General features: G+C 43.2%; 4 long non-coding RNA genes and 1 pseudogene across 4 annotated transcripts in view; 4 read left to right on the forward strand and 1 right to left on the reverse strand.

Moving 5' to 3' along the window:
- LOC138970812 (uncharacterized) overlaps positions 1–3,888 on the forward strand; it is a 21,384-nt gene extending 17,496 nt beyond the window's left edge. The window contains exon 3 of the long non-coding RNA XR_011457078.1: positions 3,786–3,888. This is a non-coding gene — a long non-coding RNA (uncharacterized lncRNA). The remainder of the gene's footprint in view (positions 1–3,785) is intronic.
- Positions 3,889–29,401: 25,513 nt separating this feature from the next.
- On the forward strand, positions 29,402–32,135 carry LOC138970808 (uncharacterized). The gene is made up of 3 exons (XR_011457075.1): positions 29,402–29,528; positions 30,401–30,481; positions 31,920–32,135. It is a non-coding gene; the product is annotated as an uncharacterized lncRNA (long non-coding RNA).
- Positions 32,136–42,825: 10,690 nt separating this feature from the next.
- LOC138970807 (uncharacterized) lies at positions 42,826–50,705 on the reverse strand. The gene is made up of 3 exons (XR_011457074.1): positions 49,630–50,705; positions 48,642–49,468; positions 42,826–44,949 (listed from the first exon to the last, which is right to left on the reverse strand). It is a non-coding gene; the product is annotated as an uncharacterized lncRNA (long non-coding RNA).
- A 1,588-nt stretch (positions 50,706–52,293) lies between these two features.
- LOC138970809 (uncharacterized) lies at positions 52,294–54,727 on the forward strand. The gene is made up of 2 exons (XR_011457076.1): positions 52,294–53,395; positions 54,622–54,727. It is a non-coding gene; the product is annotated as an uncharacterized lncRNA (long non-coding RNA).
- Positions 54,728–57,619: 2,892 nt separating this feature from the next.
- On the forward strand, positions 57,620–59,961 carry LOC138970810 (uncharacterized; annotated as a pseudogene).
- Positions 59,962–62,566: the final 2,605 nt, after the last annotated feature.

The raw sequence follows: 62,566 nt of genomic DNA on the forward strand, positions 1-62,566 counted from the left end.
TCGCCGAGCCCCCCTCTTCGACAGGGGGTGGCCTCCGGCGTCGGTTTCGTTGCTGGTTCCTCAGGGTTCTGCTTCGGAGCTGGCATCGGAATACCTTGCCGCTCCTGCGCAGGCTTCCTCCTTCGTGCCCTTAGCGGACCAGAGGAAGTTGCCTTGGCCAAGGTCGTCTCGTCGCCGCCTGTTGGCCTTTCCCCGTCCGCGTGCACCGTTTCCGGTCACGCCGGAACTTCTTCGCTTCTTACGAAGCCGTTGAGGAAGGATTCGGTTCTGCCGTTCTATGGGCAGAATCTCCTATTCTCTGAGGAAGGGGGCTGACAACTTTTGGAACTCAGTTCCATTTCCGAGGCTCTCCTGCGGGCGCTTCCTTGCGCTCTGGCAGATTCCTTGGCGCCCTTTCCCCTTAGTAAAGGGCAGGACGCGGAGGAAGTGTCTCACTCCTCTCCACACTTACAAGGGTGAACGAGGCACAGATGAGGCTGTCCTCTCTGCACTATTCCCATGCGGTCTCGTGCGGAAGGGACTTGTTTCTTGCCCACTCCCGGTTTTCTGAGGAGTCGACAAGGAACATTCTCAGTTCGTCATCCTTGGTGGACGGTCTCTCTCCGGCAGCCTGGCCTCTCATGCCAGAAGCAGGGGATTGAGACCAACAGAGAACAGCGGTTCCCTTCTTTTGAGCTTCAATTTGAAAGCAGCAAAAGCAGGCCGCTCCTAAGCAGGCTATACCTAAGCGGACTCAGCCTAAGCGGCCTACGTCCTCAGCTCAGGTGAGATTGTTTCTTTCACAGCCGTCATAGGCACGCTGGGTTTTTGAAACAACAGCCGGCCTTAGGGCTTCGGGGTGTTAGCCTCGGCGGGAGCAACAGCCATTTCATCCGTTGGAGGTGGTGGTTGTTGCTTTCCTTGTGCTTGTGGCTTCGGGCTTCGACATTCTTTCTCTTTCCCAGCGTATGGGTGCTGAGAGGTCGATTTCCGTTTAAAAGGGGGTTTCTGCCTTTGGGCTTCCCCGTTTTCTCTTGCCACGAGCTTCTGGACTCGGTCCAGGTTTGTCTTTCGCCGAGTCTGACTTTGTCTTTCTCTAGCGATCAGACGCGTTCTGGTGTTTCGTCCAAACTTAAGGTTCACTTGAGTTGGCCTCGGAAGTAACATTCAGATTTTCCTGAGGGTGCATTGTCTGGGCATTGCATGTTTGAGAAGTCATTCTTGGCTTGTCACTTTTTCTCAGGTTTTTTGGCTACTCCTCCCCTTTTTGGGCAGAGGTCTAGCTAATGTTCCAGTTTTCTCGGTGCCGGCCTCTAGGCCAGCATCTTTTTCGGCGGCCGAAACTTTTGGTTTCTTACTGTGCCTGTGTACTTTAAGTACTTTGGTGCAATGGCCGGCCTACGGGCAGCAAGGCTCTCGGCCTTAGCCTGTGTTATAGTCTCCTGCCTGTCGTGTTGCGACTTTGGCAATTGGTTCCTGTGACTGCGGATTTCGTCTCTTCCTCTTCTCCATCATGCTTGCATGATGTGAGTTGGGACGATTTCTGCTGGGGTGGGCTTCCGGCCTGGTCACCCCTTTTTCACTTGCAACTTTGACTATTACTGAGAACTCTGGTCTCGGGAGGCTGACGGCTGGTTCGCTCTGCGAGTCCGCATTTGCGGTGCTTATGCACTACCTTAGGTCGCTTCGTCCCCTTTTTTACCCCTCTCTCTGCTTTCGCAGGGATGGGCAGGGGACGACCGGTGACCGCCTCCCTTGAGTTTTGCTCATTGAGTTGGACCCTGGTACTTGATACTCAGGCGTCTCTCTCTTTCCGGTTTGGAGTTTGGTCACTCTTCCGGAGCTGACTGTTCTCTCAACGGCCTTTTGGGCCTCACTCCATCCCAAAGTTTTCTTACTTTGGCATGGTTGCCTTATGGTCTCCGTGAGGGTCGGTCCTTTTCAGGGCTTAGCCGGCAACCTTACGCACGGATCTTTTCCAGGCCATTAGCATTTCCTTCCATTTAAGGGGGGGGGGGGGGGGGGCAGCTTGTCCTTCCCTCTACTTGGTCGGGTTTATCCAAGACTGGGGTCCTTTTCCGGACTGTTTTACGGTTCAGAAGATTGGAAGAAGTGCTGGGCACAGCTTACTGGCTCTCTGAGGTCGTCTTTCGCATTTCTTGCCTGAGAGACATCTCGGCTGTCAATCAGGGTGGTTCTCGGTCCGTTTCTGTCCTTTGGCAGTGGGCCAGTTCCTGGCAAGGGTTTAGAGTGAGTCAGTGGTTGCTTTCTCACGGGATCCTTTCCTGACTTTTGGCAGTGGGCCAGTTTCTTGGCAAGGGATTTTCTTGCCCTCCGCCTTGTCATAGCTTATGCTATCTTTCCCTCGGCTCGGCCCGAGCCCATCTCCAGGGCCTGGGCCTCCTCCTTGGCCTTTTTTGCCTATGGGGTTTGGATGATGTCCTGCGCACAGCTTCTGGCGCTAGGATTTTGTCTTATCAGGTTCTGCAGACATTGCTGCCCTCTGTCAGGATGGGTCTCGGCCTATTCCTTCCTTGGCGGCAGCTGGCTTTTGTCTCTCCAGAACTTTAGAGTGAGTTTGAACTTTTTGATCTTACCCACCACCTTGTTGGAGTTATCTGCTAAATATGTGACTCGGAGTAAGAATATGTAATTTAATCGAAAATTTTTAATTAAATTTTCATTTGATTAATATACTTACCCGAGTCACATAGGTAATTCCCTCCCACCTTCCCCGCTTTTAGTTTCTTTGTATTCTAGAAGTCGAATGAGGGTGTCTCGTATTGGGTACGAGAGCTGTGGCGTGATGCACGCTACGGGAGGCAACCCAGGGTAGCAAGCTTGCTACTTTTTTGCTTGGGTTGCTTCCCTTATACTATAGACGGGATAGCGTTTTTTCAGTCTACCTAGCATCTCGACTGCGTCAATGCTAAATATGTGACTCGGGTAAGTATATTAATCAAATGAAAATTTAATTAAAAATTTTCGATTTGTGGAGTCGTTCAAATTCATGTAAGATGAAGAATATAGAAGTTAACCAATAATCTAATTGTCACGATAGCAAAAATTAGCTTGAAGAATGCATGTTCCTCGTTTATTTACTTTCTGCCATGATACTGATTTGTTTTGTCCTTCAGCGAAGGGATTTCAGGCTTTTATCAGCGTGTAATTGATCTAATCATTATTGATGACCTAAACTTCTTTGTTTCCTAATTGCTGTTCGATTAGACTGCAAGGGCAAAAGAAATTTGAAGTGGTAAAGCCAGCAATAGTTCATTATACCAAAGGGTTTTCAGCGAATACATCAGTTTTTGGATGAAAAGAACAAGGGGTGTAAAATGAGAAGTTAAACATGGTAGGTGCTGAAATTTTCTCAAAGGGACGCAACTTGTTTCTACCAAAAGTTTGAATTCGAGTTGTATTTAAGTGTATGCTCTTCAGCAAAAGACAGTAAATTGATCTTCTATACTAGAAGGCAGAAGTTTGTGAAGAGGGAATGTAATCCAATATCGTATTAAAAATGTGTAGCCATTTTAGCGGGTAATGAGACTTGGGGTAATACATTTTCAAAATAACTGCCAGGAGTAAGATTTTATATTTGAAGAGATACTAATATTTTTCGTCAGGAGCCAGTTTCTTTGGGTTGCTGTCTTAACGTGACTGCTACGTCGTGTTTTTTGATGTTGACTTTTATTAAAGGACAGCAACCTAAAATATTCCATATATAAGGAGATATCAATATTGTTCGTGATAAAAGATAGTTTTTCATGTGATTTGCTCATCCATGACTTTGTTTATGATTTCAGTTGCAAGTGTGGGTGCCGTGGAACTAATTGTCTGAAAAAACTGATCATCTTGGTTGAATGAATAGTGAAGTGTTTTGCTTGTCAATTAAATTAAGTTTGACCAAAAAAGTGATTCTTAAGTTTGTGTATATTGAATGGTTATATGAATGAAAGCACACAGAATAAATTCAAGGGAAGTTTATTGAATCAAAACGGAAAATTCAGCAATAACCAAAGCAATGTCCTGCCAGTATTCAGTGCAAATCGGAAAAGAGGGTCCCCAGAACCTATCTCCACACTTAGAGATTATGAAAACGTGCCCTAGGGGTAAGATTCGTGGGTCCTCCTTTCCAGTTTTGCACAGGTGCACACTAAAAAAACACCACCATATTGCTGAGTGATCTCCTGTGCTATTTCAAAGTTGCAACAAAACATACTGCAGAGTAATCCTGTACAATTTCAAAGTTGTAAATACAACTAAAAACACTGTACAAACTTATAAAAAAATTAGGGTCAGAAATCATGTAGGAGAAAAATCTGATAGCAATTCTAAAATTAATACTGACTTCATAAAATAAAAGGCAGTGCAGCACAGACATAGTTCTGTCATACAGCAGTTCTTAAAGAGTTGCTACCAATGCAAACAAGTTGAACTGCTAGAAACACTGACAGGCTTCTATACATTTACATGCTCCACACATATTACACAACAATCTTGGTTCATAAAAGAAAAGGACAAAGATTGCATGTGTATTAAATTAAATAGTATGCTCACAAAGAAAAATCAATTGTCTCAAAAACGTTTTCTTCGTTACCAGCGGATAAGGAAAAAATTGTTACTCTTAAGTTGCAACTTGTAATAATGATCTAATGCGAATATATAATGACATTGTCGCTACTGTCGATGATGCGACAGCCACTGATGAAAAGAATGCTACTGCCGCTAATGACGATGATCCCTCTCCCGCCAATGACGATGATGCTCCTGTCATTAATGACGAAGATGCTACTCCTAAAGATGATGATGCTACCGTCGCTAATGACGATGATCGTACTGCCGCCAATGATGATGCTGCTACTCCCTCTAAGGCCTGGTGCTCACCCATGTAACTTCAGCAGAACAGCACACAGTACTCGTCATAATCCCTATGGCAGCATGCAGCGCCGCTGACTCTGCGCAGGTATAATTTGCCCCTAACGACGACGATGCTACTCCCGCTAATGACGATGATGCTACTCCCTCTATAATGACGACGTGACGATGCTACTCCCTCAAATGACGACGATGCTACTGCCGCTAATGACGAAGATGATACTACCACTAATGACGATGCTTCTGTCGCCATTGACGATGATGCTAATGACAATGATGCTACTCCCGCTTATAAAGATAATGCTACCGTCACGAATTACAATGATGCTACTGTCGCTGATGACAATGACGATGCTCCTGTTAATGATGCTACTCTCGCTAATGACAATTATGCTACTCCTGCAATGACAATGATGCTACTGTCGCTAATGACGATGATCGTACTGCCGCTAATGACAATGATGATAGTGTTGTTAATGACGATGATGCTATTGTCACTACTGATGATGGTGGTGCTGCTACTCCCGGTAATGACGATGATGCTACTCCCTCTAATGACGACGATGCTACTCCCGCTAATGACGATGATGCTACTCCCGCTAACGACGATGATGCTACTCCCGCTAATGACAATGATGTAACTCCCGCTGATGATGAGTGTTCAACTGTCTGTTTTAAAGGATGTACATTTCTCACATCAAACTCAAAAGTCAACCACATTTGCTTGTAAACAGAAATATTTCTCAATGAAACTGTGTGTTCCACTGTTGATCAGAACCTAGTTTCTTGAGGAAATGTCTGCGAGTCTGCCTACTCTTCTGATGTAATGAACTGGAAAATGGATGCATGACAGTAAAACCTTGACACACATTTTAAGAAAACAAAATGCACAGACCTCTGCACTGTGGGAGGCATTCAACAGAATGAATACGCTGGCAAACAGTTGCTGAAGAATGTTTGCTGAAGAATGTGTGTGATGACGCTGCGACAGGGGGTCAGTGGAAGAAGCAGGCATTCTCCAGCACACTGGATGATGGATTCAGGCTGCAAGCAGTAGATACACTTCTTGTCAACTGTCTGCGTGTGTTAGAAACATGTCTGTCTAATCTCTCGTGCAGTCTGTTCTTTCTTCCTTTCTTGTCCTATAGTGTGTGTGTCTGAACAATAACTACATAAGGCCAAATAAAAAAATAGGTGTGGTTACGGTAACATAGCCAAAAAAAAATAGGGTAGGTAGGTAGGCAATCACTTTTTTTTTTTTTTAACTTTTTTTTCTAATGTGTACAAATTAAACCTACTTGACAGGGAAATAAGTGTGCGACTCGGGCGCTTTCGCTTTCATTGCGTTTTTTGCACTCGTTTTTTTGTTTTTTTTTACAAATGTAATAAAAAGTTATAGGATCGGCCCCTAAAAATAGGGTAGGTCGGGTTACCGTAACCACACCTATTTTTTTTTTAGGCCTAAACATGAACAACAAAAACTCTAGCTCTGGTCAACTGTCTGCGTGTGTTCGGAACATGTCAGTCTTTTTTTTCTTCATTTCTTGTCCTCTATTTTTTGTCTGAAGAATAACTGTACATACACATGAGTTAGAAACATGTCAGTTTAATATCTCATAGTTAGAAACATGTCAGTTTAATATCTCATGTAGTCTTTTCTTTTTTCCTTTCTTGTCCTATATTTTGTGTTCGAAGAACAAATGAACATCCACATGAACAAAGGAAACTCTTGTCGGTTCGAATCATGTCAGTCGTTTCTTTCTTTCTTTCTTTCTTGTCCTATAATATTTGTCAGAATAATAAATACATAACTACATAACAAAGTTAAATGAAAAAAGCCCAGAGGCATGTGCAGAGACAGTCTCTTATCTTTGTCTTAGCAGCTAGTGTATCGAGTACAACGATGATCTGCAACATTGCTCCAGTCTTTCTTTCTTTATTTGGTGTTTAACGTCGTTTTCAACCGTTCAACGTTATATCGCGACGGGGAAAGGGGAGAGATGGGATAGAGCCACTTGTTAATTGTTTCTTGTTCACAAAAGCACTAATCAAAAAATTGCTCCAGGGGCTTGCAACGTAGTACAATATATGACCTTACTGGGAGAATGCAAGTTTCCAGTACAAAGGACTTAACATTTCTTACATACTGCTTGACTAAAATCTTTACAAACATTGACTATATTCTATACAAGAAACACTTAACAAGGGTAAATTCTTCCCCCTAACCCGCAGGGGGATTGCTCCAGTCACAATGATGTCATCATTAAGACATAATGTCTAAAACACTATAAAAGAATGTACACCTATAGTGTCACTAGGTACATGCAGCCCACAGCAACTACTGTGGTTGTTGTAATAAATCTGACAAGAGAATATGGCATTGAACTAGATAAAAGAATGATGGTCTCACCTCCTCAGTGGCGTCTCAGTCAGTGGCGGGTGTCCGCGAAGAGGATTGCAGAGTGGTCTTCGTAGCATGAAGAAACTTGGATGTCTTCCGTCTGTTGCAGGGTGACAGCACCGGACTGCAAATTGCCATACTTATCAACAATCTGCATGTATTCAAACACGAGAAAGATGTGCGTGTGAACGTGTGTGCGTGAACGTGTGTGTGTGTGAACATGTGTGTGCGTGACCATTGTGTGTGTGTGTGTGTGTGTGAACCCACAGCAACCACCCAACTCAGGGGTCTTTAAATACAGGTTCGACTGCATAAGGAGCACAAAACAAAGAAACAAAACAACAAAGACAGAACAAAGTGGTCTTACCGTAGTGTGGGTGACGGTGGGTGACGGGAGGGTGTGTGCGATGAGGACAGCGCGCAGCACGGACTGTGTGACACGGAGATCACCATGACGACGACAGGCTGGAAAGGACAGAGGTCATACTTGATTACTAACAGCTAGTATTTAAAAACAAATCTGCAAACTCTGTTTTGAATAATTGCTATCCACATGCAGACAAAACACAATGTCTATATACAGCTTCTTCTTCTTTCTCTCATTCTCCTTGCTGGTTTCTCAAAAGGTAATTTTGCTAAATTGTGAAATCAAAGGTATTCAATGAAAAGCTATAGAATTGAAATCTGTTTTCATTCACCCATAACCCTGTATCACAAAAGCAAAGTAAAGACAGAAGCCGACACTAGTCTTGTACCGATCATTGCTGTGTATGTGTGTGTCTGTGTGTGGTGTGTGGTGTGTGTGTGTGCGTGTGTGTTGAAAGCCCAAGACTGAAATTGCAGGAACAATATTTTACTTTTCTCCGGCCCTCGTTTAAAAGCCTTGATCTTATATCATTCGTTATCATCATTACGTTCCTCCAAATATTCCCCGGCATTTATGTACGACATGCCGCAAAATTTGTTCACTCACGATCAACAGAACAAAGAAACATTCTAGCAGGTTTTTGAAACAAAAAACCTCATTTACTTACTAGATAATTTCTTTCTCCAGAAGGGGGTTGTGTAGCAGACATGACACGGTTCTACCAGTCGTCTGCCAATGACAGCATCTCTCCCTCCAGATACAGCATCTCTCCAACACAGGCAGCATCTCTCCCCCTCAACAGACAGCATCTCTCCACAACAGACAGCACCTCTCCATCACAGACATCATCTCTCCATCACAGACATCATCTCTCCATCACAGACCCGATCTCCCCCTCCACAGACAGCATCTCTTCACCACAGACATCCATCTCTCAATCACAGACAGCATCTCTCCACCACAGACACGATCTCCCCTCCACAGACAGCGTCTCTCCATCACAGACACGATCTCCCCCTCCACAGACATCATCTCTCAATCACAGACAGCATCTCTCCACCACAGACACGATCCCCCCCCCCCCACCACAGACAGCATCTCTCAATCCAAGACAGCATCTCTCCACCACAGACCCGATCTCCCTCTCCACAGACAGCATCTCTCCACCACGGACAGCATCTCTCCATCACAGACACGATCTCCCCCCTCCACATACAGCATCTCTCCAGCACAGACAGCATCTCTCCATCACAGACAGCATCTCTCCATCACAGACACGATCTCCCCTCAACAGACAGCACCTCCCCACCACAGACAGCATCTCTCCATCACAGACACGATCTCCCCCTCCAGACATCTCTCCATCACAGACACCTCTCCATCACAGACACGATCTCCCCTCAACAGACAGCATCTCCCCACCACAGACAGCATCTCTCCACCACAGACACGATCTCCCCCTCCACAGACAGCATCTCTTCACCACAGACACGATCTCCCCCTCCACCGACAGCATCTCCCCACCACAGACACGATCTCCCCCTCCACAGACAGCATCTCTCCACCACAGACAGCATCTCTCCACCACAGACAGCATCTCTCCACCACAGACAGCGTCTCTCCATCACAGACAGCATCTCTCCACCACAGACAGGTTAGCTGCAGACGATCTCCCCTCAACGACAGCATCTCCCCACCACAGACAGCATCTCTCCACCACAGACACGATCTCCCCACAACAGACAGCATCTCTCCACCACAGACACGATCTCCCCCTCCACAGACAGCATCTCCCCCTCCACAGACAGCATCTCTCCATCACAGACAGCATCTCTCCACCACAGACAACATCTCTCCATCACAGACAGCATCTCTCCATCACAGATATCTCTCCACCACAGACAACATCTCGCCATCACAGACAGCATCTCCCTTTTACAGACAGCATTTCTCCATCACAGACAGCATCTCTCCATCACAGACAGCATCTCTCCACCACAGACAACATCTCGCCATCACAGACAGCATCTCCCTTTTACACACAGACACCTCTCCATCACAGACAGCATCTCCCCATCACAGACAGCATCTCTCCACCACGGACAGCATCTCTCCACCACAGACATCTCTCAATCACAGACATCATCTTTCCATCACAGATACGATCTCCCCCTCCACAGTCAGCATCTCTCCACCAAAGACATCATCTCTCAATCACAGATATCATCTCTTCATCACAGACACGATCTCCCCCTCCACAGACAGCATCTCTCCACCACAGACAACATCTCTCCACCACAGACAGCATCTCCCCATCACAGACAGCATCTCTCCATCACAGACAGCATCTCTCCATCACAGATATCTCTCCACCACAGACAACATCTCGCCATCACAGACAGCATCTCCCTTTTACAGACAGCATTTCTCCATCACAGACAGCATCTCTCCATCACAGACAGCATCTCTCCATCACAGACAGCATCTCTCCATCACAGACACGATCTCCCCTCCACAGAAAGCATCTCCCAACCACAGACAGCATCTCTCCATCACAGACACGATCTCCCCTCCACAGACAGCATCTCCCCCTCCACAGACAGCATCTCTCCATCACAGACAGCATATCTCCACCACAGACAGCATCTCCCCATCACAGACAGCATCTCTCCATCACAGACAGCATCTCTCCATCACAGACACGATCTCCCCCACAACAGACAGCATGTCTCCATCACAGACACGATCTCACCTCCACAGACAGCATCTCCCCACCACAGACAGCATATCTCCATCACAGACAGCATCTCTCCATCACAGACACGATCTCCCCTCCACAGACAGCATCTCTCCATCAAAGACAGCACCTCTCCCTCACAGACAGCATCTCCCAATCACAGACATCATATCCCAATCACAGACAGCATATCGCCACCACAGACAGCACTTCTCCATCACAGACAGAACTTCTCAATCACAGACAGCACCTCTCCATCACAGACACGATCTCAGCTCAACAGACAGCATCTCTCCACCACAGACATCTCCCCATCACAGACACAATCTCCCCCTCCACAGACAGCATCTCTCCATCACAGACAGCATCTCTCCACCACAGACAGCATCTCTCCGTCACAGACAGCATCTCTCCGTCACAGACACGATCTCCCCTCAACAGACAGCATCTCCCCACCACAGACAGCATCTCTCCATCACAGACACGATCTCCCCCAATACAGACAGCATCTCTCCATCACAGATAGCATCTCTCCATCACAGACACGATCTCCCCTCAACAGACAGCATCTCCCCACCACAGACAGCATCTCTCCACCACAGACACGACCTCTCCCTCCACAGACAGCATCTCTTCACCACGGACACGATATCCCCCTCCACCGACAGCATCTCTCCACTACAGACACGATCTCCCCCTCCACAGACAGCATCTCTCCACCACAGACATCATCTCTCCACCACAGACAGCATCTCTCCACCACAGACAGCATCTCTCCACCACAGACCCGATATCCCTCTCCACAGACAGCATCTCTCCACCACAGACACGATCTCCCCCTCCACAGACAGCATCTCCCCCACCACAGACAGCATCTCTCCACCACAGACAGCATCTCTCCATCAGAGACAGCATCTCTCCACCACAGACACGATCTCCCCTCCACAGACAGCATCTCCCCACCACAGACAGCATATCGCCACCACAGACAGCACTTCTCCATCACAGACAGCATCTCTCCACCACAGACACGATCTCCCCCTCCACAGACAGCATATCTCTACCACAGACAGCATCTCTCCACCACAGACAGCATCTCTTCACCACAAACAGCATCTCTCCATCACAGACAGCATCTCTCCATCACAGACAGCATCTCTCCACCACAGACACGATCTCCCCCTCCACAGACAGCATCTCTCCATCACAGACAGCATCTCTCCACCACAGACACGATCTCCCCCTCCACAGACAGCATCTCTCCATCACAGACAGCACCTCTCCATCACAGACAGCATCGATCTCTCCATCACAGACACGATCTCCCCCTCCACAGAGAGCATCTCTCCATCACAGACAGCATCTCTCCATCACAGACAGCATCTCTCCATCACAGACAGCATCTCTCCGTCACAAACAGCATCTCTCCGTCACAAACAGCATCTCTCCGTCACAGACAGCATCTCTCCGTCACAGACGCGATCTCCTCCTCCACAGACAGCATCTCTTCATCACAGACAGCATCTCTCCTCCACATACACGATCTCCCCCTCCACAGACAGCTTCTCTCCACCACAGACAGCATCTCTCCATCACAGACAGCATCTCTCCTCCACATACACGATCTCCCCCTCCACAGACAGCATCTCTTCACAGACAGCATCTCTCCATCACAGACAGCATCTCTCCATCACAGACACGATCTCCCCCTCCACAGACAGCATATCTCCCCCACAGACAGCATCTCTCCACAACAGACAGCATCTCTTCATCACAGATAGCATCTCTCCACTACAGACACGATCTCCCCCTCCACAGACAGCATCTCTCCACCACAGACAGCATCTCTCCACCACAGACATCATCTCTCCACCACAGACAGCATCTCTCCACCACAGACAGCATCTCTCCACCACAGACAGCATCTCTCCACCACAGACAGCATCTCTCCATCACAGACAGCATCTCTCCATCACAGACACGATCTCCCCCTCCACAGACAGCATCTCTCCACCACAGACAGCATCTCTTCACCACCGACACGATCTCCCCCTCCACAGACAGCTTCTCCTCATCACGGACAGCATCTCTCCACCACTGACAGCACCTCTCCACCACAGACTCCACCACAGACATCTCTCCATCACAGACTACATCTCTCCATCACAGATACGATCTCCCCCTCCGCAGACAGCATCTCTCCACCACAGACATCATCTCTCAATCACAGATATCATTTCTCCATCACAGACAGCATCTCTCCACCACAGACAACATCTCTCCACCACAGACATCATCTCTCCACCACAGACATCATCTCTCCAACACAGACAGCATCTCTCCATCACAGACAGCATCTCTCCACTACAGACACGATCTCCCCCTCCACAGACAGCATCTCTCCACCACAGACATCATCTCTCCACCACAGACAGCATCTCTCCACCACAGACAGCATCTCTCCATCACAGACTACATCTCCCAATCACAGACAGCATCTCTCCATCACAGACAGCATCTCTCCATCAAAGACAGCACCTCTCCCTCACAGACAGCATCTCCCAATCACAGACACGATCTCCCCTCCACAGACAGCATCTCCCCACCACAGACATCTCTCCCTCACAGACACGATCTCCCCCTCCAGACATCTCTCCATCACAGACACCTCTCCATCACAGACAGCATCTCCCCATCACAGACAGCATCTCTCCACCACGGACAGCATCTCTCCCTCCACAGACACGATCTCCCCCACCACAGACAGCATCTCTCCACCACAGACACGATCTCCCCCACCACAGACAGCATCTCTCCACCACAGACACGATCTCCCCCACCACAGACAGCATCTCTCCACCACAGACACGATCTCCCCCACCACAGACAGCATCTCTCCATCGCAGACACGATCTCCCCCTCCTTAGACAGCATCTCTCCACCACAGACAGCATCTCTCTACCACAGACAGCATCTCTCCATCACAGACACGATCTCCCCCACCACAGACAGCATCTCTCCACCACAGACACGATCTCCCCCACCACAGACAACATCTCTCCACCACAGACATCATCTCTCCACCACAGACATCATCTCTCCATCACAGACAGCATCTCTCCATCACAGACACGATCTCCCCCTCCACAGACAGCATCTCTCCATCACAGACAGCATCTCTCCATCACAGACAGCATCTCTCCATCACAGACATCTCTCCACCACAGACAGCATCTCTCCACCACAGACAGCATCTCTCCACCACAGACACGATCTCCCCCTCCACAGACAGCATCTCTCCACCACAGACAGCATCTCTCCACCACAGACCGCATCTCTCCACCACAGACACGATCTCCCCCACCACAGACAGCATCTCTCCACCACAGACAGCATCTCTCCATCACAGACAGCATCTCTCCACCACAGACCCGATCTCCCTCTCCACAGACATCATCTCTCCACCACGGACAGCATCTCTCCATCACAGACATCATCTCCCAATCACAGACAGCATATCTCCACCACAGAAAGCATCTCTCCACCACAGACACGATCTCCCCCACCACAGACAGCATCTCCCCACCACAGAGAGCATCTCTCCACCACAGACAGCATCTCTGCATCACAGACAGCATCTCTCCATCACAGACTACATCTCCCCACCACAGACAGCATCTCTCCACCACAGACACGATCTCCCCACCACAGACACGATCTCCCCACCACAGACAGCATCTCTCCATCACAGACAGCATCTCTCCATCACAGACAGCATCTCTCCACCACAGACACGATCTCCCCCTCCACAGACAGCATCTCCCAACCACAGACAGCATCTCTCCACCACAGACCGCATCTCTCCACCACAGACAGCATCTCTCCACCACAGACACGATCTGCCCCACCACAGACAGCATCTCTCCACCACAGACAGCATCTCTCCACCACAGACAGGTTAGCTGCAGACCGGGTTCCAGTATCGGTCAACTCGCTGCTTCGTTGGATAACACGCATCACTTACCTTGTTGCTGTACTGTCCCGGATTGGTCACAACCACCACCACCACCACCACCACATTCTAAAACAAGTCGCGTAAGGCGAAATTACTACATTTAGTCAAGCTAGCTGTCGAACTCACGGGATGAAACTGAACGCACTGTATTTTTTCACCAAGACATCCCCGCGTGAAGGAAATCGCTCACCTCCCACGTGCAAAACGTAGTGATATTGCCACGCCAGATTAGCGCGGTAGCGTATTGTGCTAAGCAGGAAAGCGCGCTTTTCTGTATTCTTGTTAACTTTCTGAGCTTGTTTTGATTACAACCTATCATATCTATATGTTTTTGGAATCAGGAAATGATAAAGAATAAGATGAAATAACTTTTGGATCGATTTCTTAAATTTTAATCGTAAGACTAATTAATCTATTTTCGTTAATTGTGATCACATTTTAAGAGTAAACATGACATATGTCTATATATATTTAGATTCAGAATGTGATGAAGAATACGATGCAATCAATTTTAAATCTGTTTGCAAACTCATTAATTAATTTTTAAGCCTTCAAGCTGAAATGCAATACCAAAGTCCGGGCTACGTCGAAGATTACTTGACCAAAATTTCAACCAATTTGATAGAAAAATGAGAGCGTGACAGTGCTGCCTCAACTTTCACAAAAAGCCGGATATGACGTCATCAAAGACATTTATAAAAAAAAATAAAAAAAGTATCGAGATATCGTACTCAGGATCTCTCATGTCAAGTTTCATGAAGATCGGTCCAGTAGTTTTCTCTGAATCGCTCTACACACACACACACACACACACACACACCACACCCCCCTCTACGTTAAAACATTTAGTCAAAACTTGACTAAATGTAAAAACTAGACGAGACGACTGCCTATATACAGGTAAACAAAGGTAAAGAGAGATCAAAGTAAAAGAGAAGGAAGATAATTTTAAAGATCTGAGATGACAGGAGACAAGGCAAATGAGACATGGAGAGCTGAGACAATGAGGGGAGGGGAGGGGAAGTGTTCACCTTTACTTTGTACTCATCTTGCCAGATGAGAGCCTGTGGTTCTTTTTGAATTATCCCAATTCCTTACCTGGTGCTGCCCTTGGCCCAGTCTGTGTCTGTTGTCATGACGACAGCGCTGCCCACGTGCAGAAAATTGTGTCCATCACATCGGAATATCCGACAGTCATGCTCTGTTGATATCACATTCACATTCCTGACTGGTCACACGCAAACCATGTGTCCATCACATTCCGAGTAATCAGTCCAACATGTGTCCATCACATTCCGAGTAATCAGTCCAACATGTGTCCATCACATCCGAGTAATCAGTACCACATGTGTATCACATTCCGAGTAATCAGTACCACATGTGTCCATCACATCCGAGTAATCAGTACCACATGTGTCCATCACAATCCGAGTAATCAGTACCACATGTGTCCATCACAATCCGAGTAATCAGTACCACATGTGTCCATCACATCCGAGTAATCAGTACCACATGTGTCCATCACATTCCGAGTAATCAGTACCACATGTGTCCATCACATTCCGAGTAATCAGTACCACATGTGTCCATCACATTCCGAGTAATGAGCATCACATGTGTCCATCACATCCGAGTAATCAGTATAACACACTTTTTCTCAAACTGGTGACCGGTCACAAAAAAAAGAGTGTCCATCACCTATGAGTGTCAGATGGCCAGTCACACTGTACACTGTTGATTGCTCACAAACAAAACATGTGTCCATCATAGTTGAGTGTCCAGCAGTCATTCACATGTCGCAATAGTGACAGGTCACAAACACAACATGTGTCCATCATCTTTTAGTGTCCAATGGCATTCTCCTCTTACAATAGTGTTTGGTCATTACCAAAAATGTGTCCATCACCCTTGAGTATCAAATAATCACTGTTTCCATTTCACATTCAAACTGGCGGTAAGGCAACAAAAAAAAATAGGTGTGGTTACGGTAACATAGCCAAAAAAAATAGGGTAGGAAGGCAGGCAATCACTTTTTTTTTAAAACTTTTTTTTCTAATGTGTACAAATTAAACCTACTTGACAGGGAAATAAGTGTGCGACTCAGGCGCTTTCGCTTTCATTGCGTTTTCTGCACTCGTTTTCTTGTTTTTTGTGGTTATTTTTTGACAAATGTAATAAAAAGTTATTGGGTCGGCCCCTAAAAATAGGGTAGGTCGGGTTACCGTAACCGCACCTATTTTTTTTTTAGGCCTAATAAAACATGTCCATTGAATGACCTTCGAGTATCCAATTTATTGTCACTGTCATCTGCACTTCATCGCACTGGACAGCGGTCAAACATGCACGTCCACGTGCTCATTGTTCAAAAACAATCCATGTGTCCATCCCCAATTAGTGACCAAAGGCCATTCACATTCTTCACTGCTGATTGCTAATAAAGGAACCATGTGTCCACCATATTTGAGTATCGAAATGCATCCATGGATAAACACACTGCTCAAAGCCGGGGGTGGGGGATGACTGTTCACTTGTAGCTGCAGAAATCACACAATTCTCCGGTAGACCAAGAAAAATCAAAATGAAAACACTTGCCCCTTTGAGACTGTTTCGGGATGACAATACAGTACACTTGCCCCCAGTCCGATGTGGAAAGAATGAGTAGCCATGTGTAACTGTTCTCGCATAGCTTCACACTCACTCATGTGCAGAACATCTGATGTGATTTCACGACAATTATTCGTTGCAGACGTAGACCGGACATAAAGAAATCCCACTGACAGTGCCACAACAGTGACATTCGGTGCTGTGACACTAAGAAGTGATGTCCAGTGTGTCCCCAACGGTGTCATTACAGCGTGTCGTGGCTCCTGACCGTAGTTTTCTGTTCTGTCGACTGCAGTGTTGATCTTTGGTCAGTCTGGATGAGTTGAGTTTCAAACGTCGGGCCGGCGACGAGGCAAGGCGTGTAGAATAATTGAGCGTCATTCGTTTATCTGCAGCATACAAAGAAATTCTTTGAGGTTAAGTGTATTTTACTAAATAAATATGTGTTCCTTACTACAATACGCCATGCATTACAACGCAGTTTTCCACTCAGCGTCGGATTAAACTTTCAACACTACATTGGGGTGTGCACGTTAAAGATCCCACGATTGACAAAAGGGTCTTTCCTGGCAAAAGTGTATAGGCATTGGTAAAAATGTCCACCAAAATACCCGTGTGACTTGGAATAATAGGCCGTGAAAAGTAGGATATACGCCGAAATGGCTGCGATCTGCTGGCCGATGTGAATGCGTGATGTATTGTGTAAAAATATTCCATCTCACACGGCATAAATAAATCCCTGCGCCTTGAATATGTGCGCTATATAAATTGCATAAAATAAAAAATAAAAAAAAAATAAAAATAATCCCTGCGCTTAGAACTGTACCCACGGAATACGCGCGATATAAGCCTCATATTGATTGATTGATTGATTGATTGATTGATTGGTTGATACACTTTCAACAGCACTCAGTTTTTCAATATTGTTTCGTTCATTGTCATTGAACATATCTTTTCTTCAACTTCAAATTGACGCTATCCAGGTTTCCCAATTGCTTCGTTTCCGGCCGATTTATGTGGAGCACGTGATGCGCACAAAAAATATTGGCGGTCTAGAAGTGTCGACTGCGCAATGATCGCGGCGGCGCCCGCGGCTTTCTTGACCGCCAAGGACGACCGCGCACGTTGTGATACGTCATTCGTTAGGCAAAAAAAAAAAAATAGGTCTGTTTACGGTAACCCGACCGACCCTATTTTTTTCGCGCGACCCTAGACTTTTTTTTGGCATTTGGGGAAAAAAAAAAAAAAAAAAAAAAAAAAAAAAGTTTGGGTTTTTTTGCAAAATAACGTAAAAATAGTGTTTTTTGGAAAAAAAAAAAAAAAAATCCCGACCTACCGACCCTATTTTTTTGGCCTATGTTACCGTAAACAGACCTTTTTTTTTTTTGGCCTTAGACCTCAATTCAAGTAACCACACCTTTGTTCCCCGGACCCAATTCTAGTGACACAAAAAAAGCACCAAAACAACTTATTGAAGTCTTCGATAACACGTCGAACGCCCTGCTGCATTTAGGCATACTACAACATAACTGTGACCGGTAAAAGTTTTTTGTAAACAAGAAAAAGAAACCAAGATTTTTTTTAAAGCTACGCAGAAACGAAGATTTCAGAACTTCGCTCTCACAAATCCCTCGACTAACCTGGTTAGTCATTTATTTCTTGAGAAACTTCAAGCGTGCACAATGCAAACTTACTTTCGATAAATAGAGAATACTACATGGCTTGCTGTGTCGTACCAGATTTACACGAGTTGTTTTTTTAAATATTGAACTGCGAGCGAAAGCGAGCTGTTCACTATTTGAAAAAGCAACGTGTGTAAATCTGGTACGACACAGCAAGCCATGTAGTATTCTGTTTATCCTACATACTGTACTTACGTGTATTTTACTGATAATGTCTTGCAGTCGAGGCAGCTAAATTGAAGACGCTTGTTTTGGATCTCTTCTAAAGCCTCGTGCAATCTATTACGTCAAAGCAAAGAAACGTCACTCTGAAAGTGTGGCGTGACGTGTTAGTTCTAAAGATTCATCGAGGGTAATTAGCGAGCGCAATTTTTGTTTCTATAATGACGTTTGTCTCGGTGACTTTGGCATCATAAGCAGTGGAAAACTTGTCCCTGCCAGACTTGCTTGACATGACCTCATTTACATGATATACACACGTGTGATTTGAACGATTATTATCTCACGGGTGTCTCTCTCACGTATGTAGGATAAATCAGTTTTCACGCCAAAAAAATGGCCAAAAGTATCTAGAATGTCGTAACATTTTATATCGCACCCTACCTGACAAACACAGCAGCATGAAGCTCAACACGTGGACCAGAAGTGAAAGCTCTCGGTTCTCACGTCTGCTCAAAATCCTTCAAAACGAACGTCTCAGCGTCTTATCTCTGGTAAAACTTATAATTTTACAAGCCAACACTTTTGCGTAGATACTATCAACTCAAGCTCAAAGAATATAGTGAGGTGTGAGGCGAAATATAAGGAAATTGTTTAAAAATACACGAAAACTTACCGGACGACCAGCGACAGCTTGTTCAGCTTTCATTTTTCACGTACGATTCACACGTGAAATTCATGACTGTCGCCTGTATGTTGACACAGATGACAGTTTTAACCAATCACAGTCCTTGAGAAAAGAGGTCGGGTCACTCAATGCTCCGTGGGGTGATTCGGGTATGACACAGAATTATAGAACAGTTCAATATGTATTGTGTGGGTATTTCTTTCTTTATTTGGTGTTTAACGTCGTTTTCAACCACGAAGGTTATATCGCGACGAGGGAAAGGGGGGAGATGGGATAGGGGAAAGGGGGGAGATGGGATAGAGCCACTTGTTAAGTGTTTCTTGTTCACAAAAGCACTAATCAAAAAATTGCTCCAGGGGCTTGCAACGTAGTACAATATATGACCTTACTGGGAGAATGCAAGTTTCCAGTACAAAGGACTAAACATTTCTTACATACTGCTTGACTAAAATCTTTACAAACATTGACTATATTCTATACAAGAACCACTTAACAAGGGTTAAAGGAGAAACAGAATCCGTTAGTCGCCTCATACGACATGGGGGGTGCAGAGAAATAAGGATGTGGAAAAGAAGACTTTTGGTAAGTGAAATAAAGGTGATGGATCCAGTCAGGTAGAAATAAGACAACAAGAAAAGAATTGGAAAACTGCAGGGAATAGTAGGGAGAGTTTTCTTGGAAGGAAATATAGGTGAAAGGACTGGTAAGGCAGAAATAAGACAAAAGAAGAGAAGAAACAGAACCGTTAGTCGCCTCTTACGACATGCTGGTTAGCATCGGGTAAATTCTTTCTAGTCCCAACCAATATGGGACTCCCCCTAACCCGCAGGGGGGGGGGGGGGGGGGGTGTGGGTATGACCAAGTCAGGAAACGGTAGTTCTCGATAAAAAGAATAAAAGTGCCGAAAATGAATAGACACATTTTCAAGCTTTCGCCTTTTGTGGACATGCAGTTCGAACGTATTTGTTTGGTTTTTGGTGTTAAATAATGACCTACGCGAAAAGAGCAGACATCGGTCTCAAACTCCGCCTGAATTTCGAAGAATTAGGTGCCCTTTTTCGTTCAATATTTTGACTGCAAAAATGTAGAAACGGTCGTTAAGACAAGTTTAAGAGAGAGAGAGAGAGAGAGAGAGAGAGAGAGAGAGAGAGAGAGAGAGAGAGAGAGAGAGAGAGAGAGAGAGAGAGAGAGAGAGAGAGAGAGAGAGAGAGAGAGCAGTCTTATGAGAAAACAATCTTAGTAATTTTCTCTGTTATCGTTCCATCCTGATTATTCAAATCATTGTCTGAGGTGGTGAACGAGTTCAAAGTGTGTGTGTGTGTGTGGATGGGAAGGGGGCGGGGGCGTGCGTGTGTGTATGTGTGTTAGTGCGTACGTGTGTTTGTGTGTGTGTGTATGCGTGTGTGTGTGTGTATGCATGTGTGTGTGTGTGTGTATGCGTGTGTGCGTGTGGGTGTGCGTGCGTGTGCCCGTGTGTGTCTCTCTGTGTCTCTGTGTGGGGTGTGGCAAAAACAACATGTTTTGGGGGTATCATTGCGTCTCCTATATATGAAGTTGGCACCGAGGGTTGTGGCAAAAACAACATGTTATGGGGGTATCATTGCGTCTCCAATATGTAAAGTTGGCACCAGGGGGTGTGACAAAACAAAAGAACACGGGCGGAGTGCTATGAAACGTATCAGTTTCAGCCCGAAATATCGACTAAATGTTTTAACATAGACCAGGAATCGAGACGAGGGTTGTTGTGGTTGTGGTTGTGGGTGTGGGGTGGTGTGGTGTGGTGTGGTGTGGGGTGGGGTGGGGTGGGGTGGTGTGGTGTCGTGTGGTGTTGTGTGGTTTGTGTTGTGTGTGTGTGTGTGTGTGTGTGTCTGTCTGTAGGTCTGTCTGACTGTGCACCTGTCTGTTTGTCTGGCTGTTTCTGCGTCTCAGTTTTGTATTTGTTGTATTTTCAATGCGATTCTATATCAGACAATTCTATGATTCACGTAATGAATTGTTTTTAGTTAACAGAGAAAAGGGTGTTGTTTTTATATTTAGTCAAGTTTTGACTAAATATTTTAACATCGAGGGGGAATCGAAACGAGGGTCGTGGTGTATGTGTGTCTGTCTGTGCGTGTGTGTGTGTGTGTGTGTGTAGAGCGATTCAGACTAAACTACTGGACCGATCTTTATGAAATTTGACATGAGAGTTCCTGGGTATGAAATCCCCGAACGTTTTTTTCATTTTTTTGATAAATGTCTTTGATGACGTCATATCCGGCTTTTCGTGAAAGTTGAGGCGGCACTGTCACGCCCTCATTTTTCAACCAAATTGGTTCAAATTTTGGTCAAGTAATCTTCGACGAAGCCCGGACTTCGGTATTGCATTTCAGCTTGGTGGCTTAAAAATTAATTAATGACTTTGGTCATTAAAAATCTGAAAATTGTAAAAAAAAATAAAAATTTATAAAACGTTCCAAATTTACGTTTATCTTATTCTCCATCATTTGCTGATTCCAAAAACATATAAATATGTTATATTTGGATTAAAAACAAGCTCTGAAAATTAAATATATAAAAATTATTATCAAAATAAAATTGTCGAAATCAATTCAAAAACACTTTCATCTTATTCCTTGTCGGTTCCTGATTCCAAAAACATATAGATATGATATGTTTGGATTAAAAACACGCTCAGAAAGTTAAAACAAAGAGAGGTACAGAAAAGCGTGCTATCCTTCTTAGCGCAACTACTACCCCGCTCTTCTTGTCAATGTCACTGCCTTTGCCATGAGCGGTGGACTGACGATGCTACGAGTATACGGTCTTGCTGAAAAATGGCATTGCGTTCAGTTTCATTCTGTGAGTTCGACAGCTACTTGACTAAATATTGTATTTTCGCCTTACGCGACTTGTTAAATGTTTCGTTGTATACATTTAAATTACCTGTAATAACTGAATACGTTTTCAAAATAGAATAGTGTTGACTTAAAGGCCAACAACTCGGGTGCAGAGTCTGCTGTGAAAGGAGCGGTAGCCTCCCCTGTCACACAAACACCAATACACCGTTACGCCACCAGGAGTAATTTATTACTTTATTTGTATTTATTTTTTCTCTCGAAACGGTTAAAGGGCAGCTGTCGGGTTGTGGCTCTCAAAATCTGTTCCTTAGAATGAGTTATCATGTAACTGAAACTATACTTAAAAGTTACTTGGTGATTTTGACAGCTTGATAACACAAGTCCGAAGACTTTAGACATGCTACAATGTCTTTAATCGAAGAAAATTTGCATTCTTGGCCGAGTCAATGCAGCCCGCTCGAAAATTACTTCCCTTGGACGCGTGACGTCAGCCGCGGAATCGGCCGGGTTGAACGGTGCTCTCTTTATGCCGTGTAATGGGCGCAATCGGGTTGTCTAGTCAAGCCCTCAAGCATACTTCACGGGTAGGTGAAGAGAAACTTAGGATGGGGTGACTTCTCTCAGGCCAAAATTTCGCAGAAAAAACGGAGTTCATAACATTTCTTCCGTCCCCCTCCGGCTTTTGTTCCACTTGAACCCTGTTTTTGTTCAACTTATTGGCAGATATCTGTCACGCGTCGAGGAACACAAACACACACACACAAACACACTCACACACAGACACACACAGACACACACACACACACACACACACACACACACACACACACGTGTTATCACACATATACACAGACACACACACACATACGTGTTATCACACACACACACACACACACACACACACACACACACACACACACACACACACACACACACACACACACACACACACACACACGATAACCATCACAAGCACAGTTTGACAAATTCATCTTTGTTTTTTTTGCGCCCGAACCCCCCTCCCCCATTTTCCACACTAGATCCACTGTTTCATCTTTGTCTCCGTCTCTCTTCGCTTTATCTGATCTCGTTTATCTACTTGAGTGAGTAACTGAAGATGTATTATCATCTTATTCCCCCCTCTGCTTCTTTCTCTCTGTAAACTTGTAGGGCTAGTTATTTTTCGGTAACTTACCCAACAACCAAAATCACTTACCCAACAACGGGCCTGAATCCTCGATAGCTCATGGGTAGAGACTGTACACATTGTGGATCTACTTTTTGCGACTCAAAAGTTCAGAACACTCTAATGTACAAAATATACATTTCTGGAGCAAACAATACAACCATACCGCATTTAAACCAGCAACTACAGGCTTGAACACATGAATCTCAATATAAAATCCATGAGTTTGGTTGTTTTCTGAATTCAGATCTGCCTTGCACAATCGTTTATCGCTAGCAAGATTCCAAGGAAAAGTAACTCTCATACTTTGTCTAGCGACACGAGTAGTTCCCCTTCCAGATTTCGGCTGCATCGACAAGACTGCAATCCGACGGTCAGTTTTCAACAATATTTCATTTTATAAACAGATCACACGCAATCAATTGCAAACATTTAATCAACTTAAAGAACATGCAGCGGTTTCATACACTATTTTGCCCCATAAAACTGAACTTCATACAGTTTTTAACGTTGGAACACGGGTGTAAAACTTCGTCTGCTAGTCACATTCGAGGAAAGAACATTTCCTGAGCGATACCAAAACATGAACAGAACACACACTATCTGCCTTTACCGCCACAGCAGAATGACAACATAACTGTGTACTTGATTTTAGTTCATAACATGGAAACTGACAAGAAGTGTTAACAGAATTGAATGATTTGCACGGAACTATACAACCGCGCATTAATCGATCGCCTGCGCAGGTAGACTGGTTGGGTGAATATGATTCGATCAAACTTTCGCACAAACTCCTCTTTTCTTTGAATAACAGAAAGGAGGAATAAAGAGGTTACATACCTCGTCTCAGTGATTATCAAAAATAATGGTCTCAGTTCGCGGTCATGAAAAAGCTCGCTGAAGCTCGCATTTTTCATGATCCGCTAACTTCGACCATTATTTTTGATAATCACTGAGACTCGGCATGTAACCTCTACATCTCTTTCCTAGATTTTCCCACCGACAGAGTTGGCTTTTGTCTTGAATTCAGTACCTCACACGTACTTGGTGTGACACCTCAAGCGGACCTTCTTCATAAGTGTACAGTGTCTGCTGACAAGGGACACGAGGGTCTGTGGTTGAGCAACTTTATGGTTTAACCGGGTGGACTGGAGGCGGAGTAGCAACAGCATGTGAACCACTTTAGAAATGACTTGTAAAGGTTGCAGTCGGTCAGATTAAAGAAGAGAAAATGAGAACGTGGGTCTTGAGAAGATACCACCATTCTAATACTTTACTTTGTGCAAGAATCAATCACGCGTACAGCATTACAGATGTCCAGCTGTAGTCTACATTGTACTGTAAACTTCACAGCGGCCTTATCGGCTTCCTCGAGTGACGTCACAGCAAGGCTAACGCTGCGGCGTCTTTCTTGTGCTGACAGAGTTGTCGGTCGCGGATTTTGAGTCGTTTCGGCCTGCCAACTGCTTCGTTTTTTTGCGGATTGTGAGAACTAGCAGAAAGTTTCACGCATTTTAATGGTTTCAAACTAATGATGAAAGTGTCTTCTTCTGGACCAAATCAACAGTCTTTAGTTGAATCAACTCGGAAAACTCTTAAACGCGTTTTTGCACGCGACTCCGCGCATTTTTGAGACCAGGCAACCCGACAGCTGCCCTTTAAAGGGATCTTACTGCAACACACACGCACGCACCCACGCAACTACACACGCACGCACACACACACACACACACACACAGACACACAGACACACGCACACACACACGCACGCACGCACGCACGCACGCACGCATACACACACACACACACACACAAACGAGTTACTGCATCGTCACGAGTTTCAATTTCAATTTCAACACAAATGCATAGCAACTGTTATGTTGTGTGCCTTGCGGCACGACTTGCTTAGTAGCGTTTCCGAAAAAAAGTGTTTGTGTGTTTTGTTTTATGTGTGTTTTGTTTTATTAACTGGTACGGAAGATGTCTTTAATTGATGGGGAATTGATATTGTGTTTGTTACTCGTAAAAGCAGATAGCTATATTGTCTTTACATTTTTCATCATATAACTGTGATTTACCTGTCACAGCTGAATACGTTTTCTAAATTGACTATTATTAAGTTTTTGCACTTTTATTTTGCAACATCAATAAAAGTGTACACCACCAGGAGAAATTTATAACCAACCGATATTGTAAAATCAAATTAACCTCGTGCTTGATTTCATCATTGTTCTCGTCGGTATTTTATTTTAGTTTTGCAAATGTGTTTCAATCATTTTGCGTATCTTTGGTATTATTGCGTCTCCTATATAATATGTGAAGTTGGAACTATTCATTACACAATTTTGCTACATATCCTTCGTGTATTGAAAATAGTGATTATGATGAACAAGGTAACCCCGTGATTCTTCTCCCTGGAGAGCATAACTCTCTCTGTCTCTCCCCCCTCCCCCTCCCCCCCCCCCCGCCCCCACCCGTCTTTCTCTCTTTCCTCAATATCTGTCCCTATACTATGTTCATTTAAGTTCAGTTCAGTTCAGTTCAGTTCTCTCTCTTTGTCTCTATTGCTCTGTCTGTCTGTCTGTCTGTCTGTCTGTCTGTCTTGATCCCTCTTTTGCTCTCTCTCCCCCCACCCACTCCCCCTCGTCTCTCCCTCCCTCCCCACTCTCTCTCTGTCTGTCTTTCTCTGTCTTGTATCTATCTCTGTGTCTCGCTCTCAGTGTCTGAGTTGTCTCTGTCTTTATCTCTTTATCTGCCCTTTTTTATATTTAGTCAAGTTTTGACTAAATATTTTAACATCGAGGGGGAATCGAAACGAGGGTCGTGGTGTATGTGCGTGTGTCTGTCTGTCTGTCTGTGTGTGTGTGTGTGTGTGTGTAGAGCGATTCAGACTAAACTACTGGACCGATCTTTATGAAATTTGACATGAGAGTTCCTGGGTATGAAATCCCCGAACGTTTTTTTCATTTTTTTGATAAATGTCTTTGATGACGTCATATCCGGCTTTTCGTGAAAGTTGAGGCGGCACTGTCACGCTCTCATTTTTCAACCAAATTGGTTGAAATTTTGGTCAAGTAATCTTCGACGAAGCCCGGACTTCGGTATTGCATTTCAGCTTGGTGGCTTAAAAATTAATTAATGACTTCGGTCATTAAAAATCTGAAAATTGTAAAAAAAAATAAAAATTTATAAAACGATCCAAATTTACGTTTATCTTATTCTCCATCATTTGCTGATTCCAAAAACATAAATATGTTATATTCGGATTACAAACAAGCTCTGAAAATTAAATATATAAAAATTATTATCAAAATTTTTTTTTCGAAATCAATTTAAAAACACTTTCATCTTATTCCTTGTCGGTTCCTGATTCCAAAAATATATAGATATGATATGTTTGGATTAAAAACACGCTCAGAAAGTTAAAACGAAGAGAGGTACAGAAAAGCGTGCTATCCTTCTTAGCGCAACGAATACCCCGCTCTTCTTGTCAATTCCACGGACACTGCCTTTGCCACGGGCGGTGGAGTGACGATGCTACGAGTATACGGTCTTGCTGCGTTGCGTTGCGTTCAGTTTCATTCTGTGAGTTCGACAGCTACTTGACTAAATATTGTATTTTCGCCTTACGCGACTTGTTAAATTTGTAATATTGCTTTTTCATGTAAAAGATAGAGCGGGAGAGCCTGAGTCATGGGTGTAACTAGTGTAAATATCGAATGTTTGAACGTTCGTCCTGACTACGGTTATATTTACATCACCGTTAAGTGTAGCCTACGTTGTGACAAATAATGGCCAGTGCAGATAATCCTTCAGAAAGGTTTGAATGTCTCTGAATCCTGTTATTATATTTAGTCAAGTTTTGACTAAATATTTTAACATCGAGGGGGAATCGAAACGAGGGTCGTGGTGTATGTGCGTGTGTCTGTCTGTCTGTCTGTGTGTGTGTGTGTGTAGAGCGATTCAGACTAAACTACTGGACCGATCTTTATGAAATTTGACATGAGAGTTCCTGGGTATGAAATCCCCGAACGTTTTTTTCATTTTTTTGATAAATGTCTTTGATGACGTCATATCCGGCTTTTCGTGAAAGTTGAGGCGGCACTGTCACGCCCTCATTTTTCAACCAAATTGGTTGAAATTTTGGTCAAGTAATCTTCGACGAAGCCCGGACTTCGGTATTGCATTTCAGCTTGGTGGCTTAAAAATTAATTAATGACTTTGGTCATTAAAAATCTGAAAATTGTTAAAAAAAAAAAAAATTTATAAAACGATCCAAATTTACGTTTATCTTATTCTCCATCATTTCCTGATTCCAAAAACATATAAATATGTTATATTCAGATTAAAAACAAGCTCTGAAAATTAAATATATAAAAATTATTATCAAAATTAAATTGTCCAAATCAATTTAAAAACACTTTCATCTTATTCCTTGTCGGTTCCTGATTCCAAAAACATATAGATATGATATGTTTGGATTAAAAACACGCTCAGAAAGTTAAAACAAAGAGAGGTACAGAAAAGCGTGCTATCCTTCTTAGCGCAACTACTACCCCGCTCTTCTTGTCAATTTCACTGCCTTTGCCATGAGCGGTGGACTGACGATGCTACGAGTATACGGTCTTGCTGAAAAATGGCATTGCGTTCAGTTTCATTCTGTGAGTTCGACAGCTACTTGACTAAATATTGTATTTTCGCCTTACGCGACTTGTTGATTCTCATCCAGGCAAAACATAGGCCATTCTGCTCTTACTTTCTAGCTGTTACACATGCTTCATCGTTCTCAGAGACCTGTATATATATCAAATCAAATTAAAAAGCATGAGGAAATTACTAGTGATTGTTCATAAGAAATGTATGAATATTGAAACCGATCAGGAAAGTATACGTTGCACTAGCCGGAAGGCGAATTAATTATTTTTTGGTCATAACATGTTTCATAATACAACTTTGAATTACCTGTCACAGCTGAATACGTGCTCTAAATTGACTATTAATAAGTTTTTGCAACATCAATGAAAGTGTACGCCACCTGGAGTAATTTATCTACAACCGCATTTTAACATTATATATTTTTGTGCTTGATTTCATCATTATTCTTGTCGGTTTTGTTTTCATGTTTGCAAATGAGTTTTAACTACTTTGCGTATCTTTCATGTGGGTATTATTGCGTCTCCTATATGTGAAGTTGTTTTAGTTTCAGACCGACAGATCAACTAAATGTTTTGATATGGCTTCAGGCGACTTGTCATTCTTTTCGTTTTACATTTCGTACATTTCGTCAAGTTTTTAGATGTTTTAACATTGTCTGGGAATGGAGACGAGGGTCGTGGCGTGTGTGTGTGTGTGTGTGTGTGTGTGTGTGTGTGTGTGTGTGTGTGTGTGTGTGTTTGTGTGTGTGTGTTTGTGGGTGTGTGGGTGTTTGTATGTGTGTTTGTCTCTGTGTGTATCTATCTGTCTGTATGTCTGTGTATCTGTCTATCTGTCCGTGCACCCGTCTGTTTGTCTGTCTCTTTCTGCGTCTCTGTTTTCTATTTGTTATATTTGGACTGCGATGCTACATCAGAACATTCTATGATTCACGCAATGAATTGTTTTTTGTTTACTGCGAAAGGGTGTTGTTTTTGAATGTTTCATTATATACATTTAAATTACCTGTTAGAACCGAATACGTTTTCATAATTGAATATCAATCAGTTTTCCAAACACCAATAAACGTTTACGCCACCAGGAGTAATTTATTACCAAACACGTTGTAAAATATAATTAATTTTGTACTGGATTTCATCATTGTTCTTGTCGGGGTTTAATTTTTGTATTTATTTTCAGATGAAATTTAATGTGTGTACGATTGCCTCCTATATAAGATATCCTTTGAGTGGGGTTGGTACCACACCTCAACTCACCGTCGAACGCTGAAGAAGAAGAAGAAGAAGAAACTTCCACTCATCACTCCATTTGGCTACATATCCTTTGTGTATTGAAACAAGTGAGTATGATAATGTTGCCGCAGTAATACTTCACATTTGGGTGAATCTCTCTGTCTCTGTCTCTGTCTGTCTCTGTCTGTCTCTGTCTCTCTGTCTCTGTCTCTCTCTCTCTCTCTCTCTCTCTCTCCCTCTCGGCAAGGCAAATTTTATTTAAGAAACCCCAAGGGGGTATATGATTGCAAAAATACAAGAACAAGGAAGAAATGCCGGTTGTTTTACTAATAGATATATATCAACTCATTCCATTGATTTTTTTTTATATATATTTTAAAAAATCATAAATATGGATTTCATGTCTGAACAAAATAGAAATTCCCAGATTATGGCTTAACTAATGTATACATAATATTGCGGGAAAAGAATTACAATTAACTGCCTATATCATTTTTACTTATCAACACCAATTTAAAATTATTTCAGAATACCTTTTGTAAAGTGATCTACAACATTACCTCTTTGTGGAAGGGTCATGGGCAAAAGTTTATATCTGCCAAATATGAAATGACTCGGTCAATGTTTGTAGAAGTTATTAGCATTTTTGAGGGTTGCAATTTTGTTAGGTCACCCTGTACATGTACAATAATTACGAGTTGTGAAAAAATTGTGGAAACATTATAACAAAAATATTGAAACACAGTACAGCTAAGAGTTTCGAACCCGTGAACATCCAAAGTAACGACGTCGCTTTCAGACGCTTTGTCAGCTGAACGAACCTGGCACAAGGTGTCACAAGGGAAAACATGGAATTATGTCCATGAAGATATCATCTATCATCTAATACGTCATTCTTCGTTGTATTGAGGCATTTAATGCTCATTGTTCACACATGGACATTTTCGTTGCTGAACCATGTTTCCTTGTGTTTATGCAGGCTTCATGATGATGAAATACGTCATTCTGCTCGCTCTGCTTGCAACGATTGCTAATTGTGTGATTGGCCAACCACTTGTCAGTAAGTTCAATTTCTTGTCTGGCTTGGTCAGCTGGAAGAAAAGAATGACATAACTAAGTGGGGTTTACTATTTATGATATCTTTGTGTGCCGCGATAGACGGTTTTTTCTGTCAAGATTTCTAGCGGTCTTGTAGAGTAAGAGCCCGTTTATATCGGACAAGCTTTTCACAACATCTGGAAAATGTCCCTCGCTTCCGATAGGGTCTAGTCTTGCGGTTGGGACGAACAACTAACTCGGATGTGTATGTTCTGCAGCGTGCGCTAAATATAATACCATTTTCTTTCGAAAATATAATCATCGGAGCAACGAATCGCCACAGATGGCTTGCTGATCACTGGAAGTGTTCGCAAAGCACGTTTGTTTTCCTAAACTCACGTGATCTCAAGCCAAACCCACGTGCCCTATCACAACACGTTGTAAACGACAAATCGTTGTGACCTCCGATGAAACTCGTGAACGCTGATTTTCGACAGAGAAAGGTATTATATTGTGCAAACGCTGTATAACATACCAATCAGAGTTAATATGTTCGTCCCGATAAAAACATTTCAGCTTCTGCTTAAATGCTGTTATGAACTTCAAGGCAGACACAGTTGTCTCGAGTAGAGTGGAGGCGATTCTCGAGCAGACGATTAGTGCTCCATATATGGGTCAATCTTTATTTGGTTTAGCCTCTCGCCAGTGTGTCTAAGTAGCCCGGATGTTCAAGTAACAATGGTCACTCCAAGACTAATTGTGGTGCCTCATCCAGTCCGATTCTTATTTGGTTGAGTCTGGCATCTTAAGACCCGTATCAGACGCCAGGCTATCATCGCTAGCAGCAAGTCACTTTCCAAGTATCCCCAGCGTTTTCAAGAAACAAGTCCTTTTTTCTGAACGGTTTGGGTTTTGCATTGTTCTAATTTTGAATATGTGGTAATTATACTCTGAGCAATTGTTTACGAGGCCTGGGGAAGCCTGAAGTTTAGTTGGCGATTGTTTGATCTAAAAATGTTCACATCCTGCCTTGCCGACTTGACATTTGGTCAACTTGGTTCTATTCATCATGTTTTAAAAATCTTGTGAAGTATTTCTAAGCATAGGCTATGCAGGTTCGCTACTCACCTTTATTTGGCCCAGTAAGTTTGTTTAGTTTTTGTTTTGGGGGTGGAGCGTAGTGTTACGGATGCCACTTTTGAATGGGGGCCGACGAGAGCGTGGGTGACCTATTTTGCGGCCCATAGTGAACAAAGCGCGAATCGGCAACGCGGCTAGAGAACGTGGTTGACCTATTTTCGGCCCAGGCAGTAACCAATAACCGACGCACGGGTAGGCATTGAGAGTTAACTCCCGTGGGTAATAGTAATAATAATAATAATTAAAAAAAAAAAAATCAGCAAGTAAGTAAGCTTTGTCAATTTTGTCTGGAAATATATCTCATAACAGTAGTGTTACAGATGCCACCACGTCGCACGCAGAAAGCCACCAGCGAAAGGCCACCCGCCCGTCACAGATCCCGCAGCCCTCAGGGAAGCCACAGGCGGAGCAGGCGCCGACTGGCCAGGAGCGCGCACTGGGTAACCAGGCACCAGCCATGGCGGCGGCAGCTGGACCCCCACCGGGCCCGGCTTGGTGGCAGACCCCAGCGGCAGCGCAGGATCTTCACAGTTCCTCACCAGGTATGGGGGAAGATTTTTTGATGCCGGATAAGGGCGCTGGAGGAACAGGCTCTGCAAAACGCAGAACGTTCCAGGGCTCTGGTAGAACTTGTCACCAGGTCTGCCTTGACAAATTCTAAAGGCCAGGACCTGGACGAATTGAACATAACGGTGACGGCAGAAATGAAGATAAAAATTTGCGAGGGGAAATTTGTTCTTCTTCTTCTTCTTGTTGCCGCTACACGTGGAGACCAGTCCAATTTAGAAATGTAGTGGTCATCTGCAGGGACGCCGCCGTGCCGTACAGCTTATCCTGGATGGGGGTCGGCTCCGGCCACATCTTCCTTCTCAACAACTGGAAGTTCCCGCAGTCTTGTAGGATGTGGTGGGTGTCCTGCTCTGCTTCTCCACAGGGACACATCGGGGATGGCACAACTTTCAGCTTTGAGTGGAGGTGTTTGTTCAGCCTGTTGTGCCCTGTTCGCAGCCTAAAGATGGTAACCTGCTCTGGTCTTGTGAGCAGGTGAAGGCTGTCTTTTTGAGCCGGGGTTCGGAACAGGGCTTTAGTGCTGGTATTTAGCTCGGCAAGGCTCACGGCGTTGTCTTCTTGTTCTTTTTTTGCACCGGATTTTGCCAGGTCATCGGCTTTCTCATTTCCCTCTATGCCGCAGTGTGAGGGGATCCACTGAAGCACTGTCCGTAGGCTCTTGATGTTGTTGAGGGCCTTCTTCAATGAGGGTTGACTGTCACTGTTATAGGCTTGCAGCACAGAGAGGGCGTCTGTTAGGAAGACGACATTTGTGTTGTGGTCTGCTCTTGTCGCGATGGTGTGTGCTGCCTGAATGAGAGCGTCTACCTCTGCCTTGTAGTTGGTGCAGTAAAGGCCGGTCGGAAGCGTCTCTTCCGTCCGTTCTCCACCGGGGTATTGGATGTGGACCCCAGCTCCTCCACTTTTGACGGCATTTGTGGCTGAGCCGTCCGTATACACCCGGATCCAGGCATCATCAGGGTATCTTTCCTCAAGCGTTGCCAACGTCAGGGCTTTCAAGACTTGGTCGCTATGTTCACCTTTGTTGTTGATGTGGGGTATTGTTGTTTGGACAGTGACAGTTTCTTCTCTATCTTCCCAAGGTGGGGCGTCGAGGGAGAAGGAGATGGGAATGACCTGCTTAGGGAGGGTTTCTTGGTGCTTCCTGTTCAGTGTTGATTTGTCCTCACTTCTGGCCAAATCCGTCACTGAAAGGCCGGAGGAGGGGCAAGTCGCGTCCTTCTCAATTGACGAGCAAGGCAGGCTGGTGCCTAAGGTCGAGCGCAGAGCGAAAGCCGCGCTGAGCATTGAACAGTGGTCTTCCGCTTTTCTTGTATTTATGTCGGTTTACATGAAGGTGCACCACGATTGTACCCAAGGCCTGCTGGCTTACATGGACCTCATCAGAAACGCAGCCCGGGATAACCCCGGCAGCGGCTGGTCCATGTATGACCAGCAATTCCGGTCTCGGAAGGAGGCGGAACCATCCAGGCCTTGGGGCATGATTGACACACAACTCTGGCTTCAAATTTTTTCTCGGCCAACCGTCCTCCAACAGGTGCCACCTAAACCCAAAGGCCGAAGTGCAGCAAAGACAGAACAGTCAAAGGTCTGTTTCCACTTTAACAAGCCCAGTGGATGCACCAGGGAGGGATGCAGATATGAACACAAATGCGCTGGCTGTGGGGGAGCATCTCACGGCATCCTGACTTGCCGGAAGACCAAGCCACCACAGCCCGCGGGAGAACAAGCTGGCTCGACAGCCACACATCCTAACCAGTCCTTTCGTTTTGGAAGCAGTGGAAGCCAGCAGTGAGGTGGTTGTCACCCCCACGAGAATCAGTTTTTGCCCATTGTCCACACTTGCGTTGTCGCCTATTTCCATTGCAGACTTAATCCGTTGGCTGAAGCAGTACCCACACCCACAGTTAGCACAGGAACTGGCAGATGGGTTTACACAGGGTTTTAGAATTCCCTACGAAGGGAAAAGGGAGGGAAGAACTGCACGAAATCATAGTTCTGCTAGGCGGCAGCGACAGATTGTTTGGGACAGATGATTTTTGCCTATTGGGTATGCAAGTTGATGGTAAATTCTTTGTGGACAAGGCCCTGCCTTTCGGTTGTTCCATCTCGTGCGCTCTGTTTGAAAAGTTTAGCACTTTCTTAGAGTGGTGTGTCCGCACAGCAAGTCATTCGGAGGATATCATACATTACTTGGATGATTTTTGTGGGGGTGGAGCTTCAGGGGTGGAAGCACAGCGCATCCTGGCCAGCATACTTGAAACATTCGAAGAGCTGGGAGTTCCAGTAGCTCCGGAAAAAGTAGAAGGCCCCTCAACTTCAATTAAATTCTTGGGTCTCATTGTCGATACCATAGCAATGGAGGTCCGACTCCCAGAAGACAAACGGTCAGCATTACAAGCAGTTATAGCCAGCTTTATCGATGGGAAGAACAAATCCACGTTAAAAGAACTTCAGTCCTTGATTGGGAGTCTGAACTTTGCTTGTAGAGCAGTCATTCCAGGGCGAGCCTTTTGCAGGCGTCTTATCGACGCGACAAGGGGGGCGAGAAAACCCAACCACAGGATTAGGATTACAGAGGCAATGAAAGAAGATTTAAGGGTTTGGGATTCTTTCCTGAAAACGTACAATGGTGCCAGCTTCATGTTCGAGCAGTCATGGGAAGATAACGATTCACTCCATTTGTACACGGACGCGGCCGGGTCGGTGGGCTTTGGAGCCTTCTTCCAAAACAGTTGGGCTTCTGGTACCTGGCCTGCGCACTGGCAAGACAACTCCCCAGATATAACTTTTAAAGAACTGTTCCCGATTGCACTGGCAGTTAAAATCTGGGGGGAGAAGTTCAGCAATAAAAAGGTGATGTTCCACTGCGATAACCTGGCTGCGGTGCATGTCATTAACAAACAAACCTGCCGATCAGAGCCATTGATGCACCTCGTCCGATCACTTGTATTGTCTTGCCTTAACCACAACATTCTTTTCAGGGCGAAACATATTCCTGGCCACAAAAACTGTGTGGCTGATGCCTTGTCCCGTTTTCAGTGGGCGAAATTCAGGAGCCTGGTCCCAGAGGCAGACGAGCATGCCACAGCGGTGCCACAGTCGCTACTGAGGCTACTTCAAGTGAAGTAAAGCGTCTGGTCACCGGAAGCGAGAAACATGCCCTGGATGTCGTGAAAAGCTTGTCCGAGATAGAGGGGCTCTTATTCTTCCAGACCGCTGAAAATCCTGAAAGAGTTATTTTTGAAAATCGTCAATTCTATTGCGATTTTTGAGAAAAAAAATCTCACTCTTTCGGATGTGTTAATGCATCGTTTTCAATCCTTCTTTTCTTTTTTACATTTAGTCAAGTTTTGACTAAATGTTTTAACGTAGAGGGGGGAATCGAGACGAGGGTCGTGGTGTATGTGCGTGTGTGTGTCTGTGTGTGTGTGTGTGTGTGTGTGTGTGTGTAGAGCGATTCAGACTAAACTACTGGACCGATCTTTATGAAATTTGACATGAGAGTTCCTGGGTATGAAATCCCCGAACGTTTTTTTTCATTTTTTTGATAAATGTCTTTGATGACGTCATATCTGGCTTTTCGTGAAAGTTGAGGCGGCACTGTCACGCCCTCATTTTTCAACCAAATTGGTTGAAATTTTGGTCAAGTAATCTTCGACGAAGCCCGGACTTCGGTATTGCATTTCAGCTTGGTGGCTTAAAAATTAATTAATGACTTTGGTCATTAAAAATCTGAAAATTGTAAAAAAAAATAAAAATTTATAAAACGATCCAAATTTACGTTCATCTTATTCTCCATCATTTTCTGATTCCAAAAACATATAAATATGTTATATTTGGATTAAAAACAAGCTCTGAAAATTAAATATATAAAAATTATTATCAAAATTAAATTGTCGAAATCAATTTAAAAACACTTTCATCTTATTCCTTGTCGGTTTCTGATTCCAAAAACATATAGATATGATATGTTTGGATTAAAAACACGCTCAGAAAGTTAAAACAAAGAGAGGTACAGAAAAGCGTGCTATCCTTCTTAGCGCAACTACTACCCCGCTCTTCTTGTCAATTTCACTGCCTTTGCCATGAGCGGTGGACTGACGATGCTACGAGTATACGCTCTTGCTGAAAAATGGCATTGCGTTCAGTTTCATTCTGTGAGTTCGACAGCTACTTGACTAAATGTTGTATTTTCGCCTTACGCGACTTGTTTTATACTTTGACAATCACCTATAAATAATTGTCATTTCAGTTGATAAAAAAACCAAGAATTGTAGGTTTATTGGAACGTTTAATCATTGACAGAACAAAGCGTTACGTGAAAAGAATGTTGACCCAGTGGCAGTGGTCTTTTACGTCGACAGACAGAGACATATTAAAGATACAAATAAGGAATTCATCTCAAAATAGTTGATGATTCTCGCATGCAAGATGCCGGCGAGGTATTTCAGTAATGTTTTGTCATTTCACTTGTCACTTGTCACTTGTCACTTGTCACTCTTACTTCGGTCCATTGTTTCCTTCTTATTTACTTGCTTAATTCTGACTTCATTCACTCCCAAGCCCTCACATGATTCGCACCCCGTTCTTATCCAATGAAATACGTTTAAACTAACACTCTATCGGTGTGTGTGTGTGTGTGTGTGTGTGTGTGTGTGTGTGTGTGTGTGTGTGTGTGTGTGTGTGTGTGTGTGTGTGTGTGTGTGTGTTTGTACGATATTTGATATATCAGAGTAAGTGTGTGTGTGTGTTCGTGTGTGTGTTCGTGTGTGTGTGTGTGTGTGTGTGTGTGTGTGTGTGTGTGTGTTGGGGATATGGCACTCGGTAACTCAACTGAATTTGTTTAGGTCGCGACGTTAAAGTGTAACTAAACAGACATTTTGAAGTGTCAGCTTTACTGAATTGCTTTATGTTTTGTCCAAGTATAGACCTGTAGAAGCGATACTGGACGATTTTTCCAACGTTTACTGTGTTTTCTGATTTACTACGATTTTTTAAAAGTTTTGAACCCATTTCAGATTGTCCTGCTTCAGGGCCGGACTAGGCGAAGAGGAGGGGGGGGGTTGCCAGTGGTGGCCCAGGGGGATGTCCCCCCTGGCGGCAGGGGCGGATCAGTTCATTTTATGACTGGGTTTTTTCAAAAGTATATTGTGAAGATATGGGTGTGAAGGCGCGAAGCGCCGAGCCGACGGCGCGAAGCGCCTAGCTTGCTAGGGGGGTCCGGGGGCATGCCCCCCCGGAAAATTTTGAAAAAAAGGATGCAAAATGGTGCAATCTGGTGCATTCTGAGGATGATCATTACCAGTTTCAGGCAGCAGATTTTGTCACTGATTAATACCCCCAAAATTGAAACTCAATGTAAAATAAAGAAATGCATACCTCATTCAATATTTTTATTTTTTGGCTGGGGGGGGGGTCCGGAAACCCTAGAACCCACCCACCCCCCCTCGTTGTGGGGGTCAGGGGGCGAAGCCCCCTGAAGCTGACGGGTAGGTCATATTCTGAGATAAGAAAATGGTCGCTCCTTGCATAAAACGGCATAAAATAAGCAATAATAAAAAAAAAATTAAATAAGTAAGGTACATGTTTAGGCTAGGGGGGGGGGGTTGCGCAACCCCCATAACCCCCCCGGTAGTCCGGCCCTGTCCTTATCTGTTCTTGATTTGATACTTCCAAAGAACAAGTGGTACTTTGAGTTCCGGTTTTATGTTTTAACCAATCAGAATTTGGTTCCTAAATAAAATCGTCTGCTGCCTGTCCCAGCAGAGTCGGCAACAAGCACTGCTTGCCACATGTGTGATGTTACCAACAGAAATAGCCATAAATTGGGCAAGGTAGAAATGTAAATGAATTGGATCTAACTAATGTGCTTGTACTGCATCTCTGGCCTTTGAATGCACTCTTAAGTACTGGCTCAGCGTGAGAGGCAACATCCTGTCGAAGTCGTAAGCACGAGGCTGACTGGGAGATTATTATTCGAAGAGCATGCTGAAACGGATTGTAAGTACAATATTTTACATGTTCTCGACATTTCTGTTGATCTTTCCTTAACTTTAACTGTTTCCTTGATTTAAAACCCTAGGGCTTGTATTTTTAGTTGTGATACTAAGCACGTATCTTTACCACAGTATCTGATCACTTCACACTTGAATTTTGGAATGAAGTGGAATTATTTCTGGATCTAATTTTATATTCCTTGTTCCCCCCCTCTCGATTCCTTTTTTCGCCACATATGTATTGTCGTGTAAGGGGGTAGATGCGTGTACTGGCTGATTTTTTAATTTTTTCTTCGGTCAGATACACGGATGATTGGAAAAAAAACTTGTCAAGGATTTCAGAATTTAATAGATCTGTTCGAAGTTTTTACGGGATGGATCCTGTTACAATACAGACTGAATGTGCGCAAGATGAACTTTTGATTAAACATACACACACAAATGAATCTCTTGATTTTGTTATACGGCGAATGTCCAGTTTCCACCACCACGTCTGTGGTATGTTTTTATACTGTTTGATTGAATAGACTGACGTGCATTCTCTCGCAAATGTGCGCGCGTGTGTGTTTGTCTGTGCCTCAGACTTATTAATCAAAGATGATGTTGCACATTGCAGATCTATGCGACAGGAGCAAGTGGACAAGACACACACCGGTGACACTGTGACGGTTCCCCTACGCTTTGTGTTCGGTGCCCTGACCCTTTGTGTTCGGTTCCCACTCGGTTCCCACACGCCAAAATTCGCGGACAAAACATCCATTTATGGTAGTATTACGCAATGTTGCTCTCTGAGAATGGTCTTGTTAGATCTGTGAGTGTTTACACTACATGCCTAGGTGCTGTTGGATTGAAGGTTTTTGATATTTTAGCCGTTATTAGGTAGAATGCCTTCCACTTTACTGCAAAACTGCATAATTCGTAGCATCGGCAAGAAATATCCTACCAAAAAATGCCTGCTTGGAACTGTCGTTGGTCCAGCAAAAAGTTCAACATGTCTGTAGCAGACAGCCCAAGTTTCAAGATTGTAGGGCCATCCAAACAGCCGTAATAATAAAAACAACAAAAGTAGTCAGTGAAATTGGCTGTGTTCGGTCCCCACACACTTTTGTGACGTAGGCGTGACGGTTCCCATAATTCATTGTGTCGGTCCCCACTTTCTGTGTCGGACCCCACTTTCGACCTAATTTCTCTGTGACGGACCCCACAACCAGCCTACTTTGTGTCGGTCCCCACACCTTCTTGGATTTATGACTTGCCGGTTACTTGTATCATTGTATTCATTGAATCTAATTGTCTCGGAGTTATTTTTCAGCAAAAACCGGCAAGGCAGCACCTTCTGTGATACCAAGTAAGTCAGATGACATCAGTATGTGTGTGTGTGTGTGTGTGTGTGTGTGTGTGTGTGTGTGTGTGTGTGTATGTGAGAGAGAGAGAGAGAGAGAGTGAGAGAGAGAGAGAGAGAGAGAGAGAGAGAGAGAGAGAGAGAGAGAGAGAGAGAGAGAGAGAGAGAGAGATTGACACCTTTCCAGATCACTCCGGTTATGCGACACTACCGCGAGCGTCACTACCGCGTGTCACACTACGGCGAGTACGACACTACCGCGTGTAACACTACCGCGTGTCACACTACCGCGAGTACGACACTACCGCGAGTATAACACTGCCGCGTGTCACACTACCGCGCGTACCACAACCGCGAGTACCATAACCGTAGAGAGAACGCATGCAAACTTACTTCTTGTGAGTTTGTGTTCTAACGGCTTTGATTGGAAGCAACCCATTCTATATGTATTCTGATAGTGTGTTCTGATCGTTTTGAGTTCTTGGTTAGCATGACAAACATTGAATTAGTGTTCAGAGAACAGACCAGGCCTTTTTGTTTTATATTTCAAGGAAACATTTCAACCTTTGCCTTCAGCCATGGAAGTCATAAAATGACACGCGGTAATGTTATACTCGCGGTAGTGTGACACGCGGTAGTGTTATACTCGCGGTAGTGTCGTACTCGCGGTAGTGTCGTACTCGCGGTAAGTTCTGTTTCCGTACCCGCGACAGCGGCAGCGACAAAAGAAAACGCGCGCAAACGCGTGACGTGTTTCCGTACTTGCGTTTTAAACATGCGGTAAAATCTGTAAACTCCCGCGTTGCCGCGCGACAACGCGAAAAAAATCGCTCCAGGACCCTTTCAAAAAAATCGCGTCGCTTGCCGCTTGTCGCGCCGCTAACGCGTCGCGCGTGTGGAAACACTCCTGGTCATTTTCTATGTGCTTGATTTTCGTCGCACCGCTGGAAAAACGCTATCGCGGGTACGGAAACACAACTTTAGTGTGAGACGCGGTAGTGGTACTCGCGGTAGTGACGCTCGCGGTAGTGACCAGCACCCGATCACTCCACATAAACGCTGGTTCTGGTTGCATTGTGCCGCTGACATACAGCTAATAGGATTTTTACACCCCCGGTATAGGGGTGTGTATAGGTTTCACTCGATGTGTTTGTGTTCGCAAGTAGATCTCAAGAATGAACGGACCGATCGTCACCAAACTTGGTGAACAGGTTCTATACATTCCTGAGACGGTCCTTACAAAAATTGGGACCAGTCAAACACACGGTTAGGGAGTTATTGGTGGATTAAAATTATACAAGGCCTGGTATAGACGGACACCCCCGTTGGTCAAAGGGAAATAACCATTCTCACTGCCACCAACTGAGAAGGTTATTTCCCTTTGACGGGGGTGTAGTTCCTATCGGAGGAATTTCTTGCTTTAATCCTTTTGTGGTATTGCTGATGATGCTGAACATGTATTTTACTAGTTTACCAATATGTATCTTTGACCCTGATAGCCTACGAAAACGGAGCAATCATGGCCCAACATTGGCCCAATGCTGAATTTATTGGCGCGGTGTTGAGCCTTAGTCGGGCCGTTGTCGTAGGCTGTCAGGGTTTATGTAGCCTTGTTCCATTGTATTCTGACTGTCATAAAGTAATTAATTTTAAGAGAAAGCAGTCATGAACACAAGGAGCTGGGAAAAGTTGCCTCTTACAACAAGCGTGGATAAAGACACATACTTGACACAGGCAAGTACTCTTTTTTTTTTTCAATCACCACTAGAAGTCCCTGGGCAGCATTTTGCTCTGAAAACTGAATCTCACATACGACAGGTGGATCTTTTATTTTAAAAATGTGCCAAATTGCATATCTCCAAGGCCTTAAGACTAAGAGTAGATATTGGGAAGGCCAGTTCAAGAAGGTGTGGGTGGATCAACACATAATTTGCTGGTATACTGGGAACCGTCCCAGAGATAAATAATGTTATATATTATTTGTGGCATAAACTAATAAAGTTAGTCTCTCTCTCTCTCTCTCTCTCTCTCTCTCTCTCTCTCTCTCTCTCTCTCTCTCTCTCTCTCTCACACACATACACACACATACTGATGTCATCTGACTTACTTGGTATCACAAAAGGTGCTGCCTTGCCGGTTTTTGCTGAAAAATAACTCCGAGACAATTAGATTCAATGAATACAATGATACAAGTAACCGGCAAGTCATAAATCCAAGAAGGTGTGGGGACCGACACAAAATAGGCTGGTTGTGGGGTCCGTCACAGAGAAATTAGGTCGAAAGTGGGGTCCGACACAGAAAGTGGGGACCGACACAATGAATTATGGGAACCGTCACGCCTACGTCACAAAAGTGTGTGGGGACCGAACACAGCCAATTTCACTGACTACTTTTGTTGTTTTTATTATTACGGCTGTTTGGATGGCCCTACAATCTTGAAACTTGGGCTGTCTGCTACAGACATGTTGAACTTTTTGCTGGACCAACGACAGTTCCAAGCAGGCATTTTTTGGTAGGATATTTCTTGCCGATGCTACGAATTATGCAGTTTTGCAGTAAAGTGGAAGGCATTCTACCTAATAACGGCTAAAATATCAAAAACCTTCAATCCAACAGCACCTAGGCATGTAGTGTAAACACTCACAGATCTAACAAGACCATTCTCAGAGAGCAACATTGCGTAATACTACCATAAATGGATGTTTTGTCCGCGAATTTTGGCGTGTGGGAACCGAACACAAAGGGTCAGGGCACCGAACACAAAGCGTAGGGGAACCGTCACAGTGTCACCGGTGTGAGACAGCTACATTTGTCTGAGCGAAGATCCAACGGTAAGCTCTTTTAGCCGAAGACAGCGAGCCTGGGTGCATGCATGCAAGCTTCTATCATGTTCGTGTGAGTGCTGCAGGGCTATCAGACGACTTTTCATTATTCTTGATTTGGAGATCCATGCAGGGTATTAGAAAGTGCAGAATATACACGTTTGAACAAATACGATGTGTGTTTGCTCTGAAAAAATGAAAAAACGCAACAAACAAACATTGTATTTGTTTAAAGTATCACAAATATTTATTACCCGTATCTGCATGCATGTTTTGATAATGATGAAGGGTAAATTACTTTGACGTGTGCTTTTTTTTTTAACCACACTGATAACGAATGATAGAAACACAGACACACTTAATAACATATCCACAAAAATTGTAACAATAAATGTAAGCTGAACATTAACAATGCCTGCAACACATTTCAGGCATCAGAAGGAAGTAATTATGAGATTCAGACAGAGAGAGAAAGCCCAACACGAAACCAGTTGTGACATTTTTTATTTCATTATGTAATATTAAAAACATGACAACAACGTATTTCCTGTACTTAGTTTCGTGCAATTATGGATTGCAAAGTATGTCTAATTGAGTGGCATAAAGAGGCACGGTTGCATGAAAAACCAACTCGGATCTTGACTAGGATCAGGATTTTACATGGACACAACCTAGAATTTAACATCCTGGGGGGAGGGGGGTACTGCGCCTTTCACATCAAGATCTATTTTAAATCATACTTATTAGAAGGGAACAAAATCAAACAAACTACAACAATCGTTCTGAGGGGAGAGAATTACCTCTTCCGACGAAATTACCTCCCTTGCTTTTCTTGTCGTGACTTATGTAGAGTAAAGTGAATAGAAAGTGAATCAGTCAGTAACAAAAAAAACCACAACATTTCTTAAGATCAATGAGGAGTCTTGAAGTATTTGTCAATGTTAATCTTGTATGCATAACAAACAATATATTACGGATTGATAATTAAAGAAAATCGTCTCTTCTACAGGGTTGACCCCCATAAAGAGGACACCCACAACCATGCAAATTACTTCTGCATCTGTTGAACCAATTATTTTATATATGGTATTCATTAACTTCAGTTTATGTTCTGCCTTTCCAGTAAGTGGCAATTTTGTAAATTGAATGGTCTGACTTTTGTGCAATTTTAATTTTTTTCTCCAAATTCGGGGGTCGACTAAACAGAACGAGTTTTGACATTGTCATTGAGCGGTAGCCATTTTTACCTAATTTAAACCCTTCAGGCTTTTACCTTTTTGATTATTTTGAATGTCTGAGTATGTAAAAACATCCCCTTCAACCCCCAGGCTATCGATGACCCGAAGAAAGCATGCAGTTACAGCTAGTTTCAGGGCAATCCTCAGACACGAAAGCGTTGGTGTCATTGGTGATGCAAAAGTTAGATAATTTAACCTACAAATTTGCCACTTTGTGAACTGCACATGCATAAAATCAAGTTTAAGTATGCTGAATATGAAGTGATCCAGTCAATTGGTGTAGAAGTTATAGCATTTCTGTCAGTTAACAGTATTTAAAATCTCTAAAGTAAAATCTGACATATTCGAAAGTTTTGCATAAACACCCAGACAATTTTTACGATATTCTCCTAAGCTTCTCCACTTCTCAGCCCTGTCTTGGAAATGAATTCGAATAAGGCAGTCAAAATAACTTAGTTTGGAGCACCCATCAATCAGAATAAGCATTAACTTTTGACACAGGAAATATCTTCTACCGAAAGCTCTCCTGGTTTTATTCTACATTTTTCCTGCATAATGGTAACAAATTTAATGATAAATCTAAACAACGAAGTGACTGTGGTAAGATGAACAAAGTTAAAAAACAAAGGATTACTGTAAATGGTTTACGAATCGAAATCTAAACAAGTTTTAATGATAAGTAAAATGATAAAAAAAATAAAATAAAAAAAAGCTAACGTCCTCGCATTTGTCCAGAATTATTCCATGTTTAACATGGGAACAGAGGGATCCGTTTGTATGGCCATGTTGGGTTTGATGCGTGCATGCCTGGTTTTCTCCTGTAGATGGGTGTCGGCACAGAAGGTCTGCCCGCTGTCCTCAGCCAACATGCTCCGTCTTCATGGCAGCTCAAATTTTTTATCGAGGTTCTCTCCTCTAGATCCGCCGTGTTTCGCCTAGGGGCTTTCGCTGCCTAGTTGATAGGGTCACCTCGTAGAGGATGTGGTCATAGACCACGCACGGTCGGTCTTGGGATAGGGAAACGTTATGCTAGTCCGGAGGGATTACGCCACAATGGCCACCTCGCGAAGACCCAGGGTCCTAGACTAGGGAGGTCCAAGGGGGAGCACCGGGAGGGCTACCCCTCTACCCGCACCTCCAACACAATCCCTTCCCCTGGTAGCTTCATCCCCAAGGAGGAAACAAAGCTACCTGCAACACCCCGAACAGAGGGATAATTGGTCTAAAGAATTTTTAAAAAGGAGGGTTAGGGTAACCCTAACCCTCTTTGGACTATCTGTATGCAATGCCCGCTATAGGTGAAAGACTTTTGTGGAAGCCATGGAAGAATGCATCGCTGTTGTGCTGGTTCAGCTTGAGGTCCTGTCCTAGCGAATATCCTGCACACACAAAAACACGACTTTTTAAGCCACTTATGTTGCATTCCGTGACATAGCTTTGTTAAAACCGTGTGCCTGATAATAATGACAGATTTTGTTGATATACATTTTTTTTAAGACACCCCATATAATATTGTTTGACAATCTCTTTCAACATAGTTTACGAATCACCAATGTGTATACAAACGCAAATAACCCACAGGTCAATAAATTACTTTCCAGAGAGAGAGAGAGAGAGAGAGAGAGAGAGAGAGAGAGAGAGAGAGAGAGAGAGAGAGAGAGAGAGAGAGAGAGAGAGAGAGAGAGAGAGAGAGAGAGAGAGAGAGAGAGAGAGAGAGAGAGAGAGAGAGAGAGAGAGAGAGAGAGAGAGAGAGAGATTAAAACTAGAAAATGTGTGCTATATAAAACAAGGATAATCACTGTCAAATCTTTGCTTGTACCTGCATGGTGTTTACTGCGCTATATACACAACCTGTTTTATTTCATTTATTTTTTTTTTTTTGGGGGGGGGGGGGGGGGGGGGGGGGGGGGGTGTTTTGTGATGAGGGTTTTTTCAAAGCCTTTACTGCTTTAGTCATTGAATCCACCCGACTTCGATTTATTGTTCAGTGATGGGTAATTGTGTGACCAACTATGTAAGTTAGTGAATGTTCTGGCTTCATACAATGACATTGCATTAATTTTATAAGTGTATGTGTGTGTTTCAGACAAAAGCTGATATTACAGTCCTAGTTGTATGCAGTACCTCTGCTTCTTCGTTCAAGAATCAAAGTATACAATCTAAACCGATTATTTTGTTCAATAATGTTCAGCTTACCATCCCGAAGAAGGCAGTAACGTGCCGAGATATTGATTATAGCTATTAACGTACCTAACCTGGTTACTGGTGTGTTTTCTTTTTATTTCAATAATGTAAATGTGTGACAACTTGCAGGGTACTTGATGTTCAGAGCAATTTTTCTGGCAAAAGACCTTTTATGGATCAAAGAAAACTTTTGTCGTGGTGCACAAGTCAATCAATTTGGCTGATAAATAATTTGTGCTGCTTTTTCCCTGGTTCCAAAACGTAGTATGTATTACCACATGTCCTTAGGCCAAAAAAAAAAAATTGTCTGTTTCTGGTCACCCGACCGACCCTAAATTTCGGCGCCGACCCTAAACTTTTTTTTTCCAAACTCAAAAATGTTTTTGTTTTTTTTGGTGGTAAAGGACAGGGTGAGAAAATGAACAACAAAAACGTGTGAAAACGAAAGTCCGCTGACGATTTGTAAATGTGTTGAGTGTCTTGTCTCTATGTATAGTGAATCCAGTCTCTTTGCGCGATTTTTAAAGTTAGTTTTATTGGTCTACATTTGGGGTAAAAAAAAAAAAAATAATAAAAATAAAAAAAAATCCCGACCTACCGACCCTATTTTTTTTAGCCATGTTACCAGAAACAGACAATTTTTTTTTTTTGGCCTTACCTGTCATTGGCATCACATGATTCTCTGCAAGCAGTCTTTTGTGGAAATACGTCATTTAACACTTGCACTTATAGTAGGGCTGATGGGGTCTATGTCGACCAAAAGAGTGGGATTCTCTGTAGGTCGAGTTCCTGTAGGTGGATTCCCTGTATACCTAAGACTTTAAAATTGGCAATCTAGTATACAGGGAATCCCACAGGGTGCAGTTTTTCAATAAAACTTGCAAACCATACTCGAATTTCTAAGAAATATCAAAATAAGATCGAAAAACATCAAATTCTAACGATGTCGCCAAGCATCACGTGACTTTCATTGATATTAGCAAAACGCTACAGGAACTACACCCTGTGGTATTCCCTGTATACAAGATTGCCAATTTTAAAGTCTTAGGTACACAGAGAATCCACCTACAGGAACTCGACCTACAGTGAATCCCATTCTTTTGGTCGACAAAGACCCCATCAGCTTTAGTAGGTGGCTGTGGAACGGTAGACATGCAACGACAACGAACAACAAAAGACAAAGTGTGGAGTACACTCATTTTTCTTAACATACGCTAAGTTTCTTTGAGAATTTGCTCCAAGTGAAAATCAGGGGTTCCTAGGCCTGATATCACAATTAAACAGCTTCTTCTCAGAATCAGGAGGGAAACAAGAAGGGCAAAGCCCATACGACTCACATGCTTTACACATTTTTCCTACCAAAATACATGTGACCTTGACCCAAGGTCAAGGTCATCCAAGGTCATGCAACACAAAGCTGTTAATTCAAGACATAGGAAGTACAATGGTGCTTATTGGCTCTTTCTACCATGAGATATGGTCACTTTTAGTGGTTCACTACCTTATTTTGGTCACATTTCATAAGGGTCAAAGTGACCTTGACCTTGATCATATGTGACCAAATGTGTCTCATGATGAAAGCATAACATGTGCCCCACATAATTTTTAAGTTTGAAACAGTTATCTTCCATAGTTCAGGGTCAAGGTCACTTCAAAATATGTATACAATCCAACTTTGAAGAGCTCCTGTGACCTTGACCTTGAAGCAAGGTAACCCAAACTGGTATCAAAAGATGGGGCTTACTTTGCCCTATATATCATATATAGGTGAGGTATTGAATCTCAAAAACTTCAGAGAAAATGGGAAAAATGTGAAAAATTGCTGTTTTTTAGGCAACATTTATGGCCCCTGCGACCTTGACCTTGAAGCAAGGTCAAGATGCTATGTATGTTTTTTGGGGCCTTGTCATCATACACCATCTTGCCAAATTTGGTACTGATAGACTGAATAGTGTCCAAGAAATATCCAACGTTAAAGTTTTCCGGACGTACGGACGTCCGGACGGACGGACGGACGGACGACTCGGGTGAGCACATAGACTCACTTTTGCTTCGCATGTGAGTCAAAAACGAGATGTCGTGACAAGAACAGACAGCAGCAGCAGCAACAACAACATTGCTAAATCGTCGCTTTAACAAAATTTCATGTTTAGTATCGCAAACAAAGCACGGCTACTGATCCGACCAAAGCCACACTTCATGCACGATGGGCACATTGTTATGGCCAGCTTGTTAACGTGAGCATTGTGTATGTTTTACATAGAATTGAATGTGTTTGTCGTTGTGTCTGTCATCTATCCTAGTCGTTTGATTTAGAATAAAGCAAACTTATTACAATGACGATTTTCTTCGGTTTTTGATGAAGGATTGGCATCAAGACTTTTCCTATTTTCCAACTCTGCCACCATACACTGGCCGTTCAGGTCTGCATGTCGACCACATGGTGTGTGATCAGATTTTTCGGACATGTTCACAATGCTCACATGACCACCAAATGGAAAATCAGTTGGTATTTGTTATGTTTTTGTGTAAGCACAATCTTCATACAAGTAAACAGAAACAGTTTTGTTGCAAACAGAGCCTTCATAAGAAAAAATGCTTCTAAGTCAAAATACATACCCCCTTTTTCGTATTGCGTAAAATATACCCATACATTCTGGACATCATATTTTTTTTTTCACAACAATGAAACCAAACTTTGGCATATGTTTTAGCAATATATTCACAATAAAACCTATGAGTTTGAAGGCTGCATCTTGTTTTGTTTATTTTTGAGAATTTTTTTGCAAACCCATGCAAATGGCCAGTTTCTGGGGAGAGACTGGGGAGATAATGGCCAGTATAGAAAGAGTTAATAAGTAAACTAATGTCAGAAGTAGGCATTTACCTTGTTTGCCTTCGCGTTCTTGATAGGCCGCTGCAGCATTTGTATCACTTCCCTTGACATTCAAAACGCCAATGTATTTCTGAAAGAAAAATAAAGATATTGACCGAAACATCACACAAGTGGTATATCATGCTAGGTTTTGTTTACAGTGCCTGTTCTACGACCACATCTGATTGTAATTTAAATAAAGAAAAACTGTATCCATTTATTACTTCTCTATTTGTGTGTGCTTGTGTGTGTGCAGGGGCGGATCACATCATTTTTAAGGGGGAGTTTCCAAATTTCTTTTAGGGACAATTTGACGACGCGAAGCGTTTAGTTGAAGACGCGAAGCGTTCAACCTCCTTGGGGGGGGGGGTCCGACAAATGTTGATAAAAACAAGGAAAATGGATCAATCTGAGCCAAGAAACATCCCCTAGTACTCCTTCCAAAAAAGTAAATATATTAAGAAGAAAAATTTGAATCACAACAGGGACAATTGATCGATCTGGCGCAACCTGAGCAAACTAATTAGCCAACTTCTTTCCAAAATCGTCACTTAGAATACAAAGGCCGGCTCCTAAGTGGTCCGGAAACCCCGGAACCCTCCGGATCCGCCCAGTGTGTGTGTGTGTGTGTGACCGATGACCTTCTCTAAATTCTAATTGTTGCGTTTGCATGGTAATAAAGTTTTAATACTGGATATGCCCATGAAAAAATATCATTTCTTGTTCATGTCATTGTGTGTGTGTGGCCAGGACCGTGACTTCTGCTTGCCTCGACGTCTTCAGAAAAGACACAAAATGCCAGCAGGCGTATGTTCTTGGAGCACTCAGTATGCCGTCATCTGCAAACAAATAAATACAAATTATTCAATTGTGTAAATAAAGAACAATCATTTTAATATTACAACAAAAAATTCATATACCTGTAGTCTTCACCAGAGACATCCACTACACTATCTTTAAATAAAACTGCCGTAAAAAATTGAAATACTAGAAAACTTACCCCCACTCAGATCTATTTGGGATTATTCAAGTTTCAACCATGAAACGATGCCGGTTTGAACAGATCTGCTAGTTTGCCGCTGAAACTGAAATCAAAGGCGATCTTCAGAACTATTTCTAATCTTGTATTTGTGATTAATATAAAATACTGATCTTCCCAATAGAAGCTGATGTGTATACACATGACCAGGACAAGGTATTTTGTTACAGGGCATTTACGCAGACGTCGCATTTCAAAATATCGTTTTAGATCTGATTTTGTACAGCAGCCTGTGTGATTCAGAATCGTCTGCCCTTTTTCGGTTTAACATTTTATGGACGATTCCTATGAGACTGCTCAATCATAACTGATGACAAATTCAGAAACAGATGATGGTTTCAAGTAGGCTACAGTAATGATTCGTTAAAAATGTCAAGCCACTCGTCGATCATTCACACTCAAAGAACCCAAGCCAAAATCTGCTCTGGTTCCGAGCAGCTTTTTCCAACGGAGACCCTAATTGTTACGCATCTGCCGCGAAAAGATAGACCACAAACAAGCGGCACTGTACCATGCTTTCGTTTATGTTGCTAAACAGATTAAATGTGCATTGTAAATGTGCTTACAGCAAAGAAATACATCCTTACTTACCACAAAAATACTGGTCCCACATTCATCGCACTTGTGTCTTCTTACCAAAACCTATCGATATGTTTGTTTACGATATATTGGTAATTACTAACCGTTAACTATTTTTCAAAAATCTGAAATGACTTTTAAGAATCAAAGAAAGATTCGCTAAAACAGTTGACTTCAGAAAATAAGCAATATTTTTCTGAATCATGAAATAAAAATCGAAAACTCTGTTTGATCTTTTATTTTGGTAGATTGATGACAACAGCCGGAACTGAAAGTACCAGAACCAAAAATTAAGGGCATTAATCAGGTAAACTAAGAAGATTGTCGTTCCTGGCGCGCACTTCACATGTCCGTCAAACAGTGTCCGAGTGAGAGAAAATTTTTTTTTTTTCGCAGTTCGACAGTATATGAGGCCCTTCTTCATATCAAAGTGTAAAGGTTGCTGAACGATGTTTTTCCTTTTTATATTTAGTCAAGTTTTGACTAAATATTTTAACATCGAGGGGGAATCGAAACGAGGGTCGTGGTGTATGTGCGTGTGTGTGTCTGTGTGTGTGTCTGTGTGTGTGTGTGTGTAGAGCGATTCAGACTAAACTACTGGACCGATCTTTATGAAATTTGACATGAGAGTTCCTGGGTATGAAATCCCCGAACGTTTTTTTTCATTTTTTTGATAAATGTCTTTGATGACGTCATATCCGGCTTTTCGTGAAAGTTGAGGCGGCACTGTCACGCCCTCATTTTTCAACCAAATTGGTTGAAATTTTGGTCAAGTACTCTTCGACGAAGCCCGGGGTTCGGTATTGCATTTCAGCTTGGTGGCTTAAAAATTAATTAATGACTTTGGTCATTAAAAATCTGAAAATTGTAAAAAAAATTAAAAATTTATAAAACGATCCAAATTTACGTTTATCTTATTCTCCATCATTTGCTGATTCCAAAAACATATCAATATGTTATATTTGGATTAAAAACAAGCTCTGAAAATTAAATATATAAAAATTATTATCAAATTTTTTTTTTCGAAATCAATTTAAAAACACTTTCATCGTATTCCTTGTCGGTTCCTGATTCCAAAAATATATAGATATGATATGTTTGGATTAAAAACACGCTCAGAAAGTTAAAACGAAGAGAGGTACAGAAAAGCGTGCTATCCTTCTTAGCGCAACGAATACCCCGCTCTTCTTGTCAATTCCACGGGCACTGCCTTTGCCACGGGCGGTGGAGTGACGATGCTACGAGTATACGGTCTTGCTGCGTTCAGTTTCATTCTGTGAGTTCGACAGCTACTTGACTAAATATTGTATTTTCGCCTTACGCGACTTGTTGCTTGTTTAGTTACACTTTAAAAACCCTCAAACTCAAGAATAGGCCCCCCAAATAGGTGTGGTTACGGTAACATAGCAACAAAAAAATAGTGTAGGAAGGTAGGCAATCACTTTTTATATTTAGTCAAGTTTTGACTAAATATTTTAACATCGAGGGGGAATCGAAACGAGGGTCGTGGTGTATGTGTGTGTGTATGTGTGTGTGTGTGTGTGTGTGTGTGCGTGCGTGCGTGTAGAGCGATTCAGACCAAACTACTGGACCGATCTTTATGAAATTTGACATGAGAGTTCCTGGGATTGATATCCCCATACGTTTTTTTCATTTTTTTGATAAATGTCTTTGATGACGTCATATCCGGCTTTTCGTGAAAGTTGAGGCGGCACTGTCACGCCCTCATTTTTCAACCAAATTGGTTGAAATTTTGGTCAAGTAATCTTCGACGAAGCCCGGACTTCGGTATTGCATTTCAGCTTGGTGGCTTAAAAATTAATTAATGACTTTGGTCATTAAAAATCTGAAAATTGTAAAAAAAATATTTCTTTTATAAAACGATCGAAATTTACGTTTATCTTATTCTCCATCATTTGCTGATTCCAAAAACATATACATATGTTATATTCGGATTAAAAACAAGCTCTGAAAATTAAATATATAAAAATTATTATCAAAATTAAATTGTCCAAATCAATTTAAAAACACTTTCATCTTATTTCTTGTCGGTTCCTGATTCCAAAAACATATAGATATATGTTTGGATTAAAAACACGCTCAGAAAGTTAAAACAAAGAGAGGTACAGAAAAGCGTGCTATCCTTCTTAGCGCAACTACTACCCCGCTCTTCTTGTCAATTTCACTGCCTTTGCCATGAGCGGTGGACTGACGATGCTACGAGTATACGGTCTTGCTGAAAAATGGCATTGCGTTCAGTTTCATTCTGTGAGTTCGACAGCTACTTGACTAAATATTGTATTTTCGCCTTACGCGACTTGTTTTTCTTTTTTTTCTTCTAATGTGTACAAATTAAACCTACTTGACAGGGAAATAAGTGTGCGACTCGGGCGCTTTCGCTTTCATTGCGTTTTCTGCACTCGTTTACTTGTTTTTTTGGGTATTTTTTTGACAATTGTGATAAAAAGTTATAGGGTCGGCCCTAAAAAATAGGGTAGGTCGGGTTACCGTAACCACACCTATTTTTTTTTTAGGCCTTAGTAGCCCTGAACAAGTGTGAACAGAAATAAGCATTTCGGAACCTTCCTCATTTTAAAGTGATAAATATCTTGGAGTGATGTAATTTCAAACACGGAGACAATCTTGCATCGCTCCCGCATAGCTATACTGATTGAAAGGACGTTCATAACGAACATACAAATGAATTTTGAAATCTTCAGGTGTAGTTATGATACATGTGTGAACAGATTTGGATCGAAACACTGTTGGAATATTCTAGAAATTCAAAGGAGGTAACTTGTAATACGTATGCTAGCATGGCGCGATATGTGTGTGTTTGTGTGTGTGTGCGTTTGTATGTGTGCGTGTGTGTGTTGTCTTGTGTGTGTGTGTGTGTGTGTGTGTGTGTGTGTGTGTGTGTGTGTGCGTTGGTGTACGTTCCTGCATGCATTCGTGCGTACGTGCGTATGTGGTTTGTGTATGTGTGTGTGTGTGTTCTTTCTCTTTTCCGCCCCAGAGGGTTGCATGAAAGGAGACTGAATTCACCAAGTCTGACAAAGAATCCCAAGCGTTCACCAAGTCTGACAAAGAATCCCAAGCGTGAACTTGGGGCAGATTGGGACGACGACGACAACGCCGAGGACGACGAGTAAGTAGCTTAATGAGTCTGCTTTCCACCGTGCCAAAAGTTCATTTTTTTCTTCTCTTCATTGATCTGTTTAATTAGCTGGCTAATTTTCTGTTGTTGTTGTTGTTGTTGTTGTTGTTGTTGTAACTTTCTGTTGTTGTAACTTTCTGTTGTTGTTGTTGTTTTAAAGAAGATTCTAACGTTTACCCGACAAAAACAAGAAATGCAAATGCTTTATACTTCGTCATTTCCCATAATACTCACTATTTTACAAGAGCCCCCCCCCCCCTCCCCAACTATATGACCTGTTAACTAAAAAAAACCAATGATATCATATGTTGATGAAGTGGAGACTTTTTTCCTTGATAGCTGATAGTTTTAGTGGTGATAGATTATCTCCAGAAAACATTTTTTTATGCTGTGACCTTGAAATTTGTGTCTCTAGCTTCAAAAATATCAGAGAAATCCTCAATGTTACGTTTTTATTGTGACAGGGGAGGCTACCGCTCCTTTCACAGCAGACTCTGCACCCGAGTTGTTGGCCTTTAAAGTCAACACCCGTGGATTGTGGAATTCTGTTTGTGATGGGCTCTGGTGGTTTCCCATTGTCTGTATGTTCATGGAAACCTTCGGGTTTGCATAACAGTTTTTAATAGGGCTAAGAAATTAGCCCTAACATTTTCAATCCTGTTTGATTGCACTTCGCCTCCCCTGGTGATCGTAGTGTTACGGCACTCGGTTACATCATGAACCGAACATGAACCCAACATTTTACGAGGGTCAATCAAACTGGGGTCATGTCGGGAGATCATCAATCCAAAGAAGTGTGCAAAGTTTCAAAGCCAGACGGCCTAACACTGCACGTTCCAAAAGGCTCTCCGGATTACTCATGGGAATCAAAAATCTACATTGGTAATGTGATCGTTACATGCCAAGCAATAAGAAAAAATATCTGTACTTTATTGTTTCGTTTATTTTGGAAATTGATTTTGGAAGAAAAAAATAAGATCAACGCCCGCAAAGCTAGGAACAAAACTAAGACAACCATTAAGTTTAAAGGAAGTTGCTCTGGAAATTAGGTGTGTTTGATCTTTTGGAACCGAATTTTCTGAACAGATATAGTGATCGTACTACATAAATCGTCGGCACACGAGTGTGTTTATTATTTATGCATACCAATATGTTTTGAAACGTTGACATGTGAATAAAAAAAGAGAAAAACTGACACCTACATTATTCTTTCGCAGATGGTACGACTGGGACAAGTAACCATCCAGGGGATCTGCTCTGGAGAAAAAGAGAAAGTCGAGAGTTACGTTTTCTCTTGAACAATTAATAAAATGATTCCTTGAGTTCCTGTGCGTTTGCCTGAGAAAAATGAGGGATACGGAAGCAGGTGTGTGTGTGTGTGTGTGTGTGTGTGTGTGTGTGTGTGTGTGTGTGTGTGTGTGTGTGTGTGATAAAGAGAGAGAGAGAGAGATGATGGAACTTTATTTTTCAAGGATAGAGGTTTAAGGCGACGCCTTTTCTTACCGGTCCTTACTTCTAATACAAATGTCTAATAAATTTGTTTGTTTGTTTGCTTAACGCCCAGCCGACCACGAAGAACCATATCAGGGCGGTGCTGCTTTGACATATAACGTGCGCCACACACAAGACAGAAGTCGCAGCACAGGCTTCATGTCTCACCCAGTCACATTATTCTGACACCGGACCAACCAGTCCTAGCACTAACCCCATAATGCCAGACGCCAGGCGGAGCAGCCACTAGATTGCCAATTTTAAAGTCTTAGGTATGACCCGGCCGGGGTTCGAACCCACGACCTCCCGATCACGGGGCGGACGCCTTGCCACTAGGCCAACCGTGCCGGTGTCTAATAAATGATAAACAAGTAAAGCAACATGACAAATAAACAAAGTAAACGAACGAACCAGCAAACAATCGACAAGTAAGCAAACAAGCAAATAAACATAAACAATAAAATGACAAAGTAAGCAACATACAAATCGAAAGCGAAACATGCAACATGTTAATTGAGGTTACACATGTAAAGTGATCGGCGGTAAAATTCACACGATACCAACGTTTACACTAATGCTAATAATGATTATATGGTGTAAATGATGATGATGATGATGATGATGATGATGATGATGATGATGATGATGATGATGAAGTGATGATGGAAAATCGCAACATAAATTCCACATAATACATATAATAAAGAACATATTTGTGTAATTCATGGGGCGGGGATATAGCTCAGTACTGTTGGTAGCGCGCTGGATTTGTATTCAGTTGGCCGATGTCAGCGTGAGTTCGATCCCAGGTTCGGCGGAAATTTATTTCAGAGTCAACTTTGTGTGCAGACTCTCTTCGGTGTCCGAACTCCCCCCCGTGTACACTACATTAGGTGTGCACGTTAAAGATCCCACGATTGACAAAAGGGTCTTTCCTGGCAAAATTGCTTAGGCACAGTTAATAATTGTCTACCTATACCCGTGTGAATTGGAATAATAGGCCGTGAAAGGTAAATATGCGCTGAAATGGCTGCAATTACTGGCCGTATAAAATTTCATCTCGCACGGCATCACTGCAGAGCGCCTAGAACTGTACCCACGGAATATGCGCGATATAAGCCTCATATTGATTGATTGATTGATTGAAAGCTTTGCCAATTGTTGACAGCTACTTGCACGTGTTAAGACTAGTATAGCCATCTAGGTAGACATAAAATGATTATGCAGAGCTTGTTTAAAACTCTTTAGTAAGGTTAATGATCTTATTACAGACGGAATGGAGTTCCACACCATAGCGCCAGAGAAGGCTTGACTAGTTTTGAACAAATCAATCCTGGGTATTGGTGGTAGAAAATTGATAGACCCGTACCTTTCGGTGACTCTGTGAAATAGGTCCTGAATATTGAAGGGCACTTCGCCATGATATACTTTATACATCATTACAGTCTTATTAAACTGTAACTGTTTAACTAGCGGCAGGTAGTTTAGATTCTTTAACTTCAAATCAGCTGATAATTGTGGACCATTTAACATGATTTTAGCTGCCCGACGATGTAGAGAGTTTAATTTTTTTTTCATGTGAATATCAGCACGCCGTATAAATGGTTGCACCGACTGAAAGCCGCGGGACCGGTTGCACCGACTAAAAGCCGCGGGATCAGGACAAGCGAGGTGAGTTTCTCCACAAAATTACAAATCTCTTCTCTTAATTAGTAGATTATCATATAACTTTTGTTTACACTTTGAACTTAGGTATTGTAGCATCACATCATCGATTTTTTTCATTGATTGCATTTACGTGTGAATGTTGAACTGTGATTATTTACACTTGTTAAAGCGCATTTTTGTAAATTTTGACTTTCAACCTTCACCACCAAAAATCAAGCTTTCGGACAAACCTACAGACAATTAAGATGTAACCAATGATTATTTATTGACCATTGGGTTAAATTTTATTAGCTAATGTTACATGGTTACTTCATATTTTACGGATATGTAAACACACCAAACGTTTGACGGTTGCACGCCACGGAAGAGCATGGTTGCACGTCGCGACAATATTTGATTGCCAGCGGTTGTGCACCATGGGACATTGTCCTTCTAAATTTGCCAGTAATATCAAGTTATATTTGGTGAATGTCTCAGCTCTTGTTTTGTTATGTTGTTATAGTCCCCCACCACCTTTATTGCCGATGTTCTGTGCGTTTTTGTACGATCCGATAGCTCCAAATTTTGCTTTTCTGCAACCCCCAACCCCCACGATAGCGGACTACCACCCCCCACCGATCCCGACAGAGAGGTTGCAGAATGGAGATCTCTGGTACCACGACGGATATAGCTATCTTGATGTTAGCGAAGAGATGGTGGAAGCTGTGGACGCTGTTCTTTCACAAGAGCAAGCTCAGACCATAGGTCCACCCACAAGGACATCAACACCATCAAAGCCGTCTGGGAGTTTAGGCAAGCGTCATCTGTGTCAAGAGTGTGGCAAAAGTTACAAAATAATATGCTTCTGGTCTAACAGAACACAGGAGACAAGAACACGGCTTTCAAACGGGATCAAGATACACGTGCGGAGTATGTGATAAAGCTTTCATGAACATTACTGAATTTCACAGCCACTATATTGGTCATCAAGGCATAAAACCACACAGATGCAAAAAATGCAACAAGTATTTCCAAAGCAAACGGAACCTCACACGCCACAATTGTAAGACAAAACCAATAGTATGCAAGCCAGATAGGCCTACCGTGCATCCCCCCCAGGGGTTGGCAAGACTGGTCTAGAAATGATCCCTAGAGTATCCTGAACACGAAACAAAAACTTTAACAGCAAAAAGTTGGGATGCTTAGGAGTTACAGCCCTTGACGTAAGGGTACCCTCTTGTGCGCTTACTGCGGCCGTTCGAAGTTTACTGTGAATCAGCTGCTGTAAATGAACAAGAAATCATGTTCTTTTGATCCCAATTTTTTTAATTTAGTTGTCAGTGAACCTGGTAGAACCTTGAGTAATCTCTGTTATTGGTCAACAGTTTGGCATCAGTAGTGCCTGTGTCACGATACGAGATTACCCCCGAAATGAGTTTACCCTCCGAAGTTCCACTTTGTACAAAAGTAGCAGATATTCTGTATAATTTCGACTGTTAAACAGTATAAATCGGCTCTAAACGACATTGTGGTAGCTGTAAAGACATCGCAGTACAATAGTGCGTCTCCATTGATTAAAAATTAACAAAATATTACTGCCCAGGTCGGCCATTGCTTGCAACATGTGCCGCCATTGCTCGTCTTCGCTAAAATTCCAATTTCAAGGGCTTTGTGGACTATTGTAACCTGTGTTGTATCCACAGGTAACGACAATGTCGTTCATAGACAATTTATACCGTATAACAGTCGAAATTATTCAGAATATCTGCTACTTTTGTACAAAGTGGAACTTCTGAGGGCAAACTAGTTACGGGGGTGTCTCGTGACACCTGCCTTATGCATTCTGATTTTTCGCGGTTCACATAGGATTTCATTTCTTGTACAATAAATTGGAGATCAAGTTGTCTTGTTTGATGTGTTTTTCATAAAGTAATATGTGTCGGTTAGCATCAGATAATGTATAGAGGGTTGGTCACAGTTTACATTGGAACATTCCATCTTGTTTGTGCCTATCTGAAAATGATTGGTAAAAAGATGAATGGTTCTGGGCTGTCAGACATCATGTTGGAAGCTGAGCTCATCACATCTGGTTCTTTGAAAGGAGTTGAGTCTGGGAAGCAATATGACCGAGCACTGCACTGCCACAAGACGATGCAGGAATGCCTTGAACGCTTGATGCTAGCGAGCTACCTGAAAATGACAGGAGAAGACAGAGATTTTCCCCAGATGACCGAAGAAACCATGAACTTGCTTGCTGCAACAAGAGGAGCCTCCACGCACGACACTGTCGCACAGCTGCTGGATGACAAAGGCACGAGTGACTTCTTCAGAGACTATGAACAGTATAGAGAAGATGTCAGGCAAGGAAAACACGGGAAAACTCCCCAGTTCTGGATGTCCTATATGGACCACATCTGGCATGTACTGTCTCTCTTGTAATTTGTATGCTGTGAAAGCGAATGACTTTGAGTTGTATGCCCAGTGCTTATTGGCGATGCCTGATCTTTTCTTCAGCTTTGGGGGACAAAACTATGCAAGGTACCTCACCTTCTTTGGACTCTTCATCGCCAACATTGAGCTCTCACACCCAGGTTCCACCGAGCTGCTAAAGCAAGGGGCATTCAGCGTGGCAAGGTCTTTCATTCCTGGCAACAGATGTGCCGTTGACAAAACGATGGAGGAGACGTTTATGCGCAATGCGAAGAGCAAAGGAGGAGCAGCCGCAGCTGGTGCAGGTCTCACTGGAATTGCTTCAAACTATCCAGCCTACCAAAAGTGGGTGAGGACAACCCACCAAAGAACAAAGTACATGCAAGTGACTATGAACATGGCTGGAATGACAAAGGATAGTGAACTGGACACTCAACACCGTGACCTTCGTCCAACAGAAGTCACCAGGAGTGAAAAGAGTGTGGCACGAACACTTGCTGCAGTAGAAAGCTTCACCAACCCGTTTGAGGTTCATGACAAAGAGAAACTGATCATGCTGTCATCAGGTGCCACAGTACCTGCTGAAATCGAGAAGGATGTCCTACGTGCAGAAGCAGCAGGCAGAAGCGAGAAGGAGAAGTTCATCACTGAGAGACTAGAAACCGGAGAACATTTCTTCGAGCCAGTGAAACGTCTCAAGCTGAAAGTCATGGCAGACACGTCAAAAAGAGTCACACTCAAGTCAACTCAAAACAAATTGACTGAATATAAGCACCAAGGAAATGTGGCCTTCCAACTTCTCGTGAAGTCTCAGGAAGGCGATCTGAACATGGATCTGAAAGAGCTCATGACCTATCAGCTGACTCCAGTCCCTTACAGCCTTGGGACAGCAGACAGTTATTTGGCTAAGACTGACAAGAGCGCTGCTTTTCACTATCTGACGAAGACTGTGGAAGACGCTGTCCCCCCCCCCCCCCCCTGTTGATGAGACTCTAATGATCATCGATGGCAATGCAACATTTCACGCAATGCAACAAGTTCCTCCCAACTTTCGCCAGATCTGCCAGAAGCTCTACGACATGGTACCACCAGAAACTGACTTTGTATTCAGCACCGATATGTACCAAGACTGTTCTGTGAAATCCATGGAGCGAAAGAGAAGAGGGTCTGGTGACAAGATCATCCTGAAAGGGGATAGCACAAAGCGACCAGCAGACTGGAAGGCATTTCTGGCTAATGAAGATAACAAAGTGCAGTTCATTAAACTGCTACTGGATGTCTGGAGCAAGGATTCCTTTGCTGAAAAGCACAAGGAGAGAAACGTCGTTCTCGTCTGTGAAGGGCAAGCATTCAAGCTCTCATCAGCTGATGGTAGAAAGACTGAATAAACAAGAACTTCATTCCTTGTCGTCTACCCAAAAAGAAACAGACTCGCGTGTCATCCTCTACTCCAAGTATGGACAAGATCAAGGGTACAAGTACATTCGTGTCAAGAGTCCTGACACAGATGTATTTTTCATCCTCCTGAACTTTGCCCCTCAGCTAGACGGTGTTACAATCCTGTTTGACACGGGCAAAGGCAACAAGAAGCGACTGATTGACATCAGTGACCTAGCCAGAGGACTTACACAGCCTTTCTGCACTGCACTGTTGTCTCTCCATGCTTTCACAGGCTGTGATTCAACCAGCGCCTTCAAGGGCAAAGGCAAAGTGAAGGCTGTGAAGGTTCTGCAGCAGAAGCCAGCATTTGTGAAGACGCTCGCTCAGCTTGGCAACACGTGGGACATGCAGGATGAAATAATTGATGACTTGGAGTCCTTCACATGCTGTATCTATGGCAGGTCACGATTCAGCAAGGTTAATGAGCTGAGGCATCACTTGCTGAAAGAGAAGTGTGGCGAAGAGGTGGTAAATGCCAGTCAGAATGTCGACTTGGCTACTTTGCCACCTTCTCGACGCAGTCTGAAGCAAAATATTCGCCGCTGCAACTATCAAGTGGCCATCTGGAAGCGAGGTGACCAGCCTGTGCCAGACATTCCTAACCCCACAGAAGGTCATGGCTGGGTGATGAACAATGGCATTTTAGAGCCACTCTGGACAGAAGAGGAAGAAGAGCTGACCTTACCCCAGACTGTCATTGACGATCTCCTCAATGATGTCCCTGACTCAGATGCGGAAGAAGAGGAAGACGACACAGAGTGCTTCTTGCAGAATGGCCTGGATGACTCCAGCTCAGAAGACTCTGATTAAAATTAGAAACACTGAACAATACTTCGTGTGATTGCTTGTTCATTTACAGCAGCTGTTTCACAGTAAAATTTGAACGGCCGCAGTAAGTGCACGAGGGGGCACCCTTACATCAAGGGCTGTAACTCCTATGCTTCCCAACTTTTTGCTGTTTAAGTTTTTGTTTCGTGTTCAGAACACTCTAAGGAACATATTTAGGCAAGTCCCGTCAACCCCTGGAGGGGTGCATGGTAGATTTCTTGTTCATTTACAGCAGTTGATTCACAGTAAACTTCGAACGGCCGCAGTAAGCGCACAAGAGGGTACCCTTACGTCAAGGGCTGTAACTCCTAAGCATCCCAACTTTTTGCTGTTAAAGTTTTTGTTTCGTGTTCAGGATACTCTAGGGATCATTTCTAGACCAGTCTTGCCAACCCCTGGGGGGGGGGGGTGCACGGTAGGTATACTTGGCTTGTGGACTACAAGACTTCTTGTCTGCAGCAAATGCGGCAAGAGTTTTGCTTGTGCCCGACTGCTGAGTCAGCACATGCATACCCATGACGAGAAACCCCAGTTGATTCATCACTGTCCGAATTTGATGCTGGTTCGTCCGTTTTGTTCTCGTCCGCTTATACACGCCGTATGTATGGCAGCTTGCTTTTCCCGGGGAGAAAGCAGCCCGAATTTCCATGAGGGTAACCTCACTGGACTGTAAATCTTATCCAATCCAATCCAATCCAATTCGCCAGTTTTGCATTCGTCGGCTTTGCATTCTATTGTGATAGTTTCATTCTTATGGCCAACAATGTGGTATCCCTCTGCTACTGTCTTTGGAATTACTTCGAAGTCTTTTGAACAATATCTGAATACCCCAGCTTTATCGTCAAGCCGAAGAATGCGAAGCTTCACATTTTCAGTGGGGTGTAATGACAAAGCATGATCGATAGCGGTGATGAATTCTTCACATTTTTCAGAACAATACCAGCACATGAAGCAGGGCTGATTCGCATCCATGGTTTATGCAGTGGACAGGTGATTTCAGAGGCCGGACTCCATCTGCCATAGAAAATTAGAAATATCAGAGTGCGAGTACCATCCTAAAAAAAAGTGCGTGTCTCCATGAAACTATTGGGACTGTACACTATCCGGGTCAAACCACCTGTACAGTGGCCGGCAAAAGTATTGCACCACATAGCAAGAGAGGAAAGGTCTGACAATTTAGACACTTTTCAAACGGTCTTTTTAATACAATCAAGTATACTACAATCATGAATTTTTAACATAGTAAAGACGAAAGTCCCCTCTTTCTTGTGATACCAAATCTGTTAGCAAATGAAGAGTTCTTACATATCTAATTCACGGTGTGTC

The sequence above is a fragment of the Littorina saxatilis genome, linkage group LG7, assembly GCF_037325665.1.
Source record: "Littorina saxatilis isolate snail1 linkage group LG7, US_GU_Lsax_2.0, whole genome shotgun sequence".
NCBI lineage: Eukaryota > Metazoa > Mollusca > Gastropoda > Littorinimorpha > Littorinidae > Littorina > Littorina saxatilis.